General features: G+C 45.8%; 1 protein-coding gene across 2 annotated transcripts; it reads left to right on the top strand.

Annotated features, from left to right (window-relative positions):
* Positions 1–32,137: 32,137 nt before the first annotated feature.
* SIRT1 (sirtuin 1) lies at positions 32,138–67,094 on the top strand. 2 transcript variants are annotated; one of them, XM_068255341.1, is made up of 9 exons: positions 32,138–32,491; positions 39,319–39,426; positions 41,181–41,422; positions 45,913–46,065; positions 55,172–55,319; positions 58,056–58,135; positions 59,941–60,127; positions 60,281–60,832; positions 66,621–67,094. In XM_068255341.1, the coding sequence occupies exons 1-9, from the start codon at positions 32,188–32,190 to the stop codon at positions 66,923–66,925; spliced, it is 2,079 nt and encodes a 692-aa protein (XP_068111442.1). In that variant the 5' UTR covers positions 32,138–32,187; the 3' UTR covers positions 66,926–67,094. The 2 variants fall into 2 exon arrangements, with proteins under 2 accessions (XP_068111442.1, XP_068111441.1); XM_068255340.1 differs by having other exon boundaries at positions 39,316–39,426.
* Positions 67,095–72,089: the final 4,995 nt, after the last annotated feature.

Here is a 72,089-nt window from a genome sequence, read left to right as displayed (position 1 = left end):
TGTGAAGTAATGACCTCTCCTCTAGCAGAGGAAAAGTAAATAGTCCAGGAACAGTTGAGATAATAAAAGTCAGATAACAGCCCTCTCCAGGACTAACTTAGTCGGAGAGCTTAAAGTGAACCTAAAGTCAAGGGAAAAAAACGAGATTTACTCACCTGGGGCTTCCCTCAGCCCCCTGCAGCCGATCGGTGCCCTCGCAGCTCCGCTCTGACGCTCCAGGACCCGCCGGCGAACACTTCCGGTTTGGCTGTCACCAGCCGACAGGCATGGGAACGCGAGTGATTCTTCGCATTCCCAGCCTGTATATCGCCCCCTATGCTGCTATTGCGGCCAGGAGGTCGCAATAGCAGCATAGGGGGCGATATACAGCCTGGGAACGCTGTATATCGCCCCCTATGAAGAATCACTCGCGTTCCCATGCCTGTCGGCCGGTGACGGCCAAACCGGAAGTGTTCGCCGGCGGGTCCTGGAGCGTCATTCATTTTGATAAAGGTGAGGTACTGAACACTTTTGTGACCTAGGCGAATTGGATGGAAAATTGTGACGGCTCTGGCCACAGGTCAAGCCTGCGTACCCAGTAGTCCAGGGGTTCATCACTGCTCAGAGTGTCTACATCCACACTTAAGGCCAAGTAGCCGGCTACCTGCCGGTCAAGGTGTTGGTGGAGGGTGGATCCGGAATGGCTAAGGCGAGGCGTTGGAGTAAAGAATGTCTGCATGTCCGACATAACCATGAGATCACTAGAGCGTCATGTCCTTGCCTGCGTGGACATGGGAGGAGGAGGAAGATTACTGGCAGCGGCACCTTTATTCCGTTGTGCTGTGACATCACCCTTAAACACACTGTAAAGCATAGTTGCCAGCTTGTTCTGCAAGTGCTGCATCCTTTTTGCCTTCTGGTGATTTGGAAACATTCCGCCACTTTGTGCTTATAGCGAGGGTCTAGTAGTGTTGCCACCCAGTACAGGTCATTTCCCGTTTTTTTATACGGTGGTCCCTCAACAGGTTGGATAGCATGAAAGACGCCATCTGCACAAACTCGGATGCTGCCGTACTAGCCATCTCATCTTGCTCTTCCTCAGTGATGTCAGGTAAGTTCTCCTCCTCCCCCCAGCCTCGAACAATACCACGGGAAAGGTGATCAGCACAAGCCCCCTGCGACCCCCGCTGCGGTTGTTCTTCTGCCTCCTCCTCAAAAAAACCACCTTCCTCATCTAACTCCTCTTCCCCAGACGACTCCTCCTTCTCCCCCCTCCTCTGTGATGCTGCAGGTGTTGATGATGCCGCAGGTGAAGTTTCCAAAAACTCTTCCTCCTCCTCCTGTTCCTGGTCACGCTCCTCTACAGCTTGATCCACCACTCTACGCATGGCACGCTCCAGGAAGAAAGCATATGGGATCAAGTTGCTGATGGCGCCTTCACTGCGACTCACCAGGTTTGTCACCTGCTCAAATGGACGCATGAGCCTGCAGGCATTACGCATGAGTGTCCAGTACTTCGGCCATAACATCCCCAGCTACCCAGAGCATGTCTTTTCACTGTAGTTGTACAGATACTGTTTGACGGCTTTCTCCTGTTGTAGCAGGTGGTAAAACATCAGGAGCGTTGAATTCCAGTGAGTTGGGCTATCACAAATCAAGCACCTCACCAGTAAGTTGTTTCTCTGCTGAATATCGGCCAAGCGCGCCATGCAGGGCCGGATTTGTACTTTTTACCGCCCTAGGCCAACTATACCGTCTGTATGGTTGTTATCTCTGTGTGCCCCAATGAGAATTCTCCTTATTTTCTATCATTGGATTCACAGACAATAGCTAATTTAGTAATACGCATAGATTATAAATTGTATTTCATTAAGAACTTTTAAGTTATGTTTGCCATCTTCTTAATGATGGACCCATTTATTGTGTCACCATGTGAGTTAGGCTGATGTGTACAGTACCTTCAGGATAGAGCTTACATGCCTTGCAGAGATGATAAGTACAGGACAGAGAGTTCAAATGTTAAAGCTGTCCTTCTAGATAAGGATGGCTGCATAGAACAGCTTTACTGCCCTTCACTGAGCCGCCCCTAAATTGCTAGTGCCCTAGGCCATGGCCTATGCGGCCTTGCCAGAAATCCGGCCCTGGCGCCATGGCCGTGTAGGACCACCTGAAATGACCACACACCTTCCTGGACTGCTTCAGGACCTCCTGTAAGCCTGGATACTTACACACAAATCTTTGGATTATAAGATTGAGGACATGTGCCATGCAGGGTACATGTGTCAACTTTCCCAAACTCAAAGCCGAAATGAGATTGCTGCCATTGTCACACACCACGTTGCCAATCTCCAGTTGGTGCGGGGTCAGCCACTGATCCACCTGTTATTTCGGAGCAGCCAGGAGAGCTGCTCAGTGTGACTCTGGGCTTTGAGGCAAGACATGTCTAAGATGGCGTGACACCTTTTGTAGCTGGCATGCAGCATAGGCCCTGGGGAGCTGGGGGTGTGTAGTTGGAGAGGATGTAGCAGGAGGAGTAGGAGGAGAAGGAGAGGAGGTGGCAGCAGGCCTGCCTGCAAGCCGCGGAGGTGGCACAACTAGGTCCGCTACACAGCCACGTACTCTCTGCTTGCCAGCGGTCACCAGGTTGACCCAATGTGCTGTATAAGTAATGTACCTGCCCTGACCGTGCTTGGCAGACCAGGCATCCGTGGTCAAATTGACCCTTGACCCAACGCTGTGTGCCAGAGATGACACCACTTGCCTATCTACATCACGGTACTGTTTGGGTATCACCTTTTGAGAAAAGTAATTGCGGTCTGGTATCTTCCACTGCGGTGTCCCAATCACCACAAATTTTCGGAAGGCCTCAGAGTCCACCAGCCGGTATGGTAACAGCTGGCGAGATAACAGTTCCGCCAAGCCAGCTGTCAGATGCCGGGCAAGGGGGTGACGGGCAGACATTGGCTTCTTCCGTTTAAAGATTTCCTTCACAGACACCTGGCTGCTGCTGTGGGCAGAGGAGCAGGAAGTGCTCAAGGTGAGAGGTGAAGTGGAGGAGGGTGGCTGTGAAGGTGCAAAGGATAAAGCTGCTGAAGAAGATGCTGCGCCTGAAGGAGGAATAGGAGGCGGAGGGTGGCTTTGCGTTTGTGTGAGAGATCGCGGAAAAGCCGCCGCATGTACTGACAGCGGGGCGGCGGATTCCGCGTCCAGCGCGGCAGTTTGCACACGGAAGCGTGCGTCTGGTAACATGGCAGAACGCATGTCTGGGTCGGCTGGGATCTCTAGTGCACCTGGATGGAGAGCTACGCACGCGCGTGCCAGAAGTCAGGACCTTTATACCAGCAGGAGATGTATCAGCTGATCAGAACGATTAACTGATTCCTGCTGGACTCCTGATTGGCTGAGTGGCTCGGGCGGGGCGGCAGAGTCCTGCAACTATATATACAGCTTGCTTGCCAGTTGCTGGTTGTCTGCTGTTGCGGGCACTTGCGTGGAGGCATTCAGACCATAGTCAGATCCTACAGTGTGTTTGAACCAGGAGGACCTGGGAATTCACACTGAGCCAGATTACTTCTGTTTATCATTGTATTTATTCAGAATAGTTCCAGGGTGTAGAGACCAAGGACCTCACACCCAAGACTAGGGAACTGTATTATCTTTGTGTTATACTCTAGACTAGTTCCAGGGTGCTGAGACCACGTACCTCGCAACCAAGACTAGGGAACTGTATTAACATTTGTGTTATACTCCAGACTAGTTCCAGGGTGCTGAGACCACGGACCTCGCACCCAAGACTAGGGAACTGTATTATCATTTGTGTTATACTCCAGACTAGTTCCAGGGTGCTGAGACCACGGACCTCGCACCCAAGACTAGGGACCACTGTATTGTCATTTGTGTTTTACTCCAGACCAGTTCCAGGGTGCTGAGACCACGGACCTCGCATCCAAGACTAGGGATTCTGTGTTGCTATCATATTATACTTCAGACTAGTTCCAGGGTGCTGAGACTACGGACCTCGCACCCAAGACTAGGTATTGTTTGATATCTGTTACATTCTTGACTATCCCTCTCCTTGAGAGATTAGTCTCCAGACCTGCTTGTAACGCCGATCTTCCAGGGGTCACTAGCCACAGGGTCTTCTTGCTATTCAGCCTGGGGCTCCACCCCTTGGATGTCTCAGGCTGCTGCAAGATCTCTGCACTTCCAAAGGGAGGTATTTCTCATACTGCCAAGGACCACCTGCTCCTCGCGTGGTCCTCACTCAAAGTTATTACTGTTGCACCAAACACTCACACTATATAGGTGTCCAGAGGTTAGCGATATATCTGTATTATTGGTGATTCTGCAGATCATCCATAATCAAGTATATATCTGTATTGTTGGTGATACTGCAGATCACCAATAATCAGATTCTCTCTGTGTGCTGACACCGATCGTTACAGAATGGCAGACCCAAACCAAATGGACGCACTGTATAGTCATGTTGAAGTCCTGACTACCGCGGTAAACAATCTTTCCGGGGTAACTTTGAACCAACAGACCCAGATCAGCCAGCTATTTGTGGCTATTCAGGAACTTCAATCAGCTATAAACTCAGTGCGATCTCCTCCTAGCACAGACATACGTATGCCTGTACCCAAAAGGTTTTCTGGTCACAGATCTGACTTTCAGAACTTTAGAAATAGAGTGTTATCATACTTTGAGTTGAGGCCTAATTTATCTGGAACCGTGGCACAGAGAATTACGTTTATTAAGACTCTGTTGTCAGGGAATTTCCAGACCTGGGCATATAGTCTCCCGACAGGGCATGAGGCCCTAGCCTGAGTTGAGGAATTTTTTAAAGCAATGGCTATAATTTATGATGATCCGGACATTGCCTCTACCGCTGAGCGGAAGCTCAAGACGTTTCGGCAGGGCAAGGATCCGGTTGAAAATTACGCAGTTGAGTTCAGGAAATGGGCAGTATCTGCAAGATGGGGCTCATTTGCACTGTTGGACTGTTTTTTGGCAGGGTTGTCGGATACTATTTATGATGTGATGATTGGACATCTTGAGCCCAAATCTGTAGACGAGGCAATTTCGTTGGCCGTGCAGATAGATCGCCGTTTGCGCTACCAGAGACAGGTTTATGGTAGGAATGCTAGAAGGTCTGTCTTACACGACTCTTCTCGATCTCCATCACCCGCAGACGAGCCGATGCAAATCGGGTATTCAGGGTTGAGTCAGGTGAAAAAGAGTCACAGAGGGCCAAGAAAACGCAATCTATAGGGTGCTAAGGGGCCAGGAGAATGCTGCCGTCTGGGGTTGGTCAACACCATAGGCGAGCAGTCGTTTCCTTTAAACAATGATCGTCTGCTCCTTCCCTGCTCTATTACATGGGAGGGGCAGACTAGTTCCGCAGAAACCGTTGTGGACTTCGGTTCTGCGACAAACCTCATTGATTACAATTTTGTTAAAAATTGGGGATACCTTTGTCCCCACTTGACCGACAGATTCTGGTCACTGCAGTGGATGACTCTCCGTTGCAGAGTAGTCAATCTCTTCTTCAAACCCCCTTGTTGTCATGTTGTTTAGGGGCGTTGCATGAAGAGAGATTACAGTTCCTGGTTATGCCCATGGCAACCTCCACCATTGTTCTTGGTATGCCCTGGCTGCAACTCCACTCCCCACAGATTGACTGGGCTTCAGGTCACTTACTGGAATGGTCAGCCTATTGCCATCAGCATTGCTTGTAGAGAGTGGCAGTTTGTGCTACCAAGATACAGGTTGGAGGAGTGGCAGAGCAGGTCAAAGCAGAAGCGTTAGTTAAAAGTTCCGAGCCTGAGACCGGCCTACCTCGAAAGGTGGTCAGGGCACCCCTCGGAGACAGTGAAGGACTGGATGCCTAATCTGGGCCCTTGCCAGCGAGATATTATAGAGAGTAAAACTTCTCGTCAGACCTCACCGGGTACATTGCAACATTTACCAGGGCCAGGGAAACCCCGGACTCAGAAAGGTCAGACTAGTAGGAGAAAGTCTGTAGAGTGGGAGTTTTCCCCAGGGGACATGGTGTTCGTATCCTCTCGGCATGGGACCCTGAAGCGATTATCAACCAAACTGGGTCCTACATTCAAGAAAAATAAAAAAGTCTGCGCTTAGGAAACACACAATTAAATTCGTTACGTGGAGCGCACTGATAAAAGGCAGTCTGTAAATCACCCAAAAATCAATTATGCATAAAGTTCAGAAGCGCTCACGGCTCAAAAACCTCACAGAGTTCAGTTCATCACAAGGTCACCATCCAGAAATTTGGAACATCCAATTAGACCTCCCAGGGCTGTTACTGATTCCTTGATGGCTTGGCCAACACGTCATATAGATATAAAAAGAAAGAGGCACATAGCGTAATCCAACATTTGCAAAATTGCCCGTCACCAAAATGACCTCACAGTCCACCTCGTGCAGGGTCACACTCCCCCCAGTGTTCCCGCACTCACCCAGTCAGCCTCCTACTGATCCGGAGGTCTGGATATATAGTATAGACAAGGGGATGTGGCAAGATTCACTTTGGATCACGTAGTAATCTAAGGCTTAAAAAGCACCATATAGTGTAAAACCTTTTAATATCTTTAAAAAAAAAAAAGATCACTTCATGTGTCTCTATTGAGGCCAGCAGTGCACGTGGATTCCCCTCCCTCCCTCCCTGTGATGGTAAGAAAACAATCGGAATGTGAGACCGAAAAGATTCTAGACCCACATTCTGGGAACCCGGGTAGGAGATGTCCGGAGTCCACTCCTCGGGGGGGGGGGGGTACTGTGAGAGATCGCGGAAAAGCCGCCGCGTGTACTGACAGCAGGGCAGCGGATTTCGCGTCCAGCTCGGCGGTTTGCACACGGAAGCGTGCGTCTGGTAACATGGCACAACGCATGTCTTGGTCGGCTGGGATCTCTAGTGCACCTGGATGGAGAGCTACGCGCGCGCGTGCCAGAAGTCAGGACCTTTATACCAGCAGGAGATGTATCAGCTGATCAGGATGATCAGCTGATTCCTGCTGGACTCCTGATTGGCTGAGTGGCTCGGGCGGGGCGGCAGAGTCCTGCAACTATATATAAAGCTTGCTTGCCAGTTGCTGGTTGTCTGCCGTTGCGGGCACTTGCGTGGAGGCATTCAGACCATAGTCAGATCCTACAGTGTGTTTGAACCAGGAGGACCTGGGAATTCACACTGAGCCAGATTACTTCTGTTTATCATTGTATTTATTCAGACTAGTTCCAGGATGTAGAGACCAAGGACCTCACACCCAAGACTAGGGAACTGTATTATCTTTGTGTTATACTCTAGACTAGTTCCAGGGTGCTGAGACCACGTACCTCGCAACCAAGACTAGGGAACTGTATTAACATTTGTGTTATACTCCAGACTAGTTCCAGGGTGCTGAGACCACGGACCTCGCACCCAAGACTAGGGAACTGTATAATCATTTGTGTTATACTCCAGACTAGTTCCAGGGTGCTGAGACCACGGACCTCGCACCCAAGACTAGGGACCACTGTATTGTCATTTGTGTTATTCTCCAGACTAGTTCCAGGGTGCTGAGACCACGGACCTCGCACCCAAGACTAGAGACCACTGTATTGTCATTTGTGTTATACTCCAGACCAGTTCCAGGGTGTTGAGACCACGGACCTCGCATCCAAGACTAGGGATTCTGTGTTGCTATCATATTATACTTCAGACTAGTTCCAGGGTGCTGAGACTACGGACCTCGCACCCAAGACTAGGCATTGTTTGATATCTGTTACATTCTTGACTACCTCTCTCCTTGAGAGATTAGTCTCCAGACTTGCTTGTGACGCTGATCTTCCAGGGGTCACTAGCCACAGGGTCTTCTTGCTATTCAGCCTGGGGCTCCGCCCCTTGGATGTCTCAGGCTGCTGCAAGATCTCTGCACTTCCAAAGGGAGGTATTTCTCATACTGCCAAGGACCACCTGCTCCTCGGGTGGTCCGCACTCAAAGTTATTACTGTTGCACCAAACACTCACACTACATACTGTAGGTGTCCAGAGGTTAGCGATCTATCTGTATTATTGGTGATTCTGCAGATCATCCATAATCAGGTATATATCTGTATTGTTGGTGATACTGCAGATCACCAATAATCAGATTCTCTCTGTGTGCTGACACCGATCGTTACAGTTTGCTGCTTTTCCTCAGGTAGTTTTCCCATTGCCGTTTGTGCTTTTTCACTATGTGCCTTCGTAAGGCAATTGTCCCTACGCGGGTCTTGATCTTTCCACGACTCAATCTTTGATCACAGAGAGTACAGATGGCATTGCTCTCTTCTGAGGTAGACACACAAAAAAAACTCCACACCGCTGAGCCCTGGAATGATGGCACTTTGGTGGTGTCGTCAGCAGCTCACCTTGAAGAGCATGTTGGCAGGCTGTCCATAGGTGGCGATACATGCCGCTGGACACTGCAACGAGCTGTTTCTGATGATGAAGAGCTCCCCCTGCTTCTTTCAGCAACTCGTCTCCTCCTACTCCTCTCTGACTCCTCCTCTGAACTGTCCCCCTGGTCATCATGTCTATTAGGATCCCATGTGACATCCATGGCAGTATCATCATCATCATAATCATCCTCCACAGCTTCACTTGTATCAGACACCTCCAAAACTGCACCCAACAGGTACTTCATCATCCTCACACCTTAGGTCCCTACTAACGCCTAACTAAGACATATGAGGTGGTGGTGTAACATGCTTAGGGCCATCATCTTGTAACAAGAATGGCTGTGAATCAGTTAATTCCCCACCAAATAACTCCTGCAAAGTGTCAAATGGGCCAGATGTGGTGCTAGTAGTAGCAGTGGTGGCTGCGGAGGAAGATATGTCAGGGTTCCATGCGGAAGCTGAGGTGTTCTGTGTTAAATAGTCAAGTAGGTCCTGGCAATTTTGGGAGTTGATGGCACATGCCTTCTGAACACTGTACTTTGGTCCAGGGCCGCACAAAATCACGCCACCTTGACCTCCAACAGACCTGCCGGGTGGCCTGCCTCTGGATCTACCTCTGCCTTTTGTTTTGTCCATATTGGGGGGGATGAAGTGAAAGGTATGCACTGACTTGACTAATACAATGTGCGGTTACACAGGTGCAGTGAAAAGGTGACTGCTGGTACAACAATGTGTGGTTACACAGGTGCAGTGAAAAGGTGACTGCTGGTACAACAATGTGCAGTTACACAGGTGCAGTGAAAAGGTGACTGCTGGTACAACACTGTGAGATTACACAGGTGCAGTGAAAGGGTGACTGTTAGTACAACAATATGCGGTTACACAGGTGCAGTGAAAAGGCGACTGCTGGTACAACAATGTGCGGTTACACAGGTGCAGTGAACAAGTGACTGCTGGTACAACAATGTGTGGTTGCACAGGTGCAGTGAAAGGGTGACTGCTGGTACAACAATGTGCGGTTACACAGGTGCAGTGAAAAGGTGACTGCTGGTACAACAATGTGCAGTTACACAGGTGCAGTGAAAAAGTGACTGCTGGTACAACAATGTGTGGTTACACAGGTGCAGTGAAAAGGTGACTGCTGGTACAACAATGTGCGGTTACACAGGTGCAGTGAACAGGAATGCAGTGACTAGTATATAAAACTGCGTGCTGTTACACAGATGCAGTGAAAGGTATGCATGGACTGGTATTACAAATGTGCAGCTGTCACACCCACAGGTGCAGTGAACAGGTATGCAGTGACTGGTATATAACACTGTGTGCTGTCACGCAGGTGCGGTGAACAGGTATGCAGTGACTGGTATATAACACTGTGTGCTGTCACGCAGGTGCAGTGAACATGAACAGGCATGCACGGCACGGACTGGTATTACAAATGTGCAGCTATCACATACAGGTGCAGTGAAAAGGTAGGCACTAAATGTGCTGGGCCTGGCACAGTATAGCAATTAGCAAGGGACAGCTGCGACACACAGGGCTGTATAATACAATGTCAGTGGCACACGCACAAAAAACAAAAACTTCACAAGAACATTAGCTCTGAAAAGAGCTCTTTTTGTGGTGCTTTTCAACAACAAATATCAGCTAGGAGCAAGCTACAAGAGCCTAACTAAGCTTTCCCTATCTCTGCAGCAGGTTCCTCTACCTTCTCTCACTACTGCAGCAACACCGAGTGAGATGAGGGCTGACGCTGCTGCCTAATATAAGGGGGGACTCCAGAAGGGAGTGCAGCCTGATTGGCTGCCATGTGTCTGCTAACTGTGATGTAGAGGGTCAAAGTTTAGCCCAATGATGTAGTATAGGAGCGGGTTGAACTCGCCATACAGTTTGCGTTTCTTGCGAACGAGAACCACCGATGTTTGCGCGAATAAGTACACGGCCGAACTGTTCGGGACAACTCTATATACAACTGACTCCACTAGCCCTGTAGCTGCGCTATACCTGGCCTTATGACTCTTGTACTAACATGTTGGATATTCAGTTAGGTCCATAAAGATTTGCAGCTCAGAAGCCTACAGGTCCAAATCTCAAAATTGTTACTTATTCCAATGTTCCCCTTTGAAGGGTGTGTCAAATAATGGACATGTAAATAATAATATGTTGAAATATTAAGTTCCAGGGTGTGCCTTCCATTTGAAAGGTATTTTGCAATTTCTGACTTAAAGGGAAGGTTCAGTGAGGGTGGTTAAAAAATAAAAATCAATTTCCACTTACCTGGGGCTTCCTCCAGCCCGTGGCAGGCAGGAGGTGCCCTCGCCGCCGCTCCGCAGGCTCCTGGTGGTCTCCGGTGGCCGACCCGACCTGGCCAGGCCGGCTGCCAGGTCGGGCTCTTCTGCGCTCCAAGGCTCGGCACTTCTGTGTCCCACGCCGGCGCGCTGACGTCATCGGACGTCCTCCGGGCTGTACTGCGCAGGCGCACGTCCGATGACGTCAGCGCGCCGGCGTGGGACGCAGAAGTGCCGAGCCTTGGAGCGCAGAAGAGCCCGACCTGGCAGCCGGCCTGGCCAGGTCGGGTCGGAGCGGCGGCGAGGGCACCTCCTGCCTGCCACGGGCTGGAGGAAGCCCCAGGTAAGTGAAAATTGATTTTTATTTTTTAACCACCCTCCCTGAACCTTCCCTTTAAGTGTTAGTTAATGAAGATGACAATAATTACCTTTTATTTAAAGTGTACCAGAGCTCACATAACTAAAAAAATGTATACATGCCTGGGGCTTCCTCCAGCCCCATTCGCTATTATATTTTAACAATTTATCAATAAAATGCCTTTTAAGCCACCAGCAAGCCTATGGGTGCTTTCATACTGCATGGCGTGTGGTGCAGTGTGCCAGACGTTGCATACCTATGTTGCTACGCGACCTCTGCAATGACCTGTAGCGACATGCAGCGACCTGCAGTCAGGGCCGGAGCTACCATAGGAAAAAATGGCCATTTGCCTCAGAGCCTGTAGGGGCCCCCAAGGTGTGCCTCCCCCATCTTAACTGTTGCTCCCCAGGGACTCTGCAGAGTCTGTTAAGTTGGGAGGAGATTGGGGGAGGGTCAGCAGCCAGCTCAGGGGCCCAGGATGGAAATTTGGCTGCAAAAAAGGGCCTCTAATGACGCTTTTTGGGTAGGGGAATCTGTTGGGGGCCCCCAGGCTAATTTTGCCCTAGGGCCCAATTGTTACTTGAACTGGCCCTGCCTTGCAGTGGACCAGAAGTCGTGTAAGTCTATAGCGATGCAGGGTTTTTTAAAAAAATGTATGTGGTGGTGTTACAATACGCTTCCATACACTTCCAACTTCTGAAGCAGGAAGTGAGTGCAAGTGAGCGTCACTTCCTGTTTGGCTGTTAGCCAGAATGGGATAACCGCGTACTAACGCGGGAATCCTCGAAGGCCTGTTTTTGACGGTGCAGTGTGGCCCTGGGCCTCCTAGACAGGGCCAGGCAGAGGCAGAGGCGAGAGAGGCTCCAGCCTCAGGGCGCAGTGTAGGAAGGGGCACACAACTCACTCAGCTATTATTCCCCTATTGTGTTTAAAGCAGAGAGAAATAAGAAAAGGGGATACATGACAGTGACTGCAAACCAGATAACTAGAGATTACTGTGTAGGGGGCTCTGGGGTGCCTCTTAGTATAATAGCAATCAGTGTGTGACGGCTGGGGTGGGAGGGATGGAGGGGCGCACACTGCTGTCTCAGCCTCGGGTGCTGGAGGACCTTGTCCCGGCGCTGCTCCTAGGAGAAAGCTTAATAGACAATGTGAATTGATTTAAGGGTCCATGAATAAGACCTGGGTCCATATGCAATTAACTTTGTCATTTTACTCTGGGAGAAAAGTATTTCATATCTGTATGTGTTTACATGGATTTAAAATTTTACATTTTTTCGCAATAGTGGTCCTTGAAGGATGTTTAGAAATGAAACAACTCCATTGCAGGGCATACATGGCACTTTGGCGCTGAGTTTGTTTTTGCGCAGGTGAGCCAAATGCTCACGAATGCTGCTGCCGTACAGTAGGCTACTGGTGTAGTACGGGGGGAGGGGTGGTGGTGGTGGTATTATTTGGCTCTGTAAAAGCAGTACGCTACAAGTGTACTAAGGGGGGGGGGGGGTATTATTTGTATTATTTGGCTCTGTAAAAGCAGTAGGCTACAGGTGTACTACAATTCTGGAAAGGTAATTTGTGCACTGGCACCAATTGGGAAATTAGGAGCCGCAATAGACCGCAATGTAAATTTGAAGCTAAATGATAAAATAATGGTGTGAGTAAAAGTATGCAGCAGAATAGAGAAGGACAGAGAAGTTAGGGATTCAATGGGAATCTTTCAGTACATGAGGCTAAAGGCTTTGTACCAGATTTGCTCTGATTCTCCTATGAATAAATCTGTCCCACTGTGTAGTAAATGACCAGGGGTGTTCCTACTATTGGGCGCGGGAGAAGGGGGGGCATGGCGCTCTGGGTGTCTGACAGGGAGGGGGGTGTCGCCAAGACCCCCCACAGCGGCAGTGAAGGAGGAGAAGCAGTGCTAGAAGGAGGGGCAGTGGGGACAGCGCCGCACCTGCTTGCCACCGATCTAGAGCAGAAGGAGGGGACCCAGGTGAGGGAGGGGGAGTTTTGGCCTCCCTCCCCGCCACTGTCCCTGCTGCCCCTCCTTCTAGCGCTGCTTCCCATGGGGGCAACTATACTAGCTTCACTGTGGGCAACTATATTACCTTCACTGGGGGTAACTATACTATCTATACTTGGGGCAACTATACTATCTATCCTGGGGCAACTATACTAGCTACACTGGGGGAAACTAAACTACCTACACTGGAGGCAAATAAACTACCTATACTGGGGCAACTATACTACCTACACTGGGGGAAACTGTACTAGCTACACTGGGGGCAACTATACTACTTATACTGGGTGCAACTATACTAGCTATACTGGGGCAACTATACTGGGGGAAACTATACTAGCTACCTATACTGGGGACAACTGTATTACATATACTGGGGCAACTATATTACCTTACCTATACTGGTGGCACCTATACCTGGCATTACCTGATGTGGCGTGCTTAGTATGCCATACTCGCTCCTTTCATTTTTTTTTCTTGGGGGTGTGTGTCTTATAATACCCAGCACCGGGTGTCAAATGACCTAGATACGCCACTGTAAATGTCGGCAAGTATTTCAAAATGTATGTACTCTGCTTTTCAGTAGGCAGGAGATAAGACACTGAGGCTAATAAAAGAGATATTAAAAGTGTTGATAAATTAGTGTTGGATAAAGAACAGGAAAATCATTTGATAGAAAAAAAAAGGAAGTAATGATGTCCAGTAGAACATGGGCTCCAGGACAACCGAGGTGACATGTGACATGATGACATGACATGATGATGTGACATGATGATAGACATGTGTATGTACAGTGCCCAATACACAAATAACTAGGTGTAACGATTGTATAACATTTTGGTGTAGCAACACAGACGTCTGATTATGTGGTGATCTGCAGAATCACCAATAATACAGACGCTATACCTGATTATGTGGTGATCTGCAGAATCACCAATAATGCAAGTATAGCTAACAGGAACACAGAGTGAGATGTGCTTGGTGCAACAGTAACTGATTAGTTTAATGAGACCTAACCAGAGGAGCTGGTGGGTACTATCAGAAACAGTAACTGAGTAGATTTAACAAAACCTCACCAGAGGAGCTGGTGGGTACTATCAGAAAAGCACCTCACCAGTGGCAAGGGCCCACTGGTGAGTAGAGAGGTCAGACAGGCTAGTTCGGCAACTGAGAGACAGATACAGTACAGAATCAGTAGGCAAAAGAGTAGTAGGTATTCAGGCAGAGGTTCAGCAACTAAATCAGATGGGCAGAGGTACAGAAACGTTAAGCAATAGCGGAGTCAAAGATAAGCCAGAGTCATACACAGAATATCAATAATAATACAATAAACAATAGTCCTAGTCTTGTGTGAAATCCCTGGTTTCCTCCCAGATCAAAGCACACCAGATACTAGTCTAAGGTCTGAGCGCTAACACGTATGTATTCGCAACCGCAGACAGGTTGCGAGTGAATAGTGAAGGCTTAAGAAGCAGAGGAGACCTCACAGCCATGCCCACAACAATTAGCCAATCCTGAGCGGCGTGAGTCCCCTCTGACGTCAGCCGACCAGCGGGTCAGCTGACGCGCCTCCTCCCAGCATAAAGGTCCTGTCTACGTGCGGCCGGCCGCGCGATACAGCAACCCTACGTGCTAATGACAATTCCGTCCTCGGCGTGCAATTCCCCCCCCCCCCCTCCGAGCAGGGAACTGAGGCGGCTGCGGAGATACCCTGTGTGCCTGCAGCCGCAGATGTTACACTAGGCTGTTTCTTTTTTTCTTTCTCTGCCCGAAAGAGTAAAACAATAGGTATGCAAGTGGCAGTTTCTGTCCGGGTCAGAACCTAGTCAGGCTGGGTCAAACTATAGCATAACCCTCACTGATAAGTAATTACAGCTATAAAACACTTTCCTGACAGTAAATGGCTTCTGAGAGCAGGAAAGAGATAAAAGGGGTCAATAATTCATAGATTTGAGCTCTAGCATACTTCAATAAAGGTGTCGTTGAGCAGAGACAATGAAACAGTAAAAACTTAAAGCGGACCCAAACCAAACATTTTTTTAATTCAAAATATTTAGTTGCACTGCTCTAAATCATACAAAGATACATAAACACTTCTTCAAGCCTATGAGCATTTAAGTGCATGCTTTTCACCCTTCTCTTTTTATAACTAGGGTTATACAGGTGGCAGCCATTAGCAATTCCTCCATTGCCGGACACCACCTACTCCACCAGTTTGCCGGATTCTGTCCCAGCAATATGAAAGGAAGGGAGGGGTTCCTCCAATAAATGTAAAATATTTTATATTTGTCATCATGCAGCTGAAAAAAGGCTGCTATTTATTATTATAATTTAGAAAATAGATATTATTTCTGAAATCTTGTATTTTTAATTTCTGTCCACTTTAAAAACTAGATTTAAATATGAAATAAAACTGTAAATTATCTAAAGAAAGTCATTTTTAGTAGAAGGAGGACAGATACAATTGTTTTTCTCATCAGATTATTTTCACCTCGGATGAAGCGTAAAGTTTAATAAAACCTCTGCAGATTTTAGTTCTTGAACTTAAATATTAAAACCAGACAACTTAGCAAAGTCTCAAGATTAGTTAATGTCTGCTCTGTTGGCCAAAAATGAAGATTTAAATGATCTTAAAAATACTGCGCTATGAAATACTTGTTAGAATATTATATAACGGGCTGCGTAACATAACTGATGACCTAATTAGCCCTTGGCAGTCCTGTACTGTGGAGGGTCGGAGTGTTCATGATTCATTCGTTCTAATCCAAGGTATTGCAGTATGTTCAAGATAGTCATGAAAATATTTTTGATTGGACTTAATTAAACAAAAGCTTTTGACAAAGCACACCACGACTTCCTGTCTGAGATATTAACTTATGACATTCTTAGTCCTTTTGTTAATTGGATTAAAACACTATATAAAGCTGAAGATAAGATGAAACAGTAGACTCTATTCTGAGATCACAGACTGGATGAGTCAGGACTGTCTATTAGGACTTTCTTAATAAGAATTTCAACAAAATTCTTTCCTTAACCACTTCAGCCTTCAGTCGTTTTCACTTTATGCTTCCGAGCAATGTTCACCTCCCATTCATTAGCCTATAACTTTATCACTACTTATCACAATGAACTGATCTATGTCTCGTTTTTTCCGCCACTAATTGGGCTTTCTTTGGGGGGTAAATTTTGCTAAGAGCCACTTTACTGTAAATGCATTTTAACAGGAAGAATAAGGAAAAAACTGAAAAAATGCATTATTTCTCAGTTTTCGGCCATTATAGTTTTAAAATAATACATGTCTCCACAATTAAAACTCACGTATTGTATGTGCCCATTTCTCCCAGTTATTACATAGTTTAAATTATGTTCCTATCACAATGTATGGCGACAATATTTTACTTGGAAATAAAAGTGCATTTTTTCCGTTTTGCATCCATCACTATTTACAAGCTTATAATTAAAAAAATATATAAATATTTCATGTTTACATATATATTTAAAAAGTTTAGACCCTTAGGTAAATATTTGTGTTTTTTTTTTTTTAATTGTAATGTTTGTTTTTTTTATTATCAAACATTTTATGTGGGTATTTTTGGGAGGGTGGGATGCAAATCAATTTTTTTAGGACATATTGGTCTATTTTTAAATTTTTTTTTTGCATTTTTCTGCAGTTAGCTTTTTGGCCACAAGATGGCAGCCATGAGTTTGTTTACAATGACGTCACTCTAAGCATAACACGGACGCTTAGAGTGACGTCGGGGGAAATAGGAACAGAAAAACCTCAGCTTCCGTGCGAAGCTGACGGTTTTTCTCAGGGGGAGAGCAATCAGTGATCGGGCTCCATAGCCCGATTCACTGATTGCCTGGCTAGCGAACTGCGGGCCGGGAGTGCGCGCGCAATCGGCCTCGGGGGCGCGCGGCAGAGCACATGGCCTCCTGGGCGTAGCTAGTACGTCCTGGAGGCCAAAGTAGTTAAAGTGACACTGAAGCAAAAACAAACTTATGATATAATGAATTGTATGTGTAGTACGGATGATTAATAGAACATTATTAGCAGACAAAATAGTCTCATATTTATATTTTACAATCTATAGTTTTTGTTTGTTTTTTTTATATATCAATTTTGTCATATTTGCAATTTACAAACCATACTCTGTATTTTAAACTAGGAAACAGAGCAGAGCTAATTACTCTTTTAACTTCCCTGCCATAATATCTTATCTGAAGCTGTTTTTCACTCTTTCTTTGATGTATTAGTGCTTCAGAAAATAGCACTGTAGCTGACCAACTTGGTCAGAGAGCTCAAAGAAGTTCTTTTGCATAGATAACAACTGAAGTTTTTAACTCTTCCTGTACTGGAAACAATAGGAGAATCATTTATTTGCTACTAATGCTCTATTTCTTAGCCATACTACACATACAATTTATTATCTCATACGTTTATTTTCACTTCACTGCGCATGCACGGCCGGGCTAGCTGCGCACCTCCGTCGCGCTCCCGTAGCCGGTGATATTGAGCGCAACAGGGGAGCGTGCAAGGCCAGACTGTGCCTGCGCCGACTGGCCCCGACTGGAGGACAATTCAGGAGGTGGAGGTGGGCGGCGAGGGTATGATCAGCCTGGAAGTGGGCTGGAGGAAGCCCCAGATATTTATAATTTTTTTCTCTTCCCTTGTCTCAGGTATAATGTACCACAAGGCAGAGGATCCTAATGCATTGGTACTAATTATCTTTGACCACACAGTAGAGCATCTTCATACCCACATGTGCAAGTCATTTAAAACATAATTCTGTTAAAAAATAACCAAGAGTCTGTTTTTGCCAAGTGAAAAGTGTCCTAAGCAGGTGTATTTCTTATACAGGCCCCCAAAATGTACTTTCAGGAATAAATAATCTGATGAAATTGGACATGGAAAATTGGATTGTACAATATAAAATGAAATACTTGGTTAAAGCGGTATCGTCACCATAAAAATCAAATTTCAACAGCAACTGGTCTGAGTGTATTAAGTGATAAAGATGCTAATCCTGCATTCAAAACTTTCAAAACTTTTTTTGCTGTTATGATTTGGAGTTATCACATACTCAAGAAACACTGGACCTTTAGTAGTCGTGCCAAAGAATTGCATGCTGGAGGTTCTTTTTATCTATAATCTATTCCTCCTCTTCCCTTAATTTCCCTGCCAGCTTCTTATCTGAAACCTAATCCCCTATTCACTTGTGTTTACAAGCAAGGCTAAGGTGACTCAGCGATTGGAGGAGACAAGAAAAAAAGTAAAGGGCAGAAATGACATCACGAGTTAGCCTTAACTGTGGGCAAAAGACATGGCCCCCACCAGGAAGAGAATTCTCGTAATTTACTATATAACTTTCACTGAAATCAAAACGTGGACAGTATAATACATGTGTTATGTAAGTAGATCAAGTATTTATCTACTTATATATGTGTTTTTTTCCCCTGGCATAGTATGGCTGATCCTGCTGCTTTAAACTTTCATATTGTGTTAATTGAACTCTGTACAAGATCAACACCACTCCTGTGATCAGATCATTCTCATCGAGAGCAAATGGTTAATATTCAAGAACAAGAGAAGTAGAAAAGATCAGCCGGCACCATCAAGATAAATGCTCTTTAAAGATTTATTGTAATACTGTCATCATTACAGCAGCAACGACGTTTCGGAGTAAATGCTCCATTATCAAGTTTAATGACAGCTCTCAAACTTGATAAAGGAGCATTAGCTCCGAAACGTCGTTGCTGCTGTAATGGTGACAGTATTACAATAAATCTTTAAAGAGACTCTGTAACATTCAAAAGATCCCCTGGGGGGTACTCACCTCGGGTGGGGGAAGCCTCCGGATCCTAATGAGGCTTCCCACGCCGTCCTCTGTCCCACGGGGGTCTCTCCGCAGCCCTCCGAACAGCTGGCGACTGTGCCGACTGTCATTTCAATATTTACCTTTGCTGGCTCCAGCGGGGGCGCTGTGGCGGCTTTCCATTCCGAACTACACGGAAATACCCGATCTCATTCGGGTCCGCTCTACTGCGCAGGCGCAGGAAACTTGCGCCTGCGCAGTAGAGCGGACCCGACGCCGATCGGGTATTTCCGTGTAGTTCGGAGCCGACAGCCGTCAGAGCGCCTGCGCAGGAGCCAGGAAGGTAAATATTGACGTCACCGCTGCCCGGACTCCACGGAGGGCTGCAGCGAGACCCCTGACGGATGGAGGACGGCGTGGGAAGCCTCATTAGGATCCGGAGGCTTCCCCCACCCGAGGTGAGTACCCCCCAGGGGATCTTTTTATGTTACAGTTCCTCTTTAAGCATTTATCTTGACGGTGCCGGCTGATCTTTTCTACTGCAAGAGGAGTGGTATTCCTGCAGCCAAGGCACGTCACTGTGTATGTGGGACAGAGTTGCTTTTCTACAACCTCTTTTTCAAGAGCAAGAGGAAATGATCATCAACTAAACAATACCTGGGGCCATATGCAATTCATTTTTTTCTCCTGAGTTTTATCCTAGGTGATAATTTTCCCAATTGTCAATAAAATGCCCTTTAAACCACTAGCAAGCGAGAAAACCCTTAAAATATTTTTGGTAGTACTTTTTCATCTACTTTTTAGTACTTTTTCAATTGAAGTGTGCTGAAAAGTTATTTTAAGAAGTTGAAAGATTATCTCTTGGGAGTTTTCTCCTAGGTGATATTTTCAAACTTTCTATAAAATGCCCTTTAAACTACCAGCAAGCAAAGAAATACTCAAGATAATTTTGATGACACTTTTTCTTCTACTTTTTGGTACTTTTTCAATTTCAAAGTGCTGAAAAGGTACCGTATATACTCATATATAGAGTTGGGCCGAACGGTTCGCCGGCGAACGGGGTTCGTGCGAACTTCGGTGGTTGTCGGGTGTCGCAGGCGAACGTTTGCGGAAGTTCGCTTCGCCTGGTTCGCTCTATAAAGCAAAATTTTTACCCTCCATTTCACTGTCAGCAGACATGTTATTGTTACTGCTTTCAATGCTATAGAACTCGCCCACCCTCCCTTCAAGCTAGGTCCTTTATACCATTTGACTCAGTTGTCTGCCTACACTAATTAGTTATGGGACAGCTGCTACACACTCTGCTAGGGAGATTTTAATTGGTCTCCCACCTCCACCCTCCTACCTGGAGGGAGGAGGGTCTCTTCTGGCAGGGAATTATACTATTTTAAAAGCCAGTATACATCATACCATAGCTGGGAATCGAACCCAGATCTCACTGTGCAGTGGACACGTCACCCTAAGCACTGTACCACTACAGTAGTAAGTGAAGCTAGCCTAAAATGTACCATTAATGCTCAATGCAATAGAACCATTAGGTTGCTTAAAGGAGAACTGTAGTGAGAGGTATATGGAGGCTGCCATATTGATTTCCTTTTAAGCTATACCAGTTGCCTGGCAGCCCTGCTGATCTATTTGGCTGCAGTAATAATAATAATAATAATCCAAACATTTGTATAGCGCTTTTCTCCTGTCAGACTCAAAGCGCTCAAGAGCTGCAGCCACAGGGACACACTCAAGAGGCCACCCTGCAGTGTTAGGGAGTCTTGCTTTGAACTCCTTACTGAATAGGTACTTGACCTAGCCAGGATTCGAACCCTGGTCTCCCATGTCAAAGGCAGAACCCTTAACCAGTACACTATCCAGCCACTGTCGTGTGAATCCCACCACAAACAAGCATGCAGCTAATCTTGTCAGATCTTACAAAAATGTCAAACACCAGATCTGCTGCATGCTTGTTCAGGGTCTAGGGCTAAAAGTATTGGAGGCAGAGGATCTGCAGGATAGCCAGGTAACTGGTATTGCTTAAAAGGAAATCAATATGGTAGCCTCCATATACCTTTCACTACAGTTCTCCTTTAAAGGGAACCTTAACTGAGAGTGATATGGCTGTTTCCTGTAAACAATACCAGTTGCCTGGCAGTCCAGCTGATCTTTGTGACTGCAATAGTGGCTGAATCACACCCTGAAACAAGCATGCAGCTAATCCAGTCTGACTTCAGTCAGAGCACCTGATCTGCATGCTTGTTCAGGGGCTGTGGCTAAAAGTATTAGAGACACAGGATCAGCAGGCGATTCAGGCAACTGGTATTATTTTAAAAGGAAAAATCCATATCCTTCTCCGTTTAGGTTCCCTTTAAGGATTTGTAGCGTAAAAGCCAACTCACATTGGCTGGGATTTGAACCTGGGTCTCACTGTATGGTGGACACGCACACTATCCACTATACCAACTGAAGCTGGCCTGAGATTGCTGGCCTGAGATTGCTGGCCTGAGATTGCTGGCCTGAGATTGCTGGCCTGAGATTGCTGGCCTGAGATTGCTGGCCTGAGATTGCTGGCCTGAAAACAAGCTGCATGCTTGTTTCAGGGTGTGATTCAGCCACTATTGCAGTCACAAAGATCAGCTGGACTGCCAGGCAACTGGTATTGTTTACAGGAAACATCCATATCACTCTCAGTTAAGGTTCCCTTTAAAGGAGAACTGTAGTGAAAGGTATATGGAGGCTACCATATTGATTTCCTTTTAAGCAATACCAGTTACCTGGCTATCCTGCAGATCCTCTGCCTCCAATACTTTTAGCCCTAGACCCTGAACAAGCATGCAGCAGATCTGGTGTTTGACATTTTTGTAAGATCTGACAAGATTAGCTGCATGCTTGTTTGTGGTGGGGTTCACACGACAGTGGCTGGATAGTGTACTGGTTAAGGGTTCTGCCTTTGACATGGGAGACCAGGGTTCAAATCCTGCCTAGGTCAAGTACCTATTCAGTAAGGAGTTCAAAGCAAGACTCCCTAACACTGCAGGGTGGCCTCTTGAGCCAAAGCAAGACTCCCTAACACTGCAGGGTGGCCTCTTGAGCGTGTCCCTGTGGCTGCAGCTCTTGAGCGCTTTGAGTCTGACAGGAGAAAAGTGCTATACAAATGTTTGGATTATTATTATTATTACTGCAGCCAAATAGATCAGCAGGGCTGCCAGGCAACTGGTATAGCTTAAAAGGAAATCAATATGGCAGCCTCCATATACCTCTCACTACAGTTCTCCTTTAAGCAACCTAATGGTTCTATTGCATTGAGCATTAATGGTACATTTTAGGCTAGCTTCACTTACTACTGTAGTGGTACAGTGCTTAGGGTGACGTGTCCACTGCACAGTGAGATCTGGGTTCGATTCCCAGCTATGGTATGATGTATACTGGCTTTAAAAATAGTATAATTCCCTGCCAGAAGAGACCCTCCTCCCTCCGGTAGGAGGGAGGAGGGAATAGGTGGAAGGGTGGAAGGGTGGAAAGGAGGAGGGTGGAGGGTGACCAATTAAAATCTCCCTAGCAGAGTGTGTAGCAGCTGTCCCATAACTAATTAGTGTAGGTAGGCAAATGGTATAAAGGACCTTGCTTGGAGGGAGGGCGGGTCCTCCAGCAGTGATGTGTATTTCACTCAATTAGGTGTGGCTCCAGGTATTAGAGCTTTTGAAACATGTTTTCTATCATTTTTCGCCTCCCCATTGAAGTCTATTGCGGTTCGCGAACCGAACCTTTCGCGGAAGTTCGCGAACAGGGTTCGCGAACCTAAAATCGGAGGTTCGGCCCATCTCTACTCATATATAAGCCAAATTTTTGAGCACAAAAAAACGTGCTGAAAAAGTCCCCCTGTCGGCTTATATGCGAGTCATAAACTTTTCAGGTGTGGGCACTCACCTTCTGCAGGGCCCCGAGTGCAGTGTGCAGTCAACAGAGTGGAGTAAATGTCAACTAGTGCAGCCAGTGGATCCGATGAGCGGCCGAGTTGAGTGGAGACAGAGCGGACGGGTTTTGCAGGCATGACGATCCTGGATTACAGTGGCATGTGCGGCACCGCAGGGTCTGTTGTCAAAACGCTGAAGCCAGAGTGAGAACAAAGGGGAGAAGTTCCGGAGTCATAGTCAGTAACCATGGTAGCTGATGACGTTGTTGGAACGCCCTATTAGAGCGCACGTAATGGCGCATAAATCACAGCCCTGTCAGCCACGCCAGACGAAGCTCGCAGTGGGCGGGCGCAATGCGTCGATGGGCGGGGCTTCACCGCAACATGCGTTTGAGCGCTCTCTTTAGTTCCTATTAGCCGGCCGAGCTGCTGAAGGCGGAACTCCGTGTTTACCTCGGCTCCCCTGAGAGACTGGAGACTCGGGGTGGAGTGAACAACTGTGTGTGGCTCCCCTTGAAAGTTGCAGAGAGGGTAGAGCTGAAGAGAGAAGGAGAAACTTATCCAGCAGGAGCCCAATATGGAATAGGAGCCATGTGTGGTCAGATCTAATGCTTTGATCGGGTGGTAAGATTATGCGGCTCTAACATGGTGTCCTTTTAAAGCTGGAAGTACCTTGTGCGGCCAGAGCATAGCAGCTGCTTGTGATTACATGCATGCAAAAACAGCAGTCACTTCTTCTCAACACCCTGAAGATATTATTGGATTGGTACCGGTACCAGGGCGGAAGGGATGAATGATAGTGTGTTGTATGGCATGGTGTGAGGTTTGGAGCGCTCCGCATTTATTTTAAGTGTTTTTAGGGCAGGTGTTGTGATTTTTCTACGGTTTCTCAATAAAGGTATACATATTTAAGACTAAGAGCGGCAGCAGGTATTGAATTAATTTTGTATTGCAATTGTTGTTTACTTGCAGCTGCTCCTGTTATGAGAATACATACAGTTTTGGTCTAAGCAAATTGGTGAGTGAGACAGACAGGCGATTTACAAATGTGCGGCGCCGCTCACTTTTGCAGTGATGAGCGGCCTGTAAGAGAGTAGACAGAGTGGGCGGGCTTTGCAGGCACACCTGGAGTCAGAGCATGTGTAGCGCTGCGCAGTTTTGCAGGAGGAAGAGCGGGCAGACATATCACGCCGGGAGACATCTGATGTGCAGCGCTGTGATCGGTAGAGAGCGTGGTGTGTGACGTCAGCTCTGTGTCTCATCTCTATGACGCCCTCTAGCAGTGTCTTGAGACAAAGGGCTCTATTCATAAAACGTTACCGCAAGTTTTCCGCTCAAAACAGTGGACTTTCCCGACCATTTAGCAAAGTGGGCATTCATAAAAGCTGTTCCCGCATGAAAATCTACAATCCCCCAGCAGAGCGAGAAATTTCCGCCTTCTGCAGTGTTTTTCTACATTTATCTAGAAAAAAGTAACAAAATGGCAATTCATAAAGATTAGAGGAAGCGGTAGGTGGACGGGAAATACCTCTTCCTCCGATTTAGCGAGAAGCCTGCGGATTACATACAAGTGAATGGGACAGACCTCCCAGAGAGAGCAGCGCATGGAGGGTCTCTGCCGGCTTAAGTGTTTCCACATGCCTTCCGACAGCTTACCGCCAGCCTTCAGCGGGAGATCTCCGCACTTGCATCGCAGCTGGCAAGATTTTTATGAATGACCACCCAGAAGTCTAAAATACCGCTGCGGTATTTTACCTCCACGATTTTTTCCGAATCAAATGTTTTATGAATAGAGCCCAAAGTGTGAGAGGCTCAAGATGCCGCTAGAAGGTGTCATAGGGATCAGACAGCGCTGACGTCACACATCCTGATAACGATCTCCAGATCACAGAGCTGCACATCAGATGTTTCCCGGCGTGATATGTCTGCAAAATCCGCCCGCTCTTCCTCTGCTCATCGCTGCAAAACTGCGTAGCGCTATACATGCTCTGACTCCAGGTGTGCCTGCAAAGCCCATCCGCTCTGTCTGCTCTCTTACTGGCCGCTCATCACTGTAAAAGTGAGCGGTGCTGCACATGCCACAGTAACTCCAGGATCGTCATGTCGGTAAAACCCGCCCGCTCTGTCTCCACTCATCCCGGCCGCTTATCGGATCCACAGGCTGCACTAGAAGACATTTACTCCACTCTGTTGGCTGCACACTGCACTAGGGGCCCTGCAGAAGGTGAGTGTGCACACCTGAAAAGTTTGACAGTGTGAGAGGCATCGAGGCTAAAGAGGGCTCCTGGACTACTAAAAAAGAAAATAAAAAGCTGGCAGTCGAGGGATATTACTGGGCTGATGGCAGGCTGAACTTGTTAGGCAGGGTAAATCTCCAGTACAATCTTGAAGTCACTGTATGCAGGACTTGCACATGTGTTAATTGTAATATTAACAGTGAGCACATGTACAAGTCCTTGCTACAGCTGACTTACAGATTGTACTGGAGATTTACTGTACTTACAATGTGCTCTGCCTGCTAGTATCGATTGTAGATTGTGAACATTGACTGGAGTTTTAAGCCACTGCATTTCCTACGCTTATTTGCGAGTCAATCATTTTTTCCTGATTTCTGATGTAAAAGTTGGGGGTCGGCTTATATGCGAGTATATACGGTATTTAAATAGAAGATGAAAAAATATCTCCTAGGAGAAAACTCATGAGTAAAAGTTAATTGCATATGGGCTCTGGTGTTTTACAGGTCCTGTGGCGTGACACTATATACATGTTTCTGGTTCTTAATTGATAAATACAATTTGTGATTGTTACCTATGAACTGTTCAATGATCGAAATGCAATTCAGGAAATGTTTATCTCATAACTAATTTAGCACATAACACAAATAAAGTCCCATCTAGCTGATAACCCTACCTATAAAATTATAGCTATAATTAGCCATACACAAATGTATTTTTTATTATTTATCGGAAAAGGCAGTCACTTTTATTAATTGTAAGCGGCAAAGTGGGGGACCAACAGCCACTAAGCTGTGTACTGTATAAATTGGTACAAACATTGCAGTCATTGAACTGACTTATGAACAGGCTTCTTTTTAAATCTGACCAAAATCCAGTGGTGCAAGACAGTGAAGGCCCGTACCCACTACGCAATTTTTATGGTGATTTTTCCAATGACCGGTGATTTTTTTTTTTTTGAGCGATCGCTTCTACAATGTGGGTAAAGGTGCCCAATTACAGGAACGACATTTGGCAATGCATCCTGATAACGATCGCCACGACAGATCTGATCTTTAAGATCCCCGGTGACTCCCGTGCAAAGTACCCCAATCATTTGATTCACGCCTGCTGTGTGCCAACGCATGTTTCCGCGGACAGGAAGATGGATCGGGAAACTTTTTTTGTCGGGAGGTATCGCTGTAAGGTTCCCTGATCCATCTTTAGGTGAGTATTCAGCTTAAAGTGGTAAAAAAACAAGCCTTTCTTCTTTGCTCTAAAAGATTATTTACAGCATATATTATACTGCAACCATTTTTTTTTACCAGAACAGCATTCCAAGGGTTAAAACACAGGACTTATTTTTTCAATCCGCATCTGAACTTGCGATAACATTAGCTTGTGTTTACCAATTTGTAGCAGAGAGAAATGTAAACATTCTATGTGTGCAGAAACTTCTTATAATGTGTCCTGAACTGATACGCTGCTCAGAAAGAATTACTGCGTACATTACAATATACCGTACTGTAAATACATCAGTTATGAATAAAATGCCATGGGAGCTTTCAGAGCAAATAAAACTGTACTTTGGGAACTTGTAATATCTAACTGAATAATAATACTTGTGCACAAAAGCACATATGATAACTGTATGGGATATAAAAAGTGGGAAAACACATATTTATTGAATACTATGTCAGAGTTTAATACTGCCTTAATGCCTGGTTCACACTACAAGTAGCGATTTCGAAAAACCCTTGCAATTCAAAAAGCCCTTGTAAAAATGCTAATATAATTCTGTGGGGTGATCCTACTGGAGTGATTCAGTTTTTTTTTTTATTCCAAATGTGGTGCCTGCAGCAATTTTTCCAGCTTCGATTAAAAGTATTGGAATAATGCAAAATTGCAAGTACCTACAAAATCACATAAACAAGGGGAAAAAATGCTGCAAAATCGCTCGGCTCTTGTTATGGCACTTGGTAATTTGCAGAGTGAACGAAGCCTAAGCAATAACTACTACTACAATATCTTATAGAAACACAAAAGAATAAATTTAGAGCCCACAAAAGTGTAGTATGTCAAAGTAATGTGGATATAGGTTCTTTGTGTTAAATAATACTCAGAAAGGTAAGATACCACACAGGCAACCACTGTATAGGCAGGTGGAAACATGAACCTGACCCCATCGAAGTTAATAAGCTGCTCTCAGTAGATCCTAAGAAAGGGGCAACACCTCTCCACCAAGGGTTGACACAGTATGAAATAGTAGTACATCAGAGGCACCAAGAATATTAATATACACTAAAAGCTGTTTAAAAAGGGAAGTAGTGGTGGACTCATCTCTCCATAGATGACTCGATTTGGAAGATTTCAAATAAAAATCACTTTATCATATATTCCAACGTGCGACGCGTTTCGTAGGTACAATCCGCTTCATCAGGCAAAATGAACTACTCTTTGATTTTGCCTGATAAAGCAGGTTATACATGCGAAACATGGTTTTTTTTATTGATTATTGAGAAGGGTATGAATAATTTTGGACTGGACACTTTTTGCTCAAATGTAAATAAAAGCTGAGAACTTTTTTTCCACAATAATGCCTCTTGTACATGGTCTTATTATCTTTTGGGAGACACCTATGTCATTTCCTGTCAAAAATCCTGTCATTTTAATCTTCTTGACATCTCTGTTGTACAAACTATTTCATTACTACAATATCGATCATCTGCCAGATCAGATGTCCTTTACATAGTGTATGTCTACAGTTAGTGAAAATTTACTAAACCATGACATTTGTAGTAATGGTGAAATGGTGGATATTTGTAATGTATATTGTTGTGTAGCAATTTTCTAAATAAAATTCTTAGTAAGTCAGGCTCACTGTCACTGTGTGCCACAACATTTACAAGTTCTAATAAAGACACAAAATGAGCACACTTTATTGATTGTGCACTTTTATTTTTGGATGACTGGTTTCCATGTGGCCTGCACCAGCTGCCTGATAGATGCATAGAAAAATGCCAACAGTCTGTTGTAGAGATGTTCATAAAACTAAACTAATGGGCAAATTTGGGTCCAACACAAACTAGAAACTGTAGGGTTATCCCCCACAAATTGTGAATCCAATTGAAGCTTAGTTGAATTTTCTGATTACAATGGTTTGGTGCGGTCATCCTCACTACAGTTACTGTCCAACATTGCTGCAGTTTTCCAATGCCTGTGCAACAAAACTTACTCTCTAGACATTTCTTCCTTTAGTAAATAGCAGGTCTTCTCAAACATGCATATGGGAACAGAACAGGTCATTGGAATCAGATCAATTTGAGCTACCATGCTGACTAGGGTGTGATTGTGAAAGGCCAGCAGGAGGTGACCATAAAATTGATGAGGTGACAAAGGTTTCCATATCTTCTTTTAAACGGTGTTCTAAATTGAGACTTAAAGTGGACCCAAATTAAAAATACAAGATTTCAGAAATAAAATCTATTTTCTAAATTATAATAATAAATAGCAGCCTTTTTTTAGCTGCATGATGACAAATATAAAATATTTTACATTTATTGGAGGAACCCCTCCCTTCCTTTCAAATTGCCGGGATTTTTCCGGCAAACTGGTGGAGTAGATGGTGTCTGGCACTGGAGGAATTGCTAATGGATGCCCCCAGTATAAACCTAGCTATGAAAAGAGAAGGGTGAAAACCATGCACTGAAATGATCATAGGCTTGAAGGAGTGTTTATTTATCTTTGTATGTGTCAGAGTGGTGCAACTAAATATTTTTAATTAAAAAAATGTTTGGTTTGGGTCCGCTTTAAGCAGCTCAATGTGTACCATCGATATACTGCAGATTCAATTACTGTGGTCAAATCTGCTTGAAATTGTTAATGCAAACACTGCCCAATCAATCAATTTCTGTCCACAATCGATCCATGTGGTCAATTGAGCAGGATGAAAAATTTTACTCGATCGGTGCCGGGTCAGGAGTACTTCGCTTGCAGTGTTCGATTCAGTGACGACCAACCCAGAATAGTGGCAGTAATTTCACCTGTCCTGCTGGCGCTAGTCCTCCCGAGTGGCTTAACTTCAGGCGGCGGGTCTCCTCCTCCCCGTCCTCCTCTCTTCCATGTCACGTGACACAAGCCGGAGATCACACACTAGAGGTCCGGCAGCATACATGTCAGAGCTTTAGTGTTTGAACTTGAGGTACACAAAGAGGAGACCACATGACCCGGGAGGACTCACGCCAGCCGGACAGGTGAGGGCTCTGCTGCCATCTGGGGGGAAGCACAGATGAGGGGAAGCCTGGGAGGCGAGGCAGACGACGGCTCCACAGTTTTTTATTTGATTTCACGCTTAAATTGATTCATAATCTGTGTGCAGTGTGTGGGCAGACAATAGAACCCTCTCTGATTCAGATTCAATCAGAGAGGGATCTATCGATGGTCAATCTGGTATCATATCAATTTTTCTTGACGATTTTCAGCATTTTTTTTTTGCTTACTCTGACCAAATCTACTAGAAATTGATGCCCAAACCTGCCCGAACGATTTTCAGCAGAAAACGATCACCCCGGGAGGGAAGATATCAGCTAGTGGCAGATCTGGAGACCACACCACTGCAATGCATTGAACAGTGCAACGGTGCAGTTCACTTGTGATGTCCGCCTCCTGATACTGTTCACAAGAGAACCTTTTTAAAGAAATCTGTAAGCCTTCCCCATCCCAATACTTACCTCGGGAGGGGGAAGCCTCTGGATCCCAATGAGGCTTCCCATCCTCTTCACCCTCCGGGATCCAGCGCTGGTAATCCCTGAACACCAGCGAACCTTCATATGCACAGTAGCGGCTTTCTGATCTGGCTCAGGCGGAAGTAGACAAGCCCAATCTGGTCCGCTCTACAGTGTAGACGAGTTCCATCTGCACAGTAGAGCGGACCCGATCTGTCTCAGCTATTTCTGCCTCAGCCGTTCAGCAAGCTGCTACTGTGTCTGTGCAGGATCGCTGTAGGTAAATATTGCAGACGCTACTGGGCCACAGCCGACAACCTTGTCGGCTATACTTCTGGTTGGGGGACAGCGCTGGATACCTGAGGTTTAAAGGAAACATCAGATGTTCTTAAAAGAAGCAGATCTACTTACCTGGGGCTTCCTCCTGCCCCTGGTAGCTTATGTGTCCCTTGCCGCAGCTCCGCTCCCAGCGAATCGCCAAGGGTTCCCTCTGGAGCAGCTGCCGACCCTGTGAGGTTGGCAGCTACTGATCGGGTAAGGTCGGTGGCTACTGCACATGTTGAAAATAAAAACAGACACTTAGGCCCGGTTCACATTAGCGGTGGCCGTCCGGAATCGCCGTGCCGGAGCCGGACCGCTTGCAGAACGGACGGAACGGACGCACGGCAATAGCAATGAAAGCCTATGCGTCCGTTCACATGCGTCCGTTCTGCCGGACCGGAGCCGGACCGGATCCGGACCGGATCCGGACTCCGGCGTCCGTTCCAACATGCGCTATTTTTTGGTCCGGCTCCTCCGGCAGCCGTATCCGGAGCGGAGCCGGACTGCACCATCCGGCCAATACAAAGCAATGAGAGCCGGAGAGCGCACAACACACTGGCTACAAAAACCGGACGTTCTACCCCACTTCCTATGCATTTTGGATGGGGACCACATGGGCCAAGCGTTCAAAGAGTGGGGCAGCAGCGATTTCATGCTGGAGCTCGTTTTGGCAGCAACATGTCTGATGTCTGATAACGAGGAGGCGAACAACAGGAAGGAGAGAATTCCCAGGTTTACGAGTAAAAAATGCCTGGATCCATGGTCCCAACTGCAGTCTCTGTATCCACGGATGGTCTCCACACGTCCACCTGTCTCCAACAATGACCCCAGACCCTTCTGCTGACCTCCCAGACCCCAGGTATTTACAGGATGGTATCTCCTTAAGAAACCGGATCCGGACCGCAACCGTGTTCACACCGCACGGAAACCGGATGCAAACGGACCGGATCGGATCCGGATAGGAACCGTACGGATCAGGTCCGGTCCGGCTCCGGTGCGGTCCGGACATCCGGTGCGGTTTTGACAAAACCGCAAGTGTGAACGGGGCCTTAGGGCTGGTGCAAAGCAGAGCGGTTCTGTTTTTTTTTTTAAAACAATTGCAGGGGGAAAACCGCTTGGCTAATGAAAGTGAATGGGATGGTGCACACCGGAGTGGTTTGTTTTTTCCACAAACGCAAACTCAGGGGCTGCAGCATTTTTTAGATTTCTGAGACGTTCCTGCCTCAAAGTTAAAGTATCAGAAAGTGGAAAACCACTCTGAAAAACGCTAGATCAGAGCGGTTTTCCGGGCGATTTTTGTTAAAGAAGCTGTTCAGTAACAGCTTTACTGTAACAATATTTGTAATCTGCTACTCAAAAACGCTCCAAAAATCGCTAGGCATGTTTATAAAACGTCTCTAAACATGCCTAGAATCGCTCTGAAATCTGCTTCAAAAACCTCTAGCGTTTTGCAGATCTGCTAGTTTTTTGGTGTGCACAGGCCCTTACTTGGAGCTTCTACCGGCCCCCTGCAACTGTTATGTCCCATGCCATCCTCCAACAGTCCGCCGTTCCCCGGTCTAACGCGGTATCCCATCCAACTGCGGCCGCTCACGTCATTGGAAGCTTACTGTGCAGGCGCAGTACAAGAAAGCTTTGTACTGCACCTGCGCACTAAGCTCCCGATGACGTGAGCGGAAGTGCGCATTAGTCGTCTTGTTAGACGAATAATTGCCCGGTTCTGGCAGCGCGGAACGGGTGATCGGAGGAGGACCGCGGGGGACATGACAGCTACAGGGGGCTGATAGAAGCCCCAGCTAAGTGTCAGATTTTATTTCCCCCCCCCCCCCCAGAGTACCCCTTTAAGACAGTAGAACCTTATGGCCGGGGAGGTCTAGTATACAAGGGAGCGTGGCTTTATAAGCTAATATGTTCTCCAGATCAGCAAGCCAGCTCTCTTCACATCACACCGGCGTACCCCCGCCGCCACTGACTCTGCCCGCCGACCGACCCTGCTCTACCTCTTCCATGTGACAGGGTTTGTTATTGTTGACGTCACGCGTGTGCGCTGTGATTGGCGGCGGAGTGGTCACGTGGAAAGCCTGCTCCGCTCACCACTGGATGGGCGACTCCTCCTACTTCAGGCTGTGGGAAGATGGCGGACGCGGGTCGGCTGGGATTGAATCATACCGGCGATCTCTTGTCTCTGCCGAAAGAAAGCGACGAGCCCGAAGCCAAGAGGCCCCGATTAGAGGCGGCGTGCAGCGGGCAGCTGCTGTGTGCCGAGCGGGGAGGGAGAGCGGCCGAGCCGGAGGAGCTAGCAGCCCTGGAAGAGGGAGAGGCCTCTGCAGAGGGAGCCTACAATGATCGCTCGCCTCTTCCGGGCCTGGCTACATCGATGCCGACAGAGGGGGCGCTGCTGAACGGAAGCCTAGATGAGCAGGCCATAGACTATGGAGGTGAGAGCTGCCAATATCTTGTCTGTCACTAGTGTACTCTGCCTGCAGGGAGCACAGCGCCTTGCCAATCACAGGGAGGCGCTAGACTCCCAGCTCATACAGAGAGCTGCAACCAATGCTTGAGATCTCACATACCATCAGTATATACAGAGGGCTGCAGCCAATGCCTCATACATTCAGTATATACAGAGGGCTGCAGCTAATGCCTCGTGCTTTCAGTATATACAGAGGGCTGCAGCCAATACCTCATACATTCAGTATATACAGAGGGCTGCAGCCAATGCCCAACATCTCACATACCATCAGTATATACAGAGAGCTGCAGCCAATGCCTGACACCTCCCATATCATCAGTATATAGAGGGCTGCAGCCAATACCTGATACCAGTATATACAGAGGGCTGCAGCCAATGCCTGATACCAGTATATACAGAGGGCTGCAGCCAATGCCTGATACCAGTATATACAGAGGGCTGCAGCCAATGCCTGATACCAGTATATACAGAGGGCTGCAGCCAATGCCTGATACCAGTATATACAGAGGGCTGCAGCCAATGCCTGATACCAGTATATACAGAGGGCTGCAGCCAATGCCTGATACCAGTATATACAGAGGGCTGCAGCCAATGCCTGATACCAGTATATACAGAGGGCTGCAGCCAATGCCTGATACCAGTATATACAGAGGGCTGCAGCCAATGCCTTACATCTCCCATATCATCAGTATCTACAGAGGGCTGCAGCCAATGCCTGACATATCACATATCATCATCTACAGAGGGCACATCTCCCATATCATCAGTATATACAGAGGGCTGCAGCCAATGCCTGACATATCACATATCATCAGTATGTACAGAGGGCTGCAGCCAATGCCTGACACCTCACATATCATCAGTATATACAGAGGACTGCAGCCAATGCCTGACACCTCACATATCATCAGTATATACAGAGGGCTGCAGCCAATGCCTGACTCCTCACATATCATCAGTATCTACAGAGGGCTGCAGCCAATGCCTGACTCCTCACATATCATCAGTATATACAGAGGGCTGCAGCTAATGCCTGACACCTCCCATATCATCAGTATATACAGAGGGCTGCAGCCAATGCCTGACATCCCCATATCCTCAGTATATAGAGGGCTGCAGCCAATGCCTGACATCATCAGTATATATAGAGGGCTGCAGCCAATGCCTGACATCATCAGTATATAGAGGGCTGCAGCCAATGCCTGATATCAGTATATACAGAGGGCTGCAGCCAATGCCTTACATCTCCCATATCATCAGTATCTACAGAGGGCTGCAGCCAATGCCTGACATCCCCCATATCATCAGTATATACAGAGGGCTGCAGCCAATGCCTGACACCTCCCATATCATCAGTATATACAGAGGGATGCAGCCAATGCCTGACACCTCCCATATCATGAGTATATACAGAGGGCTGCAGCCAATGCCTGACACCTCCCATATCATGAGTATATACAGAGGGCTGCAGCCAATGCCTTACATCTCCCATATCATCAGTATCTACAGAGGGCTGCAGCCAATGCCTGACATCCCCCATATCATCAGTATATACAGAGGGCTGCAGCCAATGCCTGACTCCTCACATATCATCAGTATATACAGAGGGCTGCAGCCAATGCCTGACATCCCCCATATCATCAGTGTATACAGAGGGCTGCAGCCAATGCCTGACATCTCACATATCATCAGTATATACAGAGGGCTGCAGCCAATGCCTCACCCCTCACATTTCATCAGTATATACAGAGGGCTGCAGCCAATGCCTGACTCCTCACATATCAGTATATACAGAGGGCTGTAGCCAATGCCTGACACCTCACATATCATCAGTATATACAGAGGGCTGCAGCCAATGCCTCACCCCTCACATTTCATCAGTATATACAGAGGGCTGCAGCCAATGCCTGACACCTCATATATCATCAGTATATACAGAGGGCTGCAGCCAATGCCTGACACCTCACATATCATCAGTATATACAGAGGGCTGCAGCCAATGCCTGACACCTCCCATATCATCAGTATATACAGAGGGCTGCAGCCAATGCCTGACATCCCCATATCATCAGTATATACAGAGGGCTGCAGCCAATGCCTGACATCCCCCATATCATCAGTATATATAGAGGGCTGCAGCCAATGCCTGACATCAGTATGTAGAGGGCTGCAGCCAATGCCTGATATCAGTATATACAGAGGGCTGCAGCCAATGCCTTACATCTCCCATATCATCAGTATCTACAGAGGGCTGCAGCCAATGCCTGACATCCCCCATATCATCAGTATATAGAGGGCTGCAGCCAATACCTGATACCAGTATATACAGAGGGCTGCAGCCAATGCCTGATACCAGTATATACAGAGGGCTGCAGCCAATGCCTGATACCAGTATATACAGAGGGCTGCAGCCAATGCCTGATACCAGTATATACAGAGGGCTGCAGCCAATGCCTGATACCAGTATATACAGAGGGCTGCAGCCAATGCCTGATACCAGTATATACAGAGGGCTGCAGCCAATGCCTGATACCAGTATATACAGAGGGCTGCAGCCAATGCCTGATACCAGTATATACAGAGGGCTGCAGCCAATGCCTGATACCAGTATATACAGAGGGCTGCAGCCAATGCCTTACATCTCCCATATCATCAGTATCTACAGAGGGCTGCAGCCAATGCCTGACATATCACATATCATCATCTACAGAGGGCTGCAGCCAATGCCTGACATCTCCCATATCATCAGTATATACAGAGGGCTGCAGCCAATGCCTGACATATCACATATCATCAGTATGTACAGAGGGCTGCAGCCAATGCCTGACACCTCACATATCATCAGTATATACAGAGGACTGCAGCCAATGCCTGACACCTCACATATCATCAGTATATACAGAGGGCTGCAGCCAATGCCTGATATCTCACATATCATCAGTATCTACAGAGGGCTGCAGCCAATGCCTGACTCCTCACATATCATCAGTATATACAGAGGGCTGCAGCTAATGCCTGACACCTCCCATATCATCAGTATATACAGAGGGCTGCAGCCAATGCCTGACATCCCCATATCCTCAGTATATAGAGGGCTGCAGCCAATGCCTGACATCATCAGTATATATAGAGGGCTGCAGCCAATGCCTGACATCATCAGTATATAGAGGGCTGCAGCCAATGCCTGATATCAGTATATACAGAGGGCTGCAGCCAATGCCTTACATCTCCCATATCATCAGTATCTACAGAGGGCTGCAGCCAATGCCTGACATCCCCCATATCATCAGTATATACAGAGGGCTGCAGCCAATGCCTGACACCTCCCATATCATCAGTATATACAGAGGGATGCAGCCAATGCCTGACACCTCCCATATCATGAGTATATACAGAGGGCTGCAGCCAATGCCTGACACCTCCCATATCATGAGTATATACAGAGGGCTGCAGCCAATGCCTTACATCTCCCATATCATCAGTATCTACAGAGGGCTGCAGCCAATGCCTGACATCCCCCATATCATCAGTATATACAGAGGGCTGCAGCCAATGCCTGACTCCTCACATATCATCAGTATATACAGAGGGCTGCAGCCAATGCCTGACATCCCCCATATCATCAGTGTATACAGAGGGCTGCAGCCAATGCCTGACATCTCACATATCATCAGTATATACAGAGGGCTGCAGCCAATGCCTCACCCCTCACATTTCATCAGTATATACAGAGGGCTGCAGCCAATGCCTGACTCCTCACATATCAGTATATACAGAGGGCTGTAGCCAATGCCTGACAACTCACATATCATCAGTATATACAGAGGGCTGTAGCCAATGCCTGACACCTCACATATCATCAGTATATACAGAGGGCTGCAGCCAATGCCTCACCCCTCACATTTCATCAGTATATACAGAGGGCTGCAGCCAATGCCTGACACCTCATATATCATCAGTATATACAGAGGGCTGCAGCCAATGCCTGACACCTCACATATCATCAGTATATACAGAGGGCTGCAGCCAATGCCTGACACCTCCCATATCATCAGTATATACAGAGGGCTGCAGCCAATGCCTGACATCCCCATATCATCAGTATATACAGAGGGCTGCAGCCAATGCCTGACATCCCCCATATCATCAGTATATATAGAGGGCTGCAGCCAATGCCTGACATCAGTATGTAGAGGGCTGCAGCCAATGCCTGATATCAGTATATACAGAGGGCTGCAGCCAATGCCTTACATCTCCCATATCATCAGTATCTACAGAGGGCTGCAGCCAATGCCTGACATCCCCCATATCATCAGTATATACAGAGGGCTGCAGCCAATGCCTGACATCTCACATATCATCAGTATATACAGAGGGCTGCAGCCAATGCCTCACCCCTCACATTTCATCAGTATATACAGAGGGCTGCAGCCAATGCCTGACACCTCATATATCATCAGTATATACAGAGGGCTGGAGCCAATGCCTGACACCTCCCATATCATCAGTATATACAGAGGGCTGCAGCCAATGCCTGACATCCCCATATCATCAGTATATACAGAGGGCTGCAGCCAATGCCTGACATCCCCCATATCATCAGTATATACAGAGGGCTGCAGCCAATGCCTGACACCTCCCATATCATCAGTATATACAGAGGGCTGCAGCCAATGCCTGACATCTCACATATCATCAGTATCTACAGAGGGCTGCAGCCAATGCCTCACCCCTCACATTTCATCAGTATATACAGAGGGCTGCAGCCAATGTCTCATATCATCAGTATATACAGAGGGCTGCAGCCAATGACTCATATCATCAGTATATACAGAGGGCTGCAGCCAATGCCTGACTCCTCACATATCATCAGCATATACAGAGGGCTGTAGCCAATGCCTGACACCTCCCATATCATCAGTATATACAGAGGGCTGCAGCCAATGCCTGACACCTCCCATATCATCAGTATATACAGAGGGCTGCAGCCAATGCCTGACATTCCCATATCATCAGTATATACAGAGGGCTGCAGCCAATGCCTGACATCCCCATATCATCAGTATATAGAGGGCTGCAGCCAATGCCTGATATCAGTATATACAGAGGGCTGCAGCCAATGCCTGACACATCACATATCATCAGTATCTACAGAGGGCTGCAGCCAATGCCTCAACCCTCACATTTCATCAGTATATACAGAGGGCTGTAGCCAATGCCTGACACCTCACATATCATCAGTATGTACAGAGGGCTGCAGCCAATGCCTGACACCTCACATATCGGTATATACAGAGGGCTGCAGCCAATGCCTGACATCTCACATATCATCAGTATCTACAGAGGGCTGCAGCCAATGCCTCACCCCTCACATTTCATCAGCATATACAGAGGGCTGCAGCCAATGCCTGACTCCTCACATATCATCAGTATATACAGAGGGCTGTAGCCAATGCCTGACACCTCACATATCATCAGTATATACAGAGGGCTGCAGCCAATGCCTGACACCTCACATATCATCAGTATATACAGAGGGCTGCAGCCAATGCCTGACACCTCCCATATCATCAGTATATACAGAGGGCTGCAGCCAATGCCTGACATCCCCATATCATCAGTATATACAGAGGGCTGCAGCCAATGCCTGACATCCCCCATATCATCAGTATATAGAGGGCTGCAGCCAATGCCTGACATCCCCCATATCATCAGTATATAGAGGGCTGCAGCCAATGCCTGATATCAGTATATACAGAGGGCTGTAGCCAATGCCTGACACCTCACATATCATCAGTATATACAGAGGGCTGCAGCCAATGCCTGACATCTCACATATCATCAGTATATACAGAGGGCTGCAGCCAATGCCTGACCTCTCACATATCATCAGTATATACAGAGGGCTGCAGCCAATGCTGACGTCATGTGCAAACCCGATCCTCCCCGTAGAGAGACTGGAACTGTGCGGTGAGGCTGCGTGATTGCTGGATCCAGGCTGGGTAATGTATTAGCGGGGGGATCAGCAGCGATCGGAGGGTGCCGGCAACCTGTACTAGCCAGCTTAGTGCTAGCTAAAGCTTTTATAGGTATGGGATCTGTTAAATTTATACTGGGGGACTCCTGGTGCCAGCATGCAGTATGCCCAACACAGTGTCGTGCATACTGCTAAGGAGGTTAAAATGTATGCGTCGTCCATGGACTTGCATTACTGCTGCCGAAGTCCGGCAGTAACTTTGACTTTGTGACGGCTCAGTGGTGAATCGGAAACTTCCAGCATGACTCGGTAAGTGTGCTAGGACCCATTGCCGCTGCGTTACCCAAAGGTAAAACGAGGTAACGCAACACATTTGCAAGTGTAAAGGGGGCCTCCAAACTACAAGGGATTTTTGGGGAAAAAAATATTTACCTTGTTCCCACAAAATCAAATTTCACATTTTCCGGTCGTTCGTATCGGCAGGTCGTTAGTAAGTTGAGTGTTTGTAAGTCTGGAAACTACCTGCTGTATACTACCTGTATATTGCTGTATCGGTGGGATTGAGCCTAAATCTTACCTTACTCCGTACATAGGTACCCGATGGTACATTTCATTAGCTTGTCCCAGCACACAAATTGGGGTTGAGTCTATTAGAAAATTCCGCCGCTAGGGAAGGAAAGGCATGTGTGGGTGCAGCAGTGGAAGATTTGATCTTCCAGGAATTGCCTATGTTTTGTGGCTGTTGGCTGCCAACCCTTGAGAAGACCCCCTAATTATTATTATTATTTTTTTTATTTTATTTTTTCCTCCAGAAGACCTCCATTTAGATGATGATCTTGTTGGATTTCATTCGTGTGACAGCGACGATGAAGATAGGACGTCACATGCCAGCTCTAGTGATTGGACGCCCAAGCCTTGCATAGGTACTGGCTGCCAAAAGTGTTTTTCTAGTGCAGTAACTTAGTGTAGTCAAACTGCAGCTATGCTGATCTGGTCAAAGCTTGTTTGGCGGCTAGGAGTTGTAACACATCCTAATATCTGACACAGTTATTATTTCTAATCTGTCACAAAGTTTTCAAACAATGTTAATGTGTTTCAAACACTGTAAAACATAAGTTGTGAACTAAATGAAACGAGAAAGTGTCAGAATAGGAGGAGGGGCATATGACAGGATGTTGCCAAAAAAAATTACCTTGAGTAATATTCTTTGGAGAGAATCAGAAAACACTGAATGTGTTGTCAGTGTTGGGCCGTTGCAACTGTTAATAAACCTCTGCATGACTAGATTGTTACCACAGCCTTACTAAACAATTAATCTGGTTATGTGATTACTTGCACCTTTTTATGGGATGTTGTTTCTAAAGATGAATCTCGTTGAAGATTTGTGAATCAATTTTTGCACGTTTTGATATATTAAATATTTAAGCTCCATCTTAAAAAAAAAAAAAAAAGTTTGGTCTCTTCAAATGACCAACAAGAAAATCCAAATTTTTGGTTCAACGAAAATCCAATTGGAAATTTTTATAGTCATTCCTAATTGGTTGTGCCCAACAATGGAGATTATTTGCAACCAATTTCTAAACGCTCAAACAATTTTTTTGTTTGAAATTGGACCGTTAGTGGCTACCTTTAGTTATCTCCTAGGTGATATTTTTTACACCTTATTGTAAAAAAAATGCTTTTTTTAAGCCACCAACAAGCAAAAAATAAAATAAAATATGCAGACATTTTGACAGTACTTTTTTTTTTTTTACTTGCAGAGTGCCGTCGGGCGAACATGGGCATATGCGGCCGCGCGTGCTGCCTGCCAATCTAGCGCCAGTTTGTTTTTTGTTTTTTTTTCAAACGGGCCTAACTAGTTTTAAATGAATGAAAAATATCTCCTAGGAGAAAAAGTGAATTGCATATAGGCCTCTGTGTTAATGGATAGCTGCAATTAACCTCCCTGGCGGTATGCCCGACACAGTGTCGGGCTAGCCGCTGCAGGGGATGGCATGGCCCCGGGAGGATTTTTGCCCATAAAATGTCAATTATATCTTTCAGCTAGCACTTCACTAGCTAAGTATGCCTCCCAAATGGCTTCAATCCCCTCTGATCACCTCCGCAATACATACCCCCCAGGGATCCCGCGACGGTGCAGCCTCCCAATCGGCTCCCGGATTCGCTATGAGGAGGATGGGGACTGCGCATGACGTCATGTCCGATCGTCGCCATAGCGACAGTGAAGCTGCTTGGAGAAGCTGCGGCTCTCGTGGGATCGCGGACGGGTGAATATTATTGGCAGCGATCAGGGGCATCAGAGGGGCCTGGAGCCATTTGGGGGGCATACTTAGCTAGCGCAGTGCTAGCTGAAAGGTATAATTAACATTTTATGGGCAAAAATCCTCCCGCGGACGCAGTCATGGAAACTGCGTAACACCAGGGAGGTTAAAGCCTGGTACAGATTTTCAGTTATGATTGGCCTCATACTACATAGAGGTGGTAAAATTGGTCCGTGATTGGCCAATCCTAATTGAATGTGTGTACCAGGCTTTAGTTTTGTGGTCCACCTGCTAACCTATGTCATTTTGTTAGGGCATTTGGAGATGCATTACATTTTCTTCAGAAATAAGCGAGAGTAATAATGTCCTAGCTGTGGAGCTCCTGTGAAAGCTGCTTGTCTGTCGTCCATTTGCAGGCCCCTACACGTTTGTACAGCGACACCTCATGATGGGTACAGATCCCAGGACCATTCTGCGGGATCTGCTTCCGGATTCGGTGGCACCCCCTGACCTGGATGATATGACTCTCTGGCAAATTGTGATCAACATACTTTCTGATCCACCCAAAAGGAAAAAGCGCAAGGACATCAATACCATCGAGGATGCGGTCAGGCTTCTTCAGGAGAGCAAGAAAATAATGGTGCTCACTGGAGCTGGGGTATGTCCGTGTTTCCTGGTCACTGTTACAGGGAGTAAGAGCCTGTCTAGTTCCCCCTCATCTTCAAGTAATCACAAGTGTAATTTGAGCTCTCAGCTGTGTTGGCACAGAAATAAATTCAGAACACACAGCTAATATGTAAACACACAGACAAAAGAAATACCGAGAGCCCAATTATAGTGTAGTATGCAAAACAAGGGGTTGGAAATGAAAAGTATATAATGTATATACTCACAAACGTGGGTTACCGCCTAGGCAACCACTGTGTAGGCAGGTGAGGAGATTAGACTTGTCCTCACTCAGGATTAAGTCGCTTTCTGTAGATAAGGAAATAAGGGGCAACACCCCTCCACCAGGAGTGGATATTGATAATGTAAGAGTGAACAGAGGCGCCAGCAGGATAAAAGCTTCTAAAAGGCTTAAAATCCCTCAGGAGGTGGTGGTGGACTCGCCTCCCCGAAGCAGACAAGATACAGTCAGTTTTATGACAACAGGTTTATTAATATACTCCAAAACAAACAGTGCAACGCGTTTCACGGGTATGTTCCCGCTTCTTCAGGCAATAAACAGGAGTACACAGTATAGTCTCAAGGTCATGAATAGCGCCTCTGTCTATGACACTATACTGTGCACTCCTATCTGTTTATTGCCTGAGGAAGCGGGAACATACCCGTGAAATGCGTTCCACTGTTGTTTTGGAGTATATTAATAAACCTGTTGTCATAAAACTGACGGTATCTTCTGCTTCGGGGAGGCGAGTCCACCACCACCTCCTGACGGATTTTAAGCCTTTTAGAACCTTTTATCCTGCTGGCGCCTCTGTTCACTCTTACATTATCAATATGTGAACACAGGATGTTAACCCTTTGTCTGTTTCCATGAAAGCAGGAAGTAGACAAATTGCAGATTTATTGCTGGAGTTCTGTAAGCTGTAACAAAGAAATACTTTACTTTAAGGCTGGTTTCACAGTGGGACGTTACAGCCGCACGTTAGAGCAGCCTGTAGCGCACCCCACCGCACATCAATGAAAAATCAATGGGCTGTTCACAGTGCCCACGTTGCGTTACTCAGTAACGCTGCGCCATAAGACAACGTACTGCATGCAGTACTTTATAAGCGGCAGAGCCGCGTTAGACTGTTTGCACATGCTCAGTAATGTTGGGGAGGAGCGGAGAGCGACAAACACAATTGCTAACTTCCAGTCAGAGCAATATCCTGCCTCTATCTGGCCAGCAGACGCTAGTCAGCCAATCAGGTGCACTGTCATACACACTTTGCCTGCTGTACCATACCTAGCAGGAATTACATAGATTAGCATTCAGGTGGGAGGCTTCGGTTGGACGCAATCGTGAATTGCGTCGTTTAACAGGGACGCCCCGTGTAGGCACGTCTCCCACACGGTCCCCTCCCTAACCACTCACCTGTCAACCGCATCCTAGAAGCTGCAAAAAATAAATTTAAAATCACAAACACTGGTCCACATGACAGCCCAGGGGCCCCTGGGCTGTCATGTGGACCAGTGTTTGTCACTTCCCTCTAGGTGTCGCATGGTGGTTTGGGGGCCCCAGTGAGTGAGAGAGACCTGGGGCCCCTGGGCTGTCATGTGGACCAGTGTTTGTGATTTTAAATTTATTTTTTGCAGCTTCTAGGATGCGGTTGACAGGTGAGTGGTTAGGGAGGGGACCGTGTGGGAGATGTGCCTACACGGGGTGTCCCTGTTAAACGACGCAATTCACGATTGCGTCCAACCGAAGCCTCCCACCTGAATGCTAATCTATGTAATTCCTGCTAGGTATGGTACAGCAGGCAAAGGGTGTATGACAGTGCACCTGATTGGCTGACTAGCGTCTGCTGGCCAGATAGAGGCAGGATATTGCTCTGACTGGAAGTTAGCAATTGTGTTTGTCGCAGTTGGCATTCAGTTTAGAGGTGGTGGAGTGAGTTCCCTGGAGGTGAGAGGTCCAGGGCTTGCCCGCACTTCCCTCTAGGTGTCGCATGGTGGTTTGGGGGCCCCAGTGAGTGAGAGAGACCTGGGGCCCCTGGGCTGTCATGTGGACCAGTGTTTGAGGAGCGGAGAGCGGCCAGGCACATGGCTAATTAATATTCACTGCACTCAGTGACGTGCAGTGTTTACTTCCTGGAGCGGCCGCTCTGTGCGGCGATTGGCCGGGCGGGACCACGTGATGCCGCATGCGTCCAAGAGTACGCATCACGGCATCACGGACGCCAGAGTGAGCTGCACAACGCGGCTCACTCTGATGTCGACATCAGAGAGCAGCAGGCGTTGCGTTAGGGGCACGTTATGCGACCATAACGTCCCCTAAAATGCAGCGTCTAATAAGTAATGGACACTGTAACTCTTCTCAGAATGTTTTTCTTGCTTGCTCTTTTATTGTTCCAATGTTAAACAATATCTATATGTCTCATTACAATGACTGTAATAAATGTTTTCTGCCAATAAAAATTATTTAAAAAAAAAAAAAAAAAAAAAAAGAAACCAGCCTAAAGGTTATGCTGTTTATCTTTGAGAGTATAGAGTAAGTTCTGAGTCCAGGCCCGTTTAGGAAGTCCGTGATCAACAATGCATTACCAAGAAAATTTAACAAAACAAGCCACCAAAATGACATTTTGCTTCATCAATTGGTGCCCTAAAAAAAAAAAAAAAAGAGGAATACTTGAGGTAAATGGTAGAACTCTCATCTGCTGGGCTTTAAAGGATCATTGAGATTCAGGTCACAAACCAAGCACAGATTTGAAACCAAAAGTTTTGAGTCTGTGTCGTGTAAAAAGCCTAAAAATCACAACTTATTATGTGGTGAACCTAAAGTGTAATTTGTTTTTTGCATGTTAATTGCATAAAGCTGGAGAGACAGGCCTCAGTGGTATGGTTAAAGTACACCTGTAACTTAAAATAATAAAAAATAAAATAAAAAAAAAAGTTATACTTGTATCAGAAGGGGGGATGCCACTGGATGGTCCTCCGTGACCCAGCCGTGTTCTGCTCCGTGTAGGAGCCCAGCCGCACTGTGCAGATGCCAGTGGGTACGCACCAGCGTAGTACCACGGAGCAGCTTGTGCTGTGGAGGAGCAGCTCCGTGCTACTGCGCAGGTTTTACTTCTTGCCTGTGCAGTGCGGTCATGCTCGGATACGGAGTGGATAGTGATTGATTAGAGGGTCCCAGCACAGGAAGATCAGGGAAGCCTCTACCACACAGACCCTACTGAGGTAAGTATCACTTATCTGCGTTGTAATATACCACATTGTACTAACGCTGCAATAATGTGCATGTTACATAGCAATACTTCATTCAATGAAAAATGACATTGTAACATGCGTAGTCATTGCGATATGCACATGGTTATGCAAGGCGTATAGTGTGAACTTCACTTGGGCTGCGTAATCATTTTCGCCTGGCGTGACCCATCTTTAGAAATCGATAAAACTAACCAAGGGCATCATGAATAGGAAGTATTTTCTTGGTTCCCATAGCTCACAATCCTATTTCATGCTTAATTTTTAAACCAACGCTGAAATAACTAGAGCATGAGGCTGGATGCACAGTGGTCCGTTGCATAATGCACACGTTATGAATGTGAACTGCAATGGAGACCGGACATAGACTTTAACCTCCCTGCCGGTAAGATAATTTCTGGAGATTAGGGTGTTTTCAGCACGTTTCACACCCTAAAATCTGGAAAAAATAATGCCGCCAGAATGCCTGCAGCAGCCCAGCTCTGCAATTTTATGTCCGTCCTCCAAGTGGCACTGTAACTCTGTACGATCTCACCAGAGGGATTCAGAGCCTTGTAAGACAGGAAGAACAACAGCTACCGATGTCTGGATCCCCAGGGAGGTGAGTAAAAGCGCCCCTATGCTCTATACTCTGCATTGAGCTCCCGGCAGCTAGCCCGAGCTACATTCGGGATTACTGCCAGGGAGGTTAATACAAAGCCTGCATGCAGCTAGTTAGAATAACGCAATCCGCTACAATGCAGTACTGTGAACAGCCCCATATCACTCACCATAGCTGTTTATGCATATGAATTATTAAAGTAAACATGAGATACTGGTCGGGGTGTTTGACAAGTTCTATTTTACTTACCTGGGGCTTCTTGCAGCCCCCATAGACTTGCAGGTTCCTCTGTTATCTCTGGGTCTCTTCTGTTTTGTGCTGCTGTGCCTCTCAGAAATTTCTCCAGCAGCGGGCTGTTGTGCCTTCTCAATCCCGTTGATCGAGAAGAAGCAGGGAAGCGCGTGTACAGTAGCCTGCGACTGGTCCTTACAGCAAGCTTTCGGAGGGGCACGGTAGCACAACAAAGCAGTTTGGGAGGAAACCGTTGGTTATGGGAGCTTGGTGAGTCCCCAGGTAAGTTAAAATAGAACTTGTTTTCCTGTCTCGGGTACACTTTAAGCACTTTATTTTGACAGGTTTGCTTTAAGGTCACCGCTTCTTCTCAAAAGCGTTTCCTGTTTTTATGATAAATTTAGGTTTCGGTTTCCTGTGGAATACCAGATTTCAGATCAAGAGATGGAATTTATGCACGACTGGCCGTAGATTTTCCAGATCTCCCAAACCCTCAAGCCATGTTTGATATTGAATATTTTAGAAAGGACCCGAGACCATTCTTTAAATTTGCAAAGGTAAGTGTTTCGACTGCTGTAAATGTGAAGTGTTTTATCTGAAGTGTTGCCAGTCTAAAGCTAAGTACGCACATGTGAGAATTGTTGCCAATCTGGGATGGGAAACGATCCCTCGGGTGACGATTTGTGGAACGATGCTGCACAGACACATTCCTAGCCTTGCTATGGAGGGAGTTTGAGGGATGATGAATGAATGAGCAGCTTCAGTCGGTTGGTGGGGGGTGGAAATAGCATTGCGTTCGTTAATACTCGAGCATCGGAGGTTGTTAAGGATCCGTCAGGATGGATCCTTAACAAACTCCGATGCCTGAGGAAGATTGATCGTTGGCCGCTGTACACAACGATCGTCGGCTGAAATGGTCACCATCTGCATTTTCAGATGACGGTAACTACATGTGTGTACGTAGCTTAACCACTTAAGGACCACAGTCTTTTCGCCCCTTAAAGGACTTCCGAGGCCAAAAAGATGAAAATTACACAATACCTTTTATATATCTGAATCCACGGAGGACGTCCAGCGCGTCCTCCGCACCGTACCGCCGTCATTGCTGCCTTTCTCTTTCCCCCCTGGCTCGGCCCGACCCCACTGAACGGGTCGCATAGGCTTCCACTACTAAGATGGCCGCCGCCTTGAGCCGCGGCTGCGCAGTACGCTTTGCCCTTAGTGCGACTGCGCAGCCTTCAGCCCGCCTCCCGCAGCGTACGGACATACGCTTGGGCAGCATTACGGAATCCGTACGCTGCGGGAGGCGGGCTGAAGGCTGCGCAGTCGCACTAAGGGCAAAGCGTACTGCGCAGCCGCGGCTCAAGGCGGCGGCCATCTTAGTAGTGGAAGCCTATGCGACCCGTTCAGTGGGGTCGGGCCGAGCCAGGGGGGAAAGAGAAAGGCAGCAATGACGGCGGTACGGTGCGGAGGACGCGCTGGACGTCCTCCGTGGATTCAGATATATAAAAGGTATTGTGTAATTTTCATCTTTTTGGCCTCGGAAGTCCTTTAAGGACCAGAGCCTTTTTCTCCATTCAGACCACTGCAGCTTTCACGGTTTATTGCTCGGTCATACAACCTACCACCTAAAGGAATTTTACCTCCTTTTCTTGTCACTAATACGGCTTTCTTTTGCTGCTATTTGATTGCTGCTGCGAGTTTTAGTTTTTATTATATTCATCAAAAAAGACATGAATTTTGGCAAAAAAATGACTTTTTTAACTTGCTGTGCTGACATTTTTCAAATAAAGTAAAATTTCCTATACATTTGAGCGCGAAAGTTATTCTGCTACATGTCTTTGATAAAAAAAAAACCATTCAGTGTATATTTATTGGATTGGGTAAAAGTTATAGCGTTTACAAACTATGGTGCCAAAAGTGAATTTTCCCATTTTCAAGCATCTCTGACTTTTCTGCGCACCTGTCAGGTTTCATGAGGGGCTAAAATTCCAGGATAGTACAAATACCCCCCAAATGACCCCATTTTGGAAAGAAGACATCCCAAAGTATTCAGTGAGAGGCATGGTGAGTTCATAGAAGATTTTATATTTTGTCACAAGTTAGCGGAAAATGACACTTTCTGACAAAAAAAAGAAAAAAAAAAGTTTTTATTTCTTCTAACTTGCGACAAAAAAAAAATGAAATCTGCCACGGACTCACTATGCTCCTCTCTGAATACCTTGAAGTGTCTACTTTCCAAAATGGGGTCATTTGTGGGGTGTGTTCACTGTCCTGGCATTTTGGGGGGTGCCTAATTGTAAGCACCCCTGTAAAGCCTAAAGATGCTCATTGGACTTTTGGCCCCTTAGCGCAGTTAGGCTGGAAAAAAGTGCCACACATGTGGTATTGCCGTACTCAGGAGAAGTAGAATAATGTGTTTTGGGGTGTATTTTTACACATACCCATGCTGGGTGGGAGAAATATCTCCGTAAATGACAATTGTTTTATTTTTTTTACACACAATTGTCTATTTATAGAAATATTTCTCCCACTCAGCATGGGTATGTGGAAAAATACACCCCAAAACACATTATACTACTTCTCCTGAGTACGGCGATACCACATGTGTGACACTTTTTTGCACCCTAACTGCGCTAAGGGGCCCAAAGTTCAATGAGTACCTTTAGGACTTCACAGGTCATTTTGAGAAATTTCGTTTCAAGACTACTCCTCACGGTTTAGGGCCCCTAAAATGCCAGGACAGTATAGGAACCCCACAAATTACCCCATTTTAGAAAGAATACACCCCAAGGTATTCCATTAGGAGGATGGTGAGTTCATAGAAGATTTTTTTTTTTCGTCACAAGTTAGCGGAAATTGATTTTAATTGTTTTTTTTCACAAAGTGTCATTTTCCGCTAACTTGTGACAAAAAATAAAATCTTCTATGAACTCACCATACTCCTAACGGAATACCTTGGGGTGTCTTCTTTCTAAAATGGGGTCATTTGTGGGGTTCCTATACTGCCCTGGCATTTTAGGGGCCCTAAACCGTGAGGAGTAGTCTTGAAACCAAATGTCGCAAAATGACCTGTGAAATCCTAAAGGTACTCATTGGACTTTGGGCCTCTTAGCGCACTTGGGGTGCAAAAAAGTGCCACACATGTGGTACCGCCGTACTCAGGAGAAGTAGTATAATGTGTTTTGGGGTGTATTTTTACACATACCCATGCTGGGTGGGAGAAATATCTCTGTAAATGACAATTGTTTGATTTTTTTTTACACACAATTGTCCATTTACAGAGAGATTTCTCCCACCCAGCATGGGTATGTGTAAAAATACACCCCAAAACACAATATACTACTTCTTCTGAGTACGGCGATACCACATGTGACACTTTTTTTTGCAACCTAGGTGCGCTAAGGGGCCTAACGTCCTATTCACAGGTCATTTTGAGGCATTTGGATTCTAGACTACTGCTCACGGTTTAGGGCCCCTAAAATGCCAGGGCAGTATAGGAACCCCACAAGTGACCCCATTTTAGAAAGAAGACACCCCAAGGTATTCTGTTAGGAGTATGGTGAGTTCATAGAAGATTTTTTTTTTTTGTCACAAGTTAGCGGAAAATGACACTTTGTGAAAAAAAAAAAAAAAATCAATTTCCGCTAACTTGTGACAAAAAATAAAATCTTCTATGAACTCATCATACACCTAACAGAATACCTTGGGGTGTCTTCTTTCTAAAATGGGGTCACTTGTGGGGTTCCTATACTGCCCTGGCATTTTAAGGGCCCTAAACTGTGAGGAGTAGTCTTGAACCCAAATGTCTCAAAATGACCTGTGAAATCCTAAAGGTACTCATTGGACTTTGGGCCCCTTAGCACAGTTAGGCTGCAAAAAAGTGCCACACATGTGGTATCGCCGTACTCAGAAGTAGTAGTATAATGTGTTTTGTGGTGTATTTTTACATATAACCATGCTGGGTGGGAAAAATATCTCTGTAAATGACACATTTTTGATTTTTTTTTTACACACAATTGTCCATTTACAGAGAGATTTCTCCCACCCAGCATGGGTATGTGTAAAAATACACCACAAAACACATTATACTACTTCTCCTGAGTATGGCGATACCACATGTGTGACACTTTTTTGCAGCCTAGGTGCGCTAAGGGGCCCAACGTCCTATTCACAGGTCATTTTGAGGCATTTGTTTTCTAGACTACTCCTCACGGTTTAGGGCCCCTAAAATGCCAGGGCAGTATAGGAACCCCACAAGTGACCCCATTTTAGAAAGAAGACACCCCAAGGTATTCCGTTAGGGGTATGGTGAGTTCATAGAAGATTTTATTTTTTGTCACGAGTTAGTGAAAAATGACACTTTGTGAAAAAAACAATAAAAATCCAATTTCCGCTAACTTTTGACAAAAAATAAAATCTTCTATGAACTCATCATACACCTAACAGAATACCTTGGGGTGTCTTCTTTCTAAAATGGGGTCACTTGTGGGGTTCCTATACTGCCCTGGCATTTTACGGGCCCAAAACTGTGAGTAGTCTGGAAACCAAATGTCTCAAAATGACTGTTCAGGGGTATAAGCATCTGCAAATTTTGATGACAGGTGGTCTATGAGGGGGCAAATTTTGTGGAACCGGTCATAAGCAGGGTGGCCTCTTAGATGACAGGATGTTTTGGGCCTGATCTGATGGATAGGAGTGCTAGGGGGGTGACAGGAGGTGATTGATGGGTGTCTCAGGGGGCGGTTAGAGGGGAAAATAGATGCAATCAATGCACTGGGGAGGTGATCGGAAGGGGGTCTGAGGGGGATCTGAGGGTTTGGCCGAGTGATCAGGAGCCCACACAGGGCAAATTTAGGGCCTGATCTGATGGGTAGGTGTGCTAGGGGGTGACAGGAGGTGATTGATGGGTGTCTCAAGGTGTGATTAGAGGGGGGAAATAGATGCAAGCAATGCACTAGCGAGGTGATCAGGGCTGGGGTCTGAGGGCAATCTGAGCGTGTGGGCGGGTGATTGGGTGCCCGCAAGGGGCAGATTAGGGTCTAATCTGATGGGTAACAGTGACAGGTGGTGATAGGGGGTGATTGATGGGTAATTAGTGGGTGTTTAGAGGAGAGAAGAGATGTATACACTGCACTTGGGAGGTGATCTGATGTCGGATCTGCGGGCGATCTATTGGTGTGGGTGGGTGAACAGATTGCCCGCAAGGGGCAGGTTAGGGGCTGATTGATGGGTAGCAGTGACAGGGGGTGATTGACGGGTGATTGACAGGTGAGCAGGGGGGATAGATGCATACAGTACACGGGGGGGGGGTGTCTGGGGGGGGTCTGGGGAGAATCTGAGGGGTGGGGGGGTGATCAGGAGGGGGCAGTGGGCAGGGGGGGGGGATAAAAAAAAAATAGCGTTGACAGATAGTGACAGGGAGTGATTGATGGGTGATTAGGGGGGTGACTGGGTGCAAACAGTGGTCTGGGGGGTGGGCAGGGGGGGGGTCTGAGGGGTGCTGTGGGCGATCAGGGGGCAGGGGGGGGGGGGAATCAGTGTGCTTGGGTGCAGACTAGGGTGGCTGCAGCCTGCCCTGGTGGTCCCTCGGACACTGGGACCACCAGGGCAGGAGGCAGCCAGTATAATAGGCTTTGTATACATTACAAAGCCTATTATACATACGTGCAGCGGCGATCCGGGTGCTAGTAACCCGCCGGCGCTTCCGAACGGCCGGCGGGTTACTACGAGCGGTGGGCGGAGCGAGTCCCCGGCGGCTGATCGCGTCACGAATGACGCGATCGCCGCATAGCCACTCCCGCAGCCGCCCCCGCCGATGGGCGTATTGCGGTCGTTTGGGCCCGGACTTTGCCGCCGCCCATCGGCTGGGGGCGGTCCTCAAGTGGTTAAAGCGGACCCAAACCAAACATATTTTTTTAATTCAAAACATTTAGTTGCACCAGAGGCAAGAAGAGAGGAGCGCACCACTGGTGCTATAAATTTTTTTACCTTAAAAAATGACAGGCATAAAAATACACTCACGGTGTATGATAAGATCAGAGCGCCTGTCGGGCCTGCCAGCAGTCCTCTCCTGTCAGCCGCGCTTGGCCAAAGCTGCGGGAGCTGATGTGAATGGCGTGGAGCTGGATGCGGTGGGCGGAGTCAGGTCGCGGGGATGCCGTCTGACGTCACGACACGTTTCGGCGTAGACCACGCCTCAGCCGCGCTTGGCCAAAGCTGCGGGAGCTGATGTGAATGGCGTGGAGCTGGATGCGGTGGGCGGAGTCAGGTCGCGGGGATGCCGTCTGACGTCACGACACGTTTCGGCGTAGACCACGCCTCAGGCGTGGTCTACGCCGAAACGTGTCGTGACGTCAGACGGCATCCCCGCGACCTGACTCCGCCCACCGCATCCAGCTCCACGCCATTCACATCAGCTCCCGCAGCTTTGGCCAAGCGCGGCTGACAGGAGAGGACTGCTGACAGGCGCTCTGATCTTATCATACACTATGAGTGTATTTTTATGCCTGTCATTTTTTAAAGTAAAAAATTTATTGCACTAGCGGTGCGCTTCTCTCTCCTTGCCTCTTTTACACAGATTTACTGGAGCCACCCAGTTATTGGAGCAGCACCCACTAATTACTTCCAGTCCATCAGTGTGTGTAGACAGCGCAGTGTTTTTCTTTGCTGTATTTAGTTGCACCACTCTGACACATACAAAGATAAATAAACACTCCTTCAAGCCTATGAGCATTTCAGTGCATGCTTTTCACCCTCCTCTTTTCATAACTAGGGTTATACAGGTGGCAGCCATTAGCAATTCCTCCTTTGTCAGACACTTCCTACTCCACCAGTTTGCCGGATTCTGTCACGGCAATATGAAATAAAGGGAGGGGTTTCTCCAATAAATGTAAAATATTTTATATTTTTCATCATGCAGCTGAAAAAAAAACTATTATAATTTAGAAAATAGATTTTATTTCTGAAATCTTGTATTTTTTAATTTGGGTCCACTTTAATAGTCTAGGTCCCCCCCCCCCCCCCCAAAAAAAAAAGGCAAGAGAGCAGGCATAGCTAGCAGCTTTCTGACTTGGGCATTCAGCAAATGAGGACCTGTCAGGACACTGGTTGAAACGCAGCATTCCATCGTATGTGTCCTGTTCAGACTTCCGCTGGTAATGTTAGTGCATAAGAAAGCCTGCTATTGTGCACCCAGTACAGGCTGTCTGAATGCCATCATGGGTCTTTAACTGAGTTCCATTTTTAGGGCACTTTTATAGGTTTACACTACCAGCGCTAGTATAAGAGGAGGCCATTAGATGTTAATAAATTTGACTGGAGTCCATCTATAGCCAACTATAAACATCTGACACTAATCTACTGATTTTCTGTTGGAGCCTGTAGTGCAGCCTGCTTCCATGCCCAGCACTTGGCACTCTGACAGGAGTAAGGCCTCAGACACACTGTAAGGGCTTTTTTGGCCTCCAGAGCTTTCTGAGAGCTTTTTTAAAAATGCTTTCATTGACTCGCAGTAAAATCACGATTGCGGTAAAATCGCACGAAGTTACCACGATTTGTAATCTCTGGAGGCCAAAAAGTGCTCAGAAAAGCGCTTATAGTGTGTCTTAAAGAGAACCAGAGACGAAGCACCCTCATGTATTTTGCCATATATATCAGTGGAAACATTATAGAAAACACCTACCCTGCTTTCTGTTTCATTCTGCACTGCACAAATTGCTTCGTATCGACCCTGATAAAATCCCCGACTGAGCATTGAGGGCTGGTGCACACCAAAACCCGCTAGCAGATCCGCAAAATGCTAGCAGATTTTTAAACACTTTTTTTTATTTTTATGAGGCGTTTTGCGGATTGCTGCTGCGGTTTTCAGTATAGTAGATTTCATATATTGTTACAGTAAAGCTGTTACTGAACAGCTTCTGTAACAAAAACGCCTGCAAAACCGCTCTGAACAGGCGTTTTTCAGAGCGGTTTGCGTTTTTCCTATACTTAACATTGAGGCAGAAACGCATCCGAAATCCAAAAAATGCCTCACCCAGGCATTTTTCGTTTCTGCAAAATGCCTCCCGCTCTGGTGTGCACCACCCCATTGAGATACATTGACCAAGCAGATCCGCAGCCGCAAGCGGATCTGAAAACGCCCAAAAAGCCGCTCGGTGTGCACCAGCCCTCAGTCTGGCTTTGCTCAGGAATATTTATAGTTTAGTCTGACTTCTCTCATATCTTTTCAAGCCCAAGCCTGCCCCCTGCTGGCTCTGCTCGGGAATAATTATAGCTGAGTCATTTATAGTAAAGCCAGACTGAATGCTCAGTGGGGGATTTTATCAGGGTTGATAAGAAGCAGGCTGAACAGTGAAGAATGAAACAGAGCTGGGTTGGTGTTTTCTCTAATGTTCCCACTGATATATATATATATATATTAAAATACATGAGGGTGTTTTGTCTCTGGTTCACTTTAAGCCCTTAGGGTGCATGCAAACGGGCAAACGGATTGTGAATACTATAAACCGATAGTGTAGTTAAACTCTCATACTACATGTAAGTGGAAAAATTGGTCAGTGATTGGCCCATCATAATTGAAAGTGTGTACCTTGCTTTAGGTAGTGCATTGTGCACGTGCAGTGTTTTTATTTATTTTTAAACATTAGTCTGTGTAGCTTTAAATGACAACTGAAGTGAGAGGAATATGGAGGCTGCCACATTTATTTCCTTTTAAACAATACCAGTTGCCTGGCAGCCCTGCTGGTCTATTTGGCTGCCGTAGTGTCTGAATAACACCAGAAGCAAGCATGTAGCTAATGTTATCAGATCTGACAATGTCGGAAACACCTGATCTGCATATGCTTGTTCAGGGTCTGTGGCTAAAAATATTAGAGGCAGAGGATCAGCAGGACAGCCAGGCAGCTGGTATTACTAAAAAGGAAATGAATATGGCAGCCTCCATATACCTTTCACTTCAGGTGTCCTTTAAGGGCTCATTCACACTATGAGCATTTGCAAGGGTTTTTTTAAGCACTGGCGATTTTAGAAATCGCCCCAAAAGCGCTTGTGCAATGATTTCCTATGAGAGTATTCACATGTGCGCGTTTTGATTTTACTAAAATCGCAAACGCGCTACATGTACCATTTTCTGAGCGCTTTGGCTCAATGGAGGGTATAGTGAAATCGCAAAGCACTTGAAAAAGCAATTTGTACAGCGATTTTTTTTTTTTCCCCAGCGCTTTTATGAATATATTGTATTTATTTCTTTGCAATTCAAAGAATTCGCTATGACTGTCTGGAAGTGAAAAAACAAATCGCTCTGCAAAAGTGCTTAGAAAAGATCTTTTCAGAGCACAAGGAAAAGCACTTTAAAAACTCTGAATGAATCGCTGAACGTTTGCGATAGCGCTGGCGATTTATAATGTAAACAGCCTTAAGATTGCTAGAGATTCGCTAGATCAAGCCAACAATGCCCATATCCTCTCTCCATGCAGGGTGGCGGGAGCACAACGCTACACTAGGTAAAAGGGCTGTGTTGTTGGGTGAAAGAAGTGCAGTGATCTCCGCATTTGCCTTGCTGCCTGCTTCTCAATCTTGCCTACAGATGGGCAGGGTGATATGAAGATATATGGTTCAAACCTGTGGCCTAATTTCTTTTTCTTTTTTTCATTCATTTTGCAGGAAATTTTTCCAGGCCAGTTTCAGCCATCTCTCTGCCACAAATTTATCGCGATGCTGGATAAAGAGGCAAAACTACTTCGGAATTACACTCAGAACATAGATACACTGGAGCAAGTAGCAGGAATTCAGAAGATAATTCAGTGTCATGGTGAGTTGCTAGCACTGCATGGTTGCCCTCCATTGTTTCTGGTACTGTTTGTAATTTGTTGTGTTTTGTGTGTGTGGCTTTTTGTTGTTTGTTTTTACTATTAACCACTTTAGGATCTCTGGTACGTATATCTACGCCCCTTTAAACTTGACGTGCAAATCAGGGGGGTAGATATTGCGTTCACCATCCCCGTGCATTTTTCGGTCGATCGGGGATGTGAGAATCTTTTATTATCCATCACGATCACTGTTCCCGTGTCTTCCGAGAGCTTGTTAACCTCACACAAGCTCTCAGACCCAACACTGTTCTTCAGTGTTCTATTAATAGAAACGCGGTCTCAGTACCACCATCTTGTGGTCAAAAAGTGAAAATACACCTTAATTATCCCAGTATACTGTTTTACATAGAAAGTTTTTTTTTTTATATTACTTTTAACCCCTTCCAACCCTGCCCCATAGTTAGAGAAATAAAACACCTGTTAAAAAAATGAAGAAAATTACATCATTTAAATTTGTCTTACATAAATAGTTACCTTAGGGACTTTTCTATTATGGATGTCATGCGAGCATATTACTAGTATTAAAAATCCCTAAACGGAAAAATGCTCCTTTTATTTCCAGTCAAAATATTATCACCATACATTGTACTAGGGACGCAATTTAAACGTTGTAATAACCGGGACAAATGGGCAAATAAAACGTGTGGGTTTTTGTATCGAAGCACGTTTTATTTTAAAATTATAATGGCTGAAAACTGAGAAATCATTTTTTTTTTCCCTTATTCCTTTTACAATGCATATAAAATAATTCATAGCAAAAACTACCACCCAAAGAGAGCCTAATTTGTGGCGAAAAAAAACCATATATAGATCATTTCAGTGTGATAAGTAACAAAGTTATCGCTGAATGAATGGGAGGAGCGCTGAAATGAGAGTTTGGTTTTTAAGGGAAAAAAAATCTGTGATCCTGAATTGGTTAACTAAACAAATCAGCCATTTGTAAATACTTCAATATTATGCAAAGGATACAGGCAACTTGAGTATCAGTCAAATTCAAAAGGGCATTTACTATGAGTAATATCTAGGTTTTTTTAACCCCTTAAGCCGCATCTACACGCGTAGATGCGGCCGCGATGCTCCTTATCAATCGAGCCGCTGATGCGGCTCGATTGATAAGATCCGACAGGACGAATCTCCGCACCGCCGATTCCCTGCTCGATCCCCGCAAGGGGACAATGGCAGGGAATCGCGCGGGAGATAAGCGGCGCCGGCGGGGACGAGCGGGGAATCGAATGCGGCGCACGCACGGCGAGCGGGGACGCGGCGGGCACGCGGAAGAGGCGATCCGGCGGCTAATCGAGCCGCCGGATCGCTACAATGTCCCATGGTGTAGATGGGGCTTTGAGGACCACAGGCTTGCACCCCTCTAGTGCCCAGGCTGTTTATTACAATTCGGCACACTGCAGCTTTAACAGTTGAACTGAAACTTAAACAGTTTAACTGTTGGTGGCATCTGATTGCTGCTGGGAAGTCTTTTTTATTTTTTTTATTTTTTTATTTATTACTTTATAAAGTATTTATTTTTTTTAATTCCCCCCCCCCCCAAGATCCACTCAGTGATCACCTCTCATAGGCACCTCATGGGTATGCCTTAGAGACTCCAACCAGTACTGAAAAGTACTTAAAGTTGCATACCTTTCTGTAGCTTGTGCTCTCCTCTTTATCTGATGCCTGAATCACTGGTCTACACCAAATAGTTTTTTCGTTCAATTTCAATTTAAAAATTGCGGATGCCATCTTGGCTATGTTATAACTTCCGGGTCACCCCTGCCTTCTCTGTTAGAGAATTGCATCACTGAATGAAGCAGGAAGAGGAAATGACACGCATGGCCATTGCAAGAGGCTTTTCCAGAGGGCTCATAGCACAACTTTTTTTGGAAGTCGTCTGGCTTAAAGGCATACCCATGAGAGGTGCTTGGACTCCCTTTAACCTCCTTGGCGGTTTATTTTTTTCTGCAAAAATTGCAGAAATCCAATTTTTAAAAAAATTTTTTTTTTTTTTTTGTTTTTTTTTGTTTCATGTAAAGCTACCAGAGTGGTAGCTACATGAAACTCCACTAGAGGGCGCATGTGTCCCTCTAGTTCGATCGTCGCCGGCAACAATAGCAAACAGGGGAACGCTTATATAACGCGCTCCCCTGTTTGGCTTCTCCTGTCGCCATGGCGACGATCGGAATGACGTCAGCCGACGTCCTGACGTCAGACGTCTCCGATCCAGCCCATAGCGCTGCCCAGAACTCATTGGTACGGGCAGCGCAGGGCTCTGGCAGGGGGGGGGGGGGCCTCTTGCGCCGCTGCGGGCGGGCGATCGCCGCAGAGCGGCGGCGATCAAGCTGTACGCGCGGCTAGCAAAGTGCTAGCTGCGCGTACAGCACTTTACAGGGTGAAAATCGCCCCACCAGGGGCTGAGATCTCCTCCTGCGCGGCATAGCCCGAGCTCAGCTCGGGCTTACTGCCAGGGAGGTTAAGAAACCTGCAGTGACTTATAACAAAGAAAAGGTTCGATACCTCAGTAGCGGATTCACATCTGCCCAGTAGTGTTAACTGGTGGAATGTCCAGATTTCTCGCTCATTTTTCAACAATTCAAGAGCCTATTTATTTTTGTCTATATTTTGTTCATCTGATGTAAATTGTGCTTTTTCTGCCCTTTCCTAAAAAGTGTTGTTTTTCTGAACAGGATCTTTTGCAATGGCCTCTTGCCTAATATGCAAACACAAAGTTGACTGTGAAGCTGTCAGAGAGGATATATTCAATCAGGTAATATAAATGATGTTCCAAGTTACCAAATAGAAGTATTTGTAATATGTTAGCACCATCTAAATGATTGTGTATGTATGTATGTATGTATGTATGTATGTATGTATGTATGTATGTATGTGTATGTATATATGTGTATGTATGTGTGTATGTATGTATATATGTGTATGTATATCTATCTATCTATCTATCTATCTATCTATCTATCTATCTATCTATCTATCTATCTATCTATCTATCTATATATATATATATATATATATATATATATATATATATTATGTATCTATCTATATATCTATATGGCCCAGTGCACACCAAAACCGCTAGCAGATCCGCAATACTCTAGCGGTTTTGGGAGCTGATTTCAGAGCGATTCTAGGTATGTTTAGAGAGGTTTTCTAAACATGCCTAGCGGTTTTGGGTGCGTTTTTGTGTAGCAGATTACACCTATTGTTACAGTAAAAGCTGTTACTGAACAGATTCTGTAACAAAAATGCCTGGCAAACCGCTCTGAAGTAGCGTTTTTCAGAGCGGTTTGCGTTTTTCCTATACTTTACATTGAGGACGAAACGCTTCCGAAATCCGCAAATGCGCAGCAGGAGGCGCGTTTGCGGCTTGGCAAAAACCTCAAACCGCCGGTGTGCACCATCCCATTGCAATACATTAGCCAAGCGTTTTTCCAGGCGGATGCGGCCGGCAGATCGCTCCAAAAACCGCTCGGTGTGCACTAGGCCTTTCTCTCTATCTCTATCAGTTAGACCCAGGGCTGTGGAATCTGAGTTAAGTCGGAGTTGAGGAGTCTGAGCCATTTTGGGTAGTTGGGGTCGGTGGTGTCATAAACGTCGGAGTCGGATGATTTTTGTACCGACTCCACAGCACTGGTTAGATCTCCACTCATTTTGGTTTTGTAAAAAAAAAAATTAGATATATGGCCTGGTAAGGTCAACTTACACCGACCAGTCACAATGTCAATTTGGTCTTTGTTGCTTTGTGCTCTTAGCCATGATGGCATGAATAAACTGCACCTTGCATGGCAGGTGAAGTGTTGGTGGTGTGCTGAGGACATTGGTGGACTACCGGGGCTCTCTGCACATAAGGAGCTACAATTTGACTCCAAAGAAAAGCCTTAACTTTTCTGAATTCACCAAATGGGTTGGGTGTCTAAGACCATGACCAATACCAAGTCATGTGGTCTTTAACATTGTAAAGATACACTGAGTGGGCAAAGAGTTAGACACCCTCTAATTACGAGTTGGTCCATCCTTAGCTTTGATCACAGCTGATATTCTTCTAGGTATGGACTGGCATTGCGTTTCATGCAGGGCTGTGGTGTTGGTACAAAAATCATCCAACTCCTCAGTGAGACCACCGACTTCAGGTACCCAAAATGACTCGGACTCCATAGCCCTGGTTTCATGTGACTCCAACACTTTATCCTTCCTTATATCAAGTGAATTTCTGTTTAGGTGTTTGTGCACCAACTCTAAATCGCTATTCTACTTTAGGGGACCCAGAAGGAAACCACATAGGGAAATCCTGCTAATGTGATTGGGTGGACGCCGCCCTCTCAAACTTTTAGATTTCAGATAGGTTGTAGTAAACTACGCCAACACTATTTCAGCCAATCACAACACTTTGTGCTGTAGAGGGAGCTGTGATTGGGGATCTGTTCCCTGTGAGGTTTCCTGCTGGGTCCCCTAAACTAGACTAGCGCCCACTGTGAAAGATCTTAGCGAATCCCAAGTGGCTTTGCTACCAAGGTACAGAAACATTGATTGAATTACTTTTGTATTTACATACAGGTTGTTCCTCAATGTCCGCGGTGCCCCCCAGATGAGCCCCTTGCAATTATGAAACCTGATATTGTATTCTTTGGGGAGAATTTGCCTGAGCAGTTTCACAGAGCTATGAAATATGACAAGGATGAGGTTGACCTTCTTATTGTTATTGGCTCCTCTCTGAAAGTAAGACCGGTTGCTTTAATACCAAGTAAGTGTTCTAATGATATTATTTTTAGGTGGTTTTTTTTTTTTTTTTTTCTATTTTTAATACTATACTCTCTAAGAAAGCTGAAATCTGTGTTGGGAAATTATACATCCCTCAGGAAACTCAAGTGCTTTTTGGTTTTTTTGGTTTTTTTAGGTTCCATCCCTCATGAAGTGCCTCAGATTTTAATAAACAGAGAGCCTTTGCCTCATCTTCATTTTGATATTGAATTGCTTGGAGACTGTGACGTTATTATCAATGAGTTATGCCAGAGACTAGGAGGAAAATATACCGAACTTTGTACCAATTTATCGAAACTTACACAGATCACGGAAAAACCTTCCCGACCAAACAAAGTGTTTTCCATCATCCCGGACATGACACCGCCGACGATCCCCAGCACGGACCACGATTTATTCCCTCCAGATGGGCTGCCTCGCCCAGAATTGCCCTTAACTCCCCCGCTTGAAGATTGTCCATCCTCCGATAGTGACTCTGAAATCTCTCGGAGCTGTAATGGAAAAATGACTATAGGCAATGCAGACAGGAGAGAAATCCTTACACCGCCAGAGTCTTCAGACCTTGTAGGTGAAACTCTAACCAGCAACAGTGAAGACACGGAAAAGTGTGACAATGAAAGCAGTATTGATCCGTCCAGGACAAGTTTGTACAGGCTATCAAAGGAACAGATAAGCAAACGGCTAGATGGTAAGTGTATTACTGCAGTTGCCAGTAGTTTTCAATGAGATGCTCTGATTTGGTTAACTGATAACAGCTGGGTCTTGTGTATAGAATGTCAGCTGAAACTGCCGATACCGACTGTTTCAGTCGACAGTCGTTTTATTTGTACAGTGACCACCAGTCGATTCTGCTCAGGCGTCGGGGGTTGTTAAGGACCCATCCTGTCAGATACTTAACCATGCCCCAAGCAGGACCAATCACAATGTTATTTTTGTTCTCCACCCGCAGGCATATGCTCAGTCATCCGCTGATCATTGTCCCTCCATCCCCTTCCATAGCAACAGAACTCATCGCATTGCTGGCGATGCGTCTGTACACCATCTGTCCCCAAACTGTCGCTCGAGGGATAGTTTGCCAATCCCCAATGGGCGACAATTATCGCATGTGTGCACTTGGCTTAAGAAAATTAAGCCATGAATCTTTACCAAAGCCATGTGGTTAACCCCAGTACTAACTTTTCATGTTCACTTCCCAACCAGGACACACTCTGCATAGAGACTATGTTCTTCTATGTTTGTGTGTTTTCTCCAAGCTCTCTAGCTTCCTCCCAATATCCAGAAATGCACTAGTAGGTGATGTTTTTTTCCTCCAAACTGGCCCTGGAGTGTTGTAAAGACATTTATGCGTGATCTTCCTGGTGGATCCACTCAGCCTAAGGCATTGTTCTGCCCACTCTGTGCCGTTCTGTTGGCCCTTCCTTTTTATTTTAGCAACAGAACGTGTTGCTAGCCTAGAAGCTATTGACACATCTCTGCAGTCTCCGCCCTGCACTGTTAAGATCCCCGTCGGGTGACAGCCCTCGCTTGTACGTAGCTTTAGTGCGGTCAGGCTTTAATCTGTGACTAGACTTTATCTGGTAGCAGGAACCCAGTGATGGGTGAACACCCTTGTGTACACTCAACTATTTCCTTGTTGTATGTATTAAAAGCAGAGGACCACTGGCTGTCTTGTTGGTCCTCTGCCTTTAATACATTTAGCCATAAACCCTGAATAAGCATGCGGATCAGATGTTTCTGACTGGACTAGCTGCTTGCTTGTTTCAGGTGGGTGATTAAGACCCTACTGCAGCCAGAGATCAGCAGGACTGCCAGGCAACTGGTATTGTTTACAAGGAAATAAGTCTGGTGGCCTCCATGTCCCTCTTATTTCAGGTGTACTTTAACAGTTCTTAAAATTTTTGACATGAGTATACGGAGGAAGTCTGCATATAATTGGCTTTTATAGATAACCATGTTTATACTTTAATTTTACAGTGAAAAAGTGGCCATAGATTTATCTATGATTTCAAGCATCCAAGTCTGGAGTTTCTGACCAGATTAGCTTTATGCTTGATTCAGGGTGTTTGATTCAGACACTACACAAAAAAAAAATGCTTCGCCAATGTATTTTAATGTAAGGGAACCCGCTAGTGCGATTATGATTAAGGTTGATCGCAATTGCAGGACATACAGCATATAAAGCTGTGTACAGAAGCACTGCAAAATCGCTTTGCAGTGATTTGGGGGCCATACGTTTAGAATTTTAAATAAAGTTTAGTGTCCCAATATCAGGCTTCCGCCCGCAGCCCTGTCCCTAGCAGAAGAGGTCACAGGCGCTTCTCTGATTGGTCCCCAAGAAATGCACTTGTGACCGCTTCTGTTGGGGGGGGGGGTGCTACAGACAGACATCAGGACATCTGGTAAGTATAATAAAGTTTAATTACAAAACAAAACCACTAATTGGAAGCGTTTCCAAATCAGATCGTAATGCAAATGGACTAGGAATCCCTGCACACAGCACTTGCGCGATTTAACCTCCTTAGTGTCGGGCACACCGATTCCTGGCCCCAGGAGTCCCCCATGCAGATTTGTGATCCTGTGCCTGAAAAACCATTAGCTAGCACTAGGCTAGCTAGTACAAGTGCCCAGCACCCCCCGATCCCGCTGATTTACCCCCCACCCCCCACCCAATCCCTCTGTTAATACATCACCCAGCCTGGATCCAGCGATCGCGCAGCCTCCCTGCACAGCTATCTATGGGGAGGATCGGGGTTTGCGCATGATGTCGGCGACGTCATGACATCATGTGCGGTCCTCCCCATAGTGAAGACTGGAGCTGTGCGGGGAGGCTGCGCCGATCGCAGGATCCAGGCTGGGTAATGTATAAACGGGGGAGTGACGGGGATCAGGGGGTGCCAGGCATTTGTACTACCTAGCCTAGTGCTAGCTAAAGGGTTTTCAGGCATGGGATCTCTGGGGGGTACAAACTGGCAAAACCTCCTGAGCAGCGTAACGCTCAGGAGGTTAAAGGACAACTGAAGTGAGAAGAATAAGAAGGCTGCCATATTCATGTTAAACAATACCAGTTGCCTGGCAGCCCTGTTGGTCTATTCGGCTGCAGTAGTGTCTAAATAACACCAGAAACAAGCATGCAGCTAATCTTGTCAGGTCTGACATCATTGTCAAACACCTTATCTGCTGCATGCTTGTTCAGAGTCTATGGCTAAAAGTATCAAAGGCAGAGGATCAGCAGGGCTGCCAGGCAACTGGAACCAGCTGAGCGGTCTGGACGAGCTCAGCTCGTCCAACACCGCCAGAGGCTGCCGCTCAGGCCCTGCTGGGCCGATTTTAACGAAATAAAAAGCAGCACACGCAGCCGGCACTTTGCCAGCCGCGTGTGCTGCCTGATCGCCGCCGCTCTGCGGCGATTCGCCGCGAGCAGCGGCGAAAGAGGGCCCCCCTAGCCGCCTGAGCCCAGCGTAGCCGGAACAAAAAGTTCCGGCCAGCGCTAAGGGCTGGATCGGAGGCGGCTGACGTCAGGACGTCGGCTGACGTCGATGACGTCACTCCGCTCGTCGCTATGGCGACGATATAAGCAAAACAAGGAAGGCCGCTCATTGCGGCCTTCCTTGTTTATTCTGGGCGCCGGAGGCGATCGGAAGATCGCCTCCGGAGCGCCCTCTAGTGGGCTTTCATGCAGCCAACTTTCAGTTGGCTGCATGAAATAGTTTTTTTTTTATTTAAAAAAAACCCTCCCGCAGCCACCCTGGCGATTTAATCAGAACGCCAGGGTGGTTAAAAGGAAATCAGTATTGCAGCCTCCATATCCCTCTAGCATCAGTTGTCCTTTAAAAGCGCTGCAGTGATTCCTAGTGGCTTCCAGCCCTTAGGGAATAGGAGGTAATGCCGTGAATGAACGTCAGCTTTTTGTGGCTGAGCATTGTTGTGCACACTTGTAAATCCTTTCAAGGCAGCATGAGGCACCACCACACATAGCCACCAAATGCCTCTGAACATTCACAGCATCAATGCGTTCTCCAAAAGAAGCATGTGGTCCACCTCTCTCCATAATGGCCTCTGTTGTGCTGAGGTAGGAGCCTTGATAATGCAGTCATCCCAATGCTCTGTCTCTATGATGCTCCAAGGGTAAACAACCTTCAGTCTCCACCCCTTTATTAACGCTGACATATATATTCTCCTCTATACTTAAAGGACAACTGAAGTCAGAGGGATATGAAGGCTGCCATATTTCTTTCATTTTAAGCAATACCAGTTGCCTGGCCGCCCTGCTGATCCTCTGCTTCTAATACTTTTAGCCATAGCCCCTGAACAAGCATGGAGATCAGATGTTTGACCTTGTCAGATCTGACAAGATCATCTACATGCTTGCTTCAGGTGTGATTCAGTCACTACTACAGCCAAATAGACCAGCAGCACTGCCAGACAACTGGTATTGTTTGAAAGGAAATAAATATGGCAGCCTCCATTTACCTCTCACTTCAGTTGCCCTTTAAAAGGACTGTACCGAAAGAATAGTAGATGCGGGGGGGAATAAATCCATTGTAAAGTGAGAAGTTAAATAGAAGACAGATCAAGAAATGATTGATATTCGCCATGTAATCTGTTCATATAGTTTCATCCACAATCAGCCTGCACGTAGTCATCTTTACTACTGGCAGACATGAAAAAAACTAGACAGCGCCAACTGCCATAATCTATATAACCACACCCCCTAACAATGCGAGAGTGTTTTTTTTTTTTTTTTTTACACTTATATGCATACATTGCCTGGCTGTCTTGTTGGTCCTCTGCCTCCAATACATTTAGCCATAGACCCTGAATAAGCATGCAGATCAGATGTTTCTGACTGGACTAGCTGCATGCTTGTTTCATGTGTCTGATTAAGACACTACTGCAGCCAGAGATCAGCAGGACTGCCAGGCAACTGGTATTGTTTAAAAGGAAAGTAGTATGGCGGCCTCCATATTCCTGTTACTTGAGGTGTACTTTAAACAGTTCAACATTTTTGATAAGAGTATACTGAGGAAGTCTGCATATAATTGGCTTTTAGATAACCATGTTTATACTTTAATTTTACAGTGAAAAAGTGGCCATAGATTTATCTATGATTTCAAGCATCCAAATCTGGAGTTTCTGATAAGATTAGCTGCATGCTTGTTTCAGGGTGTTTGATTCAGACACTACTGATATTCCAGAATAATCAGCAGGACTGCCAGAAAGGGCAAACGTTTCATAGCCATCTTGGTCGCTTTATGTGCGGTATGAGTGTTGTATGGACAGGGGAGTTGGCCACTCCAATTACACAGTTCTGTGAAGCTGTCCCTCGTACAATCAGCACAAATAAAAATACCACCCTGATTGATTAGTGCTACGTTTGTGCCCTTTTGTGTAGCAAAAATTAAGATTTGGGCTGCTTTCATTTTGAAGATAATAGCACGTATTATTTCCCAAACCATACCATCACCCATCGACATACAACAACCTACAGACATGAAATTGGCATGGGTGGCTAGAGCTGTGCATGTGCTCATTTGTGATACAAAAATAATCTTTCTATCTTTTATAGTTTTTGATATTCACTTTTTTATAAAGGTCAAAAAAATCACTCAGCCTTTGCGATATTGTGGGGGGGATGAGTGAACTTTTGACCTGTGACGTACACCCCTCTGAGCTTTCACCTTCCTCAATTTTTGGTATTTGTTTAAAAGTAAATAAATGTGGCAGTCCCCATGTACCTCACGTCAGGTTCCCTTCAACCTCCCTGGCGGAAATCCGCAGCTCAGAGCGGTAACCCCGAGCTAGACTCGTGGTGACCACCGGGAGGTCTGTGCTATACACTCACCTCCCCGGGGATCCAGATGCCACCAGCCTTTCTTCTTCCTGTCCTCCTGTGCTCCGAGGCTCTGCATCCCCCTAGTGAGACTGCCACCTGTCGTCATAAGAAGAGACGGCAATCTCGCTACAGGGTTACAGCGCCACCCGGAGTACGGAGGGAGAACTGCAGCATTGGATCCCAGGGAGGTAAGTGCAGGAGCTGCTGCAGGCTTTCTGGTGGCATGATTGTTTTTGGGTCTAAAAGCATGCAAAAAATGCACCACTTGTAGAACCTAAAATCTGGAAATAATCATACTGCCAAGGAGGTTAAATAGCAGCCACTGGCCTTCATTGGCTAATTGTTTATCCCTCCCTTGGTCTTTGGAGATTAGCATTTCTAGAAATTCTATACTGTATGCTGAAGCATATACTACATATAGGTTGGCAAGTTTGGACAAAGATCCCTTAGTGTTGGAATCGGTCAGAATCAATGCATGCATGGCCAGTTTAACAGACCATACACCCTGACATGGTCTGTTTAAACTGGCCATACATGCATTTATTCCTGACTGCTTCGATCACTTTAATGTCACTATTCTATGTTGTAACCAAAACATGGCTCCGATCCCCTGAACTAAAATGACTTTGCTTTTTCTTTTCAGACATGCAATATTTATTTTTATCTCCGAATCGCTATATTTTCCATGGCGCAGAAGTTTTCTCAGACTCCGATGACGACCTGTCCTCCAGTTCATGCGGCACAAACAGCGACAGCGACTCCTTGCAAAGCCCCAGCTTACAAGAACCCGTGGAAGACGACAGCGAGAATGAAGATTTCTATCATCTTAAATACAGCCATGACTCCGACACTGAAAACAGGGCGAGCTTTGAGGACGAGTCTGACGCTGTTGTGATCTATGAGGACAAGGAGCCTTTAGGCGATGACAGTGACATGACAAAGTTATAGTATTTACACTGCCTTAAAATCCACCAATCACCAGCATTAACGATGACAAAATGGACAGGAAAAAAGCATGTCAGTATGTGGACTCGAGCATGCACAACAGAGAAGATGTTACTTTAAATATATATTGAAAGAAAACAAAAAAAACAGGAAGTAAATGGTCATAAGAATATTTTTTTTGTTTTTGTTTTTTTTTTACTTTTTAAGAAATTTATATTCACACTAATCCATTCTGTAATTATTTTGTAACTGAGCTTTCTTTGTGTCCTTCGCTTAGTGGTGGAAATTCAGATGCAGTATTGTGATTCATAATTTGTCAACTTCAGTACTTTTTTCTTTTTCAATTAAGAAAAAAAATACACATTCTTGTAAAAGCTATTTAAATGTAAAGTTTTAAGTTAAAGGAACAGCTAATATAGGCCAAAGACAATTTTTTTGTTTGTGGTTTTTTTTTTTTTGTTTGAATTTTTCTTTTGGCTTTTTTTTTTCTTAGTACAGTATATTATGAGCTATCAAAAAACATTTACATGTTCGTTCTTTGTTTCTGAACTTTTTTTTTTATTGGATCTCTCTACATTTCCTAGAGAACTCTTATTCCTTAACTGAATTTTGTTATTTTTCAGTTTTTTAGTTTTTTGTAATACAGATTTAAAGAGCGTTTTGGGGGAAATGAGCCAATATAAATCAGAATTTTCTTAGCCTTTTGGCCTTTTTGATACACATACATGCATATCTCTCTAGACTGCCGAAATGGAAACTTCTGTCTCTGCATATTTGCATCGGTTTCTTTCATGGTAAATTTGCAGCTCTTTGTTTAAAAGAAATATAATTGTCCGAGGCTCTTGTTTTTGTGTTGAGAATATGTGCCTAATTTATTTTTTTGTCTGTATGGGTGGGAAGAACGTTGACCTTCTGGTAGAATTTGTATCGAAGAGTACTTTCAATAAAAATTCTATCCATCTTATTATGCAAGCTGCTTCTCCTGTACTGTTCATATTTATCATTGCCTCTTTGGGGTTTTATGATGGACATTCTTGTGTACAACCTTTAACCACTTGATGACCCAGCCTTTACCCCCCCCCCCCCCCCCCCCCCCCCCACTTAAGGACCAGCGCTGTTTTTTGTGATTTGTGCTGGGTGGGCTCTGCAGCCCCCAGCACAGATCATGTTACATGCAGAGCGATCAGATCGCCCCCTTTTTTGTTCCCCTATGGGGATGATGTGCAGGGGGGGTCTGATCGCTCCTGCCTGCCTTAGGTTTGCGGGGGGGGGGGGGGCACCTCAAAGCCCCCCCGCTATCCGTCCTGTGCAGCCTGTGACAGGATGTGCTCTGTCACATGGCGGCGATCCCCAGCCACTGATTGGCCGGGGATCGCCGATCTGCCTTACGGCGCTGCTGCGCAGCAGTGCCGTACAATGTAAACAAAGGAGACAAATGTCTCTTGCGTTTACATTTAGTCTGCGAGCCGCGATCAGCGGCTCGCAGGCTATTCACGGAGACCCGCTCCGTGATCTAACAGGAAATGGCCGCTCGCGCGAGCGGCCTTTCCTGATTAATTAGGGAAGCACCTGGCGGCGCAGATCTGTGTCGCTGGTCCTCCAGCTACCACTTTGGCACCGCACGGTATGAGTGTGCGGTCGGCAAGTGGTTAAAGAGTCTGAAGCCAAAATACTGCTTTCCTCCCTATCCACTTTGCAGTGCCCCTCCAAAAGATCGCCGACTGCATATGAGTGGCCCTGGCCACGCCCCTCTTCGATCACACGCCAGTGGCTGGGTGTGTTCTGAACATTAGCAGTTTAAGCTTTCATGAATTGTGCATGTTTAGAATGCTGCTGGACAAGGGAGCATGATCAAGAAGGTGCTTAGTAGCCCGTGACTGGTCCAGCCAACAGACATTGGGAGGGGCACAGCGGCACATAGTGTCTGGTACACTTCAAATGTTCTGTGTATTTTTAAATACATTTTATTTCTCAAAAGGACTTTTAGGCTGAAGTGGTTATGAAGTCAAAATATCCCCTCTGCTGTAATAGGTTAGCCACAGTGTAAGAACTTTTACAAAACATGCAATTGTTTGCCACGTGGTTACTGAAAAGGTTAATAGACTGTGTTTCACTTTGCATCGGTAAACAAAGCGGGAAAGATTTTTTTTTTTTTTTTTTTAGGAATTAGAGATGATTGTAAAATTCCTGACTTAATTTGATAGAATATATCCACTGCAAAGTTAGTTCCCTGCCTTGTTGTATTCTATGCTGTGGGACTTATGGTTTTTACAGATGGAATAACTCTGGGACAAAGACAAGTAGAATAACTATATATGGACAATAAAAAAAAAAAAAAAAAAGTAGGGGATGTACTACCAGACTGTAATTCTGCTTTAACATGGACCTGAACTCTTGCACAGGACAGAAAAAAAAACTGTGAATTTCATCCTACATTTATTTTAGAGAGTTTAGCCTGTCTAATTTCCCCTCATTTGTGTCTAATCACAAGTTGTAATTTGATCTCTGCCCTGTGTCACATGACAGGTCACTATGCTGTTGTGTAGCTTTTTAGAGCAGAGAGGATGTTCTGAGTTCAGGTCCGGCTTTAAGGCCTAGTGCACACCAAAAACCGCTAGCAGATCCGCAAAATGCTAGCAGATTTTGAAACGCTTTTTCTTCTTTTTCTGAGGGGTTTCAGCTAGCGTTTTGCGTTTTTTTGTAGCGGTTTAGGTGTAGTAGATTTCATATATTGTTACAGTAAAGTTGTTACTGAACATCTTCTGTAACAAAAACGCCGGCAAAACCGCTCTGAACAGGCGTTTTTCAGTGCGGTTTGCGTTTTTCCTATACTTAACATTGAGGCAGAAATGCATCCACAATCCAAAAAATGCCTCACCCCGGGAGTATGCGTTTCTGCAAAACGCCTCCCGCTCTGGTGTGCACCAGCCCATTGAAATACATTACCCAAGCGTATCCGCAGCCGCAAGCGGATTGCAAAACGTAGCCGAACCGCTCTGGTGTGCACTAGGCCTAAAGGCTCATACACACATCAGACTATAGTCTTTGGAAAATGAAAGATCACAGACCAATTTTACCACCCTTCATGTAGTATGAGAGCCATACTCTACACAGTCTTTTCTATGGAGCTGAATTCCACATCAGAAAAAAATCTTTGCAAGATGCTGCACACACAGATGCTGTACAGACACAAAAGATCAGTATCTGCAAAAGATCTGTTCCTGCCAAAAATCCATTCCTGCAAATTGCAATGATAGTCTATGAGATCTGCAGATCATCATACACACATGATTTAACTGACATTCATCTGCAGATCAGATCCACCAGGATGGATTTTCAGATCTGCAGATGATTGTCAGTTAAATCATGTGTGTATGATGATCTGCAGATCTCATAGACTATCATTGCAATTTGCAGGAATGGATTTTTGGCAGGAACAGATCTTTTGCAGATACTGATCTTTTGTGTCTGTACAGCATCTGTGTGTGCAGCATCTTGCAAAGATTTTTTTCTGATGTGGAGTTCAGCTCCATAGAATAGACTGTGTAGAGTATGGCTCTCATACTACATGAACGGTGGTAAGATTGGTCTGTGATCTTTCATTTTCAAAAGACTATGGTCTGATGTGTGTAGGGGGCCTAAGTGTAAGGCCACATACACACATCAGACTATAGTCTTTGGAAAATGAAAGATCACAGACCAATCTTACCACCCTTCATGTAGTATGAGAGCCATACTCTACACAGTCTATTCTATAAGGCTGAACTCCACATCAGAAAAAAATCTTTGCAAGATGCTGCACACAAACATGCTGCGCACACAAACATGCTGCGCACACTCAAAAGATCTGTAGCTGCAAAAGATCTGTTCCTGCCAAAAATCCATTCCTGCAAATTGCAATGATAGTGTATGAGATCTGCAGATCATCATACACACATGATTTAACTGACATTCATCTGCAGATCAAGCAATCATCCGCAGATCTGAAAATCCATCCTGGATCTTTAAGGCTCATATGTGTATGAGCCTTAAAGCTGTATGTAGCACACAATTGGGGGTTAATCTATTGAAATCATCATTTTAGGTGACCTTATTTGTTGTGTGAACTTTTTCTCTTGCCAGGGGGTGGAGAAATAGGTGTCCTGCTGCAGTAGGAACTACAATAGCAGGATGAAAAGACACACAAACCATTTATATTGCGCTTTCCTCCTGGCAGACTTAAAGCGACAGTGCTGCAGCCAATAGGGTGCATGCTACAGGCAGTAGCAGTGAAAAGGTGGCCACTAACGGTTCAATTTCTAGAACAATTGTTAGAGCGGTAAGAAATTCTGATTGGTTGTAAATCTCCGTTGATGGACACAATCCATTACAAACTATTATAAAAATAGTAGTCCGATTGTATTATCGACAAACCAAAATTTGGATTGTCTTGTTGCTTGTGATGGGAAGCAAAGATTGGTTCGTTGATGATGTATTAAACGAGTTTACTTCCGATAAGAATTACCTGATCGCTCAAATAATTTTTGGGATCGTTAGTGGTCAACTTTAGAGAGTCTTTCCCAAGGTCTCCTTACTGAATAGGTGCTGGCTTGCTGAACAGGAAGAACTGAGATTCAAACCCAGGTCTCTTGTCAGAGGCGGAGCCCTTAACCTATTACTACTATCCAGGATTCAGCTCAGCAGATTACTGAAGAGGCAGCTACCGACAACAGGGGACACCTGTATACCTTACCAGAGACCAGTTGTGCTTTATTATTCCACACAATGAAAACCTGGCATGTGTACTTTGCTTATGTTTCCTGCAGTTTTGTGAGCTATGCCACACACAGAACTGCAGCCGCAAAGATCTGTAGCTCATGTTTTTTCTGATGTGGTTGTCAATTTCTATGACTTCCTAGCATCTTGTAGCTGTATACAGATTGTTCCCTACACAAATGACTCAAGTTACATTTCACACATACAAAATCTTACTACAAATTTTTTGTTATATGTTATAGTATTTTATAAACTGTTTTAAGTATTTGACAACCAATCCAAAGCACATTGAAAACAAAAACAAACATTGTTTATGCTAAATGTCCAAATTCAGAGTTGTCTGAGATGGAATCATTTAGGCCAATGGCAATTGCGGAGAACATGGAGAATTCTCCTTGATTTCTCAACAGAG

The sequence above is a fragment of the Hyperolius riggenbachi genome, chromosome 10 (assembly GCF_040937935.1).
Source record: "Hyperolius riggenbachi isolate aHypRig1 chromosome 10, aHypRig1.pri, whole genome shotgun sequence".
Lineage (NCBI taxonomy): Eukaryota > Metazoa > Chordata > Amphibia > Anura > Hyperoliidae > Hyperolius > Hyperolius riggenbachi.
Note: the sequence above shows the minus strand (reverse complement) of the source record. Positions and strands in the feature narration are given on the sequence as shown.

Excerpts from the sequence above, each read along its gene's own strand:
- SIRT1 (XM_068255340.1), top strand. The coding sequence starts at position 32,188 with ATGGCGGACGCGGGTCGGCTGGGATTGAATCATACCGGCGATCTCTTG. Across the intron at positions 55,320-58,055 it reads GAAGATAATTCAGTGTCATG|GATCTTTTGCAATGGCCTCT; the intron begins GTGAGTTGCTAG and ends TTTTCTGAACAG. Across the intron at positions 60,128-60,280 it reads ACCGGTTGCTTTAATACCAA|GTTCCATCCCTCATGAAGTG; the intron begins GTAAGTGTTCTA and ends TGGTTTTTTTAG.